The sequence below is a fragment of the Phascolarctos cinereus genome, unplaced genomic scaffold (assembly GCF_003287225.1).
Source record: "Phascolarctos cinereus isolate Bilbo 61053 unplaced genomic scaffold, phaCin_HiC Scaffold_2;HRSCAF=192, whole genome shotgun sequence".
Taxonomy (NCBI): Eukaryota; Metazoa; Chordata; class Mammalia; order Diprotodontia; family Phascolarctidae; genus Phascolarctos; species Phascolarctos cinereus.
This window is the reverse complement of record NW_027555625.1, coordinates 99889084-99961172: the sequence shown is the minus strand read 5'-3', so window position 1 is coordinate 99961172 and position 72089 is coordinate 99889084.

Sequence of the window (72089 nt, the reverse complement as noted above, 5' to 3'; positions counted from 1 at the left end):
AAGCAAGATACTAATCTCAAAGAAAGGATCCAAAGACACAATTTAGGGATCACAGGTCAAAGAGAGGGAAACAAAAAGTCAATAAAACTCGGTACCATAATGCAAGAAATAATACAAGGATACCGCCCAAAACTTCTGAACACAGAAAACATTGGTAAACAAAACAAAACAAAAAATCCACATAGCACCTCCAGGAGGGAAAACAAACAAAACAAAGAAAAAGCCTATGGTAAAACCCAGGCATAAAATATTGAAATTTAATAATTCCAATGAAAAAGGAAAAATTCTTCAAGTGGTCAGGGTAAGGATCTTCAAAGAAAAATAAATGTAAATACCAACTATTTTACACCCATCAGAAACCAAATAACAGAATGGAATTATGTGTTTCAAAGAACCAAAGGGGTCAAAATATAATGAAGGTGACATAACCTAAATACTTGAATCTAATCATTTTTATTCTCATTCAATCAATTCTGTCACGTTCAACTCTCCTAGACCCCTTTTGGGGTTTTCTTGACAAAGATACTGGAGTAGTTTGCCTTCCATCTCCAGCTCATTTTACAATAGAGGAAACTGAGGCAAACAGAGTTAAGTTACTTGTCCAGGGTCATAGAGTTAATGAGTATCTAATGTCAGATGTGAACTCAGGTCTTCTTGACTCTAGGCACAGCAGTCTATCCACTGTAACACCTATCTGCCTGATTCTAATGATTGGTGATTTTTTTTTTTTTGGTAGGAATGTTTTGATGGCTTCTTTTTAATTGAATATTTTTCACTAATCTGATCACCAGTGAAAACAGATAGACATTCAATATGAGACCATCAAATCATTCCTATCAAAAGACCCGAGCAGATAATGTGTTTTTCAATCACCCTAGACAAGAGAAATACAGAAAAAGTTAAAAAAAAAGTACAACTACTAAAGGAAATGCATGCAACAAAAGAAATTACCTCAGGGGGGAAAAATAGGGAAAAATAATTAAAAGGATAAGGACAACTATGGTGTTAACAACAAAAATAACAAAGCAAACAACAAATGAGAGAGACTATAAGATTGAATTTCTTTCTAAAAGTACATACGGAGACATGGTTGAAAACTAAAATGAAATAGAAGTCATTATGGAGGAAAAGCTGAAAATATCATAGTATTTTTTAGATTCATAGCTCCCCCTAAAGGTCGTTCAATGTTTGTTTGCTTGTTTGGGGGGGGTGGGGATTAAATTGTAGAAATGAAAGGCTCATAAAAAGTGAGAAAGAAGCTAAAAGGTAGAGAAAAATATGTATTTGAACTGAAGTTAAAGGTTAACAATGAAAGTATAGCTATAGTTTCTCAGGTACAAGATGCCCTACGGTGAATAAGAAAAGCAAGGGATTAAAAGAGAAGGAAAGAAAGGGGAGAAACTTATTTCAATGATGAGAGGGCAGTCCCACTTTAAGTACCAAAATCCCACCTTATAAAGGAAAGCTTCCCTAAACCCTCTTAATTTCAATACCTTCCCTCTTTTAATTATTTCTCACATTCTTCATATACCTTCCTTTGTATATATTTGTTTGGAAGACGTGAGTTCAACCCAGCCTCAGACACTATCTGGGTGACCATGGTCAAGTCACTTAACCCCGTTTAACTCAGTTTCCTCATCTGTAAAATAAACTGGAAAAAGGAATGGGAAGACACGGTAGTATCTCTGTCAGAAAACCCCAAATGGGGTCACAGTCAGACACAAATAAAATGACCACAAAAATATTTTCTCTGCCACTAGATTTTTAATTCTTTGAGGTCAGTTGCTGTTTTTTTTCATCTTTTTCTATGCCTTAGCACAGTGCCTGACACATAATAGGCACCTAATAAATCTTTATTGAATTGAATTGAAGAATACTTTCATGTGCTTTGAGGTGTTCTGCATTGGAATACAAGGAACCAATACTGGTTATATTAATATATATATATATATATATATATATATATATATATATTTCTTGCTTAGGGAGACCACTCATCCTATACCTCAGAGAAAGGAAATTAAAGTTCTTGGAAGAAATAACACCTAAAAGAACAGGACATTCCATCGCAAATAAGGAGAAAACATCATAGGAAGAACAAAAATACAATAATGAATTCCACAATCAAGGACAGGACAATTCCTATAATGGGAAATATTTCTATCCTTTATATCATCTGCAGGAATTCATATTTGTTACAGTAAGACACTAGAGAAAAAAAAGTTGGGGGGGAGAAGGCAGCAAGATCTACAGGACAAATAACATTAACGTTATTTAGAATACTGATTTCAAAATAGATAGTTTTATTCACAAGATTAAGCAGTAATAAATAAAGAAATATAAATCAATGAATAAAATAAGTAAAGTCTAATACTAAATGGGAATAAAAATAATAAAATGAAGGAGGAAAAGAAATCAATTTTTTAGAAAAAAGGCACAAAAATTAATAAAACAAAACTGATGAAAGAAAGTTAAATAAGAGAAAGAAGGTGTTGACTATTATTGAGAGAAAAAAAGGGCAGGACTAGATAATTGGATTCAAGGTAGAAAGAAAAAGGATCAAATAAGCTAACCAATACTCTGAAATTTGGGAAATGGATAACAAAAGGGGTGGGAGAGGAGAGTAGCTTGAAGGTCAGGAAAAAAGAACTAGTGAAATTGAGATTCCTTTAAAATACAACAAGCTAAAATAATTCAAGAGGCAAAGTATTTTCTTTATAGAGTAAGAGTAAAAAATTTAAAAATAGCCTAACTCAGGAAAATTAAAACTAGTATTAGAGGCAAATCAAGCACAATATAATTGTAACTCTAATAATTTTAAATGTGAGTGAAATATTCAATCAAATGAAATAAAAAAAAAAGAAAGAATGACAGTTTGAATAAGAAATAAAAACCCAGCTGCCTTCTACTTATGATAAATACAACTAAAACAAAGAAATACAGAATAAAAATGAAGGGCTAAAACAAAATTAATTCCATATCATGTGAATCAAAAAAGCAAATTACAATCATGATATTAAAGAAAACAAGGATGAAAACTCACAAAATAAAATTATATTTAAGAAAATTTCTCTATACTGAAAAGAATCAAAGAAAAAGAAATATCAACATTAAACTGAATATGCTACAAATGTCTTAGCATCGATATTCGTAAAGGAAAGATGAACAATTGCAAGAAAACATAGACAACAAAATTGGCAGGAGATTTTAAAATCCTCTTAACATTGGACAAATGTAACAGAAAAATAAAAAAGGAAATATAAAACTGAACAAATTGTTAAAGAAAATAGAGCTAAAGCAATATTTCTTAAAGAAAACAAGAAAAAATAGTGCAATATTAGAGGAAGAGGATAATTGGGAATATTCACTGCTCATGGCTGGCCCATAACAATAAACATGATAATTCTAACAAATAATTCAAAATTGTACACTCTATCGATCAAATAATCAAAAAGACGCTTTATAGAAATCAATAAAATACCCAAATTAATTCTGAAAAACCAAATGGGGACAAAAGTAAAAAGTATAGATTTACGTGGAATGAGACTTCCAGATATCAAAGTATATTAGAAAGTAGTAATTACCAAAATTTGGGTAAAAGTAGAAATAGTAGAACTCAATTACCTAGTGTTTGATGAATTGGACAACATAAATTACTTAGTAATGAACTCTCTTTTTGATAAAAACAAAAACAACTATTGTTTAAGGTGGAAGGTTGTTTGGTACATATATACACAATACTCTACAATAGATTCTGAATGTATATGTTACCTTGACTTTAAAGATATCAGACATGAGAAGATATGTTTTCTTAGCCAAACAACAGATAGCAATAATTGCAAAAGATAAAATACATAACATTGATTATAAGAAAGCAAAAAGGTCCTGCACATACAAAATTAATATATGTACCATAAGAAGGGAAGTGGTTAAATGGTAACATTTTTGTTATTATTTTTGTTTTTTTGTTTTTGGAAGCAATCTCAGTTAAGTTACTTGCCCAGGGTCACACAACTAATAAGTGTCAAGTATCTGAGTCAGAATTTGAAATCAGGTCCTCCTGATTCCAGGGCCAGTGTTCTAACTACTGTGCAACATAGCTACCCCAAGTGGTAATTTTTAAAATCAAATTCCTCTGATAAGATTTTCGTGAATAAGGTGCATGCATTTACATGTCAGTTTAAATTTATAGTCATACATATGCATATATATGTATATATGTATATATATATATACATATACATATATATATATATATACTTAAACATGTATGTGTTTATATATACACATTTAAGTTTATATATGTATACACATACGTGCATAAATGTGAATATATAAAAATATACATGTATACAACCTCTAAAAGTCACTCCCCAATAGATAAGTAAAAATACGAACAATCATTTTCCAAATCATAAATAATAATATAAATAAAATTTTAAAAAACCCTGATGTTTCACCTCACATTCTGAAAATTGCCAATAGCCTATGTTGGAGGAATTATGTGAACTTAGGCACTTTGGTGGGTTGTTATTGAAGCTGGGAATCAGCACAAAAATTTTCTAAAGCAACTTGAAACTAAGCAATTAAAGGGACTAAGTATTTATACCCATTCCATTATTAGGCTTATGCCACAAGTAGGCCATTGATTAAAAATAATTTTAATATATCCCAGAATATTTGGAATAGCACTTTTTCTGATATCTAATTATTGTAAACAATATGTAGCTAGGGAACATAATGGATAGAGTACTTGGCCTAGAGTCAAGAAGACCTAAATTCAAGTCTAGCCACAGTCACTTAATAGTTTTATAACCTTGGTGGTCAGTTTTCTCTTTTATAAAATGGGAATAATAACAACACCTACCTCACAGAATTGTTGTGAGGATCAAAAAAAACCCCCAAAATGTAATGCACCAGAATGCCCAACACATAATAGGTGCCTATTCTCCCTCTCCTCCATTTGGAAAGGATCCAGTGATATCCTTTATAGTTACTACATATATGCTAGCAATTAGTAGTAGTAATAGCAGTGGCAGCAGCAGCAGCAGCAGCAGCAGCAGCAGTAATAGTGGTAGTAGTAATATTAATTTTAGTAGTAGTACTACTAGCAGTAGTAAAAACAGAAGTCGCCGTCCATTGACTGCATATAAAGTAAACAAATCACGGCACATGAACATAATGGATAATATAATATAGCATAATAATATACTATGTTGTAAGAAATGACAAATGTTAGCAATACAGAGGCACTGACAGAATTGAAAACTGTGGCATCTTATTTAAAGGTGAATGGCCCTTTTAGACAATACTAAGAGGTGTAGCCATACACCCTAGTCACCACTGCAATGTTCAGACCTTTTCTTTGCTACCACTGTTCAGTTGCTACCCCCAAACAAGTCATTTTTATCTTTCTTCTTTTAAAATTCAATCTATATTGTCCAGATAGATGTTGCTGTCATCTATGGAACTACAGATCATTCACTTTCCTGCCTAAGAAGTTTAGTACCTGGCTCACAACTTTCTTCTCCAACCAAAATCCTGGCTCCTTTGTATACCCAGGTCTCCCAACTGTAAACAGTTAATTAAATTAAAGTCTCTTTAATTGTCATGACTTCTTTAACCAGTCTACCTCAGCATAAATATAGTCATATAACATCAGAGGCATTTAGGTAGCAGAATGGATGAAATGCTGGATCTGGAGTCTGGAAGACCTCAGTTCAAATCCAGTCTCTTAACTCTGCAACCCTGAGCAAGTCACTTGAGCTATTTGCCTCAGTTTCCTCATTTATAAAATGATGATAATAATGGCTTCCCAGGGTAGTTGTAAGAATAAATTGAGATACTATCCATAAAGCACTTTGAAAACCTTAAAGTGCTTTACAATACTAGGTACAGTTGTTATTATGCCTAGTCTCCACAGTCAACTAAAATGACTCATCCCTACATTTCGGTCTGATCCTTAGATGCCTGGACTTCTTATTATGGTTCTGTGTTTTTGCTTTGCCACTAAGTAGTTCTCTCAATTTGGGGAACTGCTTTTTTTATTATTTGGGCCTCAATTAGTGAATCTGTAAGATAAGTTTGTTTGACTTTGATAATCTCGAAGCCCTTTTTTAACTCCCATTTTCATGAGTCATAAGACTCTGAGTGCTCATCTCAAAGTCCCAGTGAAGTGTTGCACCCTTAGACATTTCAAATACATGCTGCTTCCTTTGTCAGGCCTGGAATTAGCAGGTGGCCTGACTACTAAAAGCTTCTGAAGAGCTTCTGAAGAGTTCATGTTGTATATTGCTTTCCACTATTCTACATCGTCTTTAGAGTGAGTCACATCATTTCTCATAGCTCAAGGCACAGAAAAGCCTCCTCCAGGTTGTTTTCCCCTTAAGAACCTAGTCCGAACATTTCCCTGCCTAGTTAAATCCTTGCATAAATGAATATAAACCAGGCAGCAAATGCCTTGTGCTGCACCACCTAAAAGAGGAATCTGGATCCTGTCACTGCTTACATAGCAAAAACAAAATGAGAAAAAACAAATGGACCTGGTGACCTTCTCCCAGTGTAGTCAGCTTGTCAGGATAGATTTGCCCAGCTTCCCTTTCCCAAATCTCACTAGCTTCAGAAATTCAGCTGAAATGCAATGCACGATTAGCAATGTTGTGTCCGGGCCATTTTTATCTCATAGATACCTGCTGGGAATAGCAAATATGGCAGAGTCAGAGGGAACTCATGCTGTAAGTAAAAATATGATTGTGAGAGTTTCTGGTGCTGACTACGTTTACATAAGTGCTCAATCCTTTTATTTTTATTGAGTTTTAAAAAGGTTGGGTTGCCTTTCCTGTAAGGCTGTGATAGGGGAAGTGTGGGTATTTGGTTTTTTTTTTACACAGTAGACTTTTCCAATAACAGATTCTGGAGGCATATTAATTACATAAAATCAAAAATATAAAATGTTGGAGTGGATGCAGGCATGGCTATCATCAGGTCTAACTCCATCTTTTTAGATAAGAAAATTGATTAATTCATTATTTTTTAGAAAGCATAGAGTTGATCAAAGTGGTAGGGCAAGGATATTTCAAAATAGGTGTCCCCGAAACAACATCAATTCAGCACGTCCAAAACACCATGATTATCTCTGCTCACAAACACACATCTCTAAATCTGCAAAGAACATTACCATTCTTTCACACTCTGTAGTACATTTCCTGAGTGGTATCTCAAGTCTTCCCTCTACCCCAACTGCCTAATCAGCTCCCAAATCTTACTATTTTTAACTCTGCAATATTTCTCCTACCTGGCCTCTATTACTGCAATTCACTCTGAATTGGTCTCCCCAACTCATCTCTCCCTATTGTGTTGTATCCTATACAAGACTGGCAAAGTACTTTTCCTTAAGCATGAATCTGGCTGTTGTTCCCTGACTTAGTATCTCCCAGGGGCTCCTTATTGCTTCTAGAATAAAATATTTAGCTATTTAGCTTTAATAAGTCTTGATTATCTCACCCAAACCTATCTTTCAAGCCTCACTAAATATTACTCTCTCTCCCACATTCTGTGATAAATGAAAAGTGACCTCCTCACTGTTCCTCACTTATTACCCTCAATCTCTGTCTCTGTGCTTTGGTACTGGTCGTCTCAGTGGTACTGAGTGTCAGCCAGGATCCAAATTCATATCCCTGAACTCCAAATTTAATAATAGTTTAACAGAGACAGTATGAAGTAGTGGTGAGGGAGGTAGCCTCAAAGTGAGGATAAACAGGTTTTTAATCCCACTTTTGACACATACTGACTGCATGACTCTGGGCAAATTATTTAATCTTACAGTGCTCTCAGCCAGAGGTGTGAAACAGTTTGCCAGCCACTGAGTGCTAGAAAAAGATTAAAAGATAATTAATATTTTGCTAAATAAAAATACAATAGAATGCAAATAAGTATAGTATTTGATTTTCTAAGTCACAATATGTGGCTTTCAGGGATCCTTAGTACTATAGAGTCCAGGCCCTCTCACCTTATTATATCTGAGTTTGACACCACTGTTTTAGGTAATTCCCTAAAACTATGAGTTTTATTTTTTTCCAATTTTATTAATTTATTGATTTATCAACAATCACTTCCATATGCTTTTGAGTTGAAAATTTTTCTCCCCCTTCCTCCTCCCCACCCTCCCCAAGACACTGTACAATCTGACATAGGCTTTACATTTACATTTCTATAAAACATATTTTCACATTAGTGAAGTTGTAAGTAAAATTAAAACTAATAGGAGGAACCATCAGAAATATGAAACAAAACTCAGCAGAAGGTCAAAATAAGTGATAGCAAATCAACTTTCATAGTTCTTTCTTTGGATGTGGACAGAATTTTGCACCCCAAGGACTCTGGAGATGTCTTAGACCCCTGTAATGATGAGAAGGGTTGTTTAACAATATTAGTCATTGCATAACGTGCCTGTTATTGTGTGCAAAGTCCTCCAGGTTCTGTTTACTTCACTCAGCATCAGACCATATAGGTCTTTCCAGGTTTTTCTGAAGTCAGCCTGTTCATCATTTCTTATAGCACAATAGTATTCCATTACATTCATATACCAAAACTTGTTCAGCCATTCCCCAGCTGATAGGCATCCTCCCAATTTCCAATTTTTGCCACCACAAAAAGAGCTGCTATGAATATTTTTGTACATGTGGGTTCTTTTCACATTTGTTAGATCTCTTTGGGATATAGCCCTAGAAGTGCTATTGCTGTATGCATATTTTTGTAGCCCTTTGGGCATAGTTCCAAATTGTTCTCCAAAACGGTTGGATCATTTCACAACTCCACCAACAACGTATTAGTGTTCCAGTTTTCCCACATCCTCTCCAATATTTATCATTTTCCTCTTTTGTCATGCTGGCCAATCTGATAGGTGTGATGTGGTACCTCAGAGTTGTTTTGATTTGCATTTCTCTAATCAGTAATGATTCAGATCATTTTTTCATATGACCATACATGGCTTTAATTTCTTCATCTGAGAATTGCCTGTTCATATCCTTTGACCATTTATCACTTGGGGAATGGCTTGTGTTCTTATAAATTTGTCTTAATTCTCTATATATTTTAGAAATGAGGCATTTATCAGAGAGACTGGTTGTAAAAATTCTTTCCCAATTTTCTACCTTCCTTCTAATCTTAGTTGCATTGGCTTTGTTTGTGAAAAAACTTTTCAATTTAATGTAATCAAAATAATCCATTTTGCTTTTCATAATGTTCTCTGTCTCCTGTTTGGTCATGAATTCTTCTGTTCTCCATAGATCTGATAAGTAAACTATTCCTTGTTCTCCCAGTTTACTTATGGTTTCAGCCTTTATATCTAAGTCATGAACCCATTTTGACTTTAATTTGATATATGGTGTGAGATTTGGGTCTATGCCTTGTTTCAGCTGGGTTCTTTGGGTTTATCAAATAATAGATTACTATAGTCATTGACTACTGTGTCTCATATATTTAACCTATTCCACTGATCCACCTCACTATTTTTTAGCCAGTACCAAGCAGTTTGGATGATAGCTGCTTTATGATACAATTTAAGATCTGGAATTGTTAGGCCACCTTCCCCTGCATTCCTTTTCATTAGTTCCTTTGATATTCTGGACTTTTGTTTTTCCAAATGAATCTTGTTATTATTTTTTCTAACTCTAAAAATAATTTTTGGTAGTTTGATTGGTATGGCACTGAATAAGTAAATTAGCTTAGGTAGGATTGTCATTTTTATTATATTAGCTCGGCCTACCCATCAGCAAGTGATGTTTTTCAGATTATTTAGATCTGATTTTATTTGTGTGAAAAGTGTTTTGTAATTGTGTTCATAGAGTTCTTGGGTTTGTTTTGGGAGGTAGACTCCTAAATATTTTATAATGTCTACAGTAAGTTTAAATGGATTTCTCTTTCTATCTCTTGCTGTTGGGCTTTGTAATATATAGAAATGCTGATGATTATGTGGGTTTATTTTATAGCCTGCAACTTTGCTGAAGTTGTTTATTATTTCAAGTAGCTTTTTACTTGATTCTCTAGGATTCTCTAAGTATATCATCATGTCATCTGCAAAGAGTGATAGCTTTGTTTCTTCTTTGCCTATTCTAATGCCTTCAATTTCTTTTTCTTCTCTTATTGCTAAAGCTAAGGTTTCCAGTACAATATTGAATAACAGTGGTGATAATGGACATCCTTGTTTGACCCCTGACCTTATTGGAAATGTCTAGACTGTCCCCATTACATGTAATGCTTGCTGAAGGTTTTAGAGATATGCTATTTATTATTTTAAGGAAGACTGCATTTATACCTATGCTTTCTAGTGTTTTTAATAGGAACGGGTGTTGTATTTTATCAAAAGCTTTTTCTGCATCTATTGAGATGATCATGTGGTTTCTGTTGGTTTTGTTGTTGATATGCTCAATGATGCTGATAGTTTTCCTAATATTGAACCAACCCTGCATTCCTGGTATAAATCCTACCTGGTCATAGTGTATTATTCTTGTGATAAGTTGCTGCAATCTATTTGCTAGTATTTTGTTTAAAATTTTTGCATCTATATTCATTAGAGGAATTTGTGTATAATTTTCTTTCTCTATTTTGAGTCTTCCTCGTTTAGGTATCAAAACCATATTTGTGTCATAAAAAGAATTTGGTAAGACACCTTCTTCACTATTTTCCCAAGTAGTCTATATAGTATTGGAATTAATTGTTCTTTAAATGTTTGATAGAATTCACATGTAAATCCATCTGGCCCTGGAAATTTTTTTCCTAGGGAGTTTATCAATGGCTTGTTCAATTTTTTTTCTGAGATGGGGTTATTTAAGTATTTCACTTCCTCTTTGATTAATCTGGGCAATTTATATTTTTGTAAATATGTATCCATTTCACTAAGATTGTCAAATTTGTTGGCATATAGTTGGGCAAAATAATTCCTAATTATTGTTTTAATTTCCTCTTCCTTGGTGTAGCTTCGCCCTTTTCATTCTTGATACTAGTAATTTGGTTTTCTTCTTTCTTTTTTTTAATTAAATTAACCAAAGGTTTATCTATTTTATTGTGTTTTTTTCATAAAACCAGCTCTTAGTTTGATTTATTAGTTCAATAGTTTTCTTAATTTCAATTTTATTAATTTTTCCTTTGGTTTTCAATATTTCTAATTGTTTGTTGAGGATTTTTAATTGTTCTTTTTAGTTTTTTTAGTTGTATGCCCAATTCATTAATCTCCATTTTTTCTATTTTATTTATATAAGCATTTAGAGATATAAAACTTCCCCTAAGAACTGCTTTCGCTGCATCCCATAAGTTTTGGTATGTTGTCTCATTATTGTCATTCTCTTGAATGAAATTATTGATTGTTTCTATGATTTGTTGTTTGACCCAATCATTTTTTAGGATTAGATTATTTTTTCCAATTATTTTTTAGTCTATCTTTCCATGGCCCTTTATTACATAACAGTTTTATTGCATCATGATCTGAAAATGATGCATTTAATATTTCTGCCGTTCTACATTGGACTGTGAGGTTTTTATGCCCTTGTACATGGTCAATTTTTGTGTATGTGCCATGTACCACCCAGAGAAAAGTGTATTCTAAAAATAAACAAATTTGTATTAAAAAAAGAATTTGGATGCTATACAATTTGGTGCATATATATTTAGTAATGATATTACTTCATTGTCTATGTTGCCTATTAGCAGGGTGTAGTTTCCTTCCTTATCTCCTTTGATTAGATCTATTTTTGCTTTTGCTTTGTCTGAGATCAGGATTGTACCCCTGCTTTTTTTACTTCAGCTGAAGCATAATATATTCTGCTCCAGTCTTTTACCTTTACCCTGTATGTGTCACTCTTTTTCAAATGTGTTTCCTGTAAACAACATATTGTAGGATTATGGTTTATAATCCATTCTACAATCCTTTTACGTTTTATGGGAGAGTTCATCCCATTCACATTCACAGTTATGATTGCTGTCTGTGTCTTTTTCTCCATCCTTTTCCCCCCCATTTATGCTTTTCTTTCTCCTTTTTCCTTTCTCCCCTTCACTAGTTTTTTTGCTTTTGACCAGCACCTCCTTCAGTCCCTCCTCCCTTTTATTATCCCTTTCCTTTTTCTTCCTCTTTACTCTTACTGCTTCTTCCCTCCCTTCTTTCCCCCTCTCCCTTTTCTTTACCCCCTCCCTTTTCTTTCCCTTTCCCCCCCTACTGCCTATAGGGCAAGTTAGATTTCTATACCTGATTATATGCCCTTCTTGAGCCAAATCTGATGAGAGTAAGGTTCAAACAATGCTCACTGCCCGCTTCTTTCCCTCTGCTGTAATAGGATTTTGTGTCTTTTTCTGTAATGTAATTTACCATTTTCTGCCTCCTCCTTTCTCAGTACATTTTCTAAGATCAGATTAATCAACTCTTTGGATCCATTTAACCCACTTGATTAGATTTTTTTTTATCATTACATCAAAGTGAACTAATATCCACCCTCTTTATGTATACTCTTTTAACATGGTGTAATAACAATACAGTTCTCAAGGGTTGCAAGTGTCATATTCCCTTGTAGGGATTTAAACAGCCACCCCTTATTAACAACATGTTGTATCTTTCTGTCCCATTTACCTTTTTATGTCCTTCTCGAGTCCTGTACTTGAAGATCAAATTTTTTGTTGAGCTCTGGTGTTTTTATTAGGAAAGTTTGGAAGTCTCCTATTTTGTTGAATATCCATCTCCTCCCTTGAAAATTGATGCTTATTTTTACTGGGTAATTTATCCTTGGCTGCATTCCAAGCTCCTTTGCCTTCTGGAATATTGTATTCCATGCCCTGCACTCTTTTAATGTAGAAGCTGCAATTTCCTGTGTAATCCTGACTGTGGTTCCATGATATTTAAATTGTTTCTTTCTGGCTGCTTGCAGCACATTCTCTTTCATCTGGTAATAACCAAAATGGAAAAAAAAATCTTAGAAATTATCCCCCCTTTATTAATTTGTAAGAAATAAAATCTATAAGATTTAGTAATTTGCCCAGGATCATATTAACAGGCCGGTGGAAGAACCATGGCTAGAAGCCATGTCTCCTGCTATATTAAAAATAGATTTATTTTAAAGCAGAAGTTGGACTATATATTTTCATTGTTGTTGTTTTTTGTTTGTTTGTTTGTTTGTTTTGGCTCAGCAATGGGGTTAAGTGACTTGCTCAGGGACACAGCTAGGAAGGATCATGTGTCTCAGTCTAGATTTGAACTCAGGTCCTCCTGACTCCAGGGCCAGTGCTCCATCTACTGCACCACCTATCTGCCCCTGGACTATATATTTTCTGAGGTTCCTTCTGCCTTAGGATTTCTGTGATTTCATGATTGCTGATGAGATGTATTAACATAATTTCATTATCAGTTTCATTCGTCATTAGACAAATGTAATTTGCTACTTTGGGAAAAGATTTGTAGTTGCAATAGGATTTGTAGACCATGTTTGGTTCCAGATATGAAATGTTGCTTTTTTTCAATCAGCCGCTTTTGATGGTGAGATACTTTTTTGCTTTAGTCAATGAAAATGAGTATTTTATTTTCTTGGGTGAATTGTGTGAATAGTTGTGGATTCTTAGATTATGTATTTCTAATATGTATGTTTTAGAAGTAACATAGTGTAAGCACAGAGTATATAGGATGATTGGAATGCAACAAAATTGACTTCAGCAAAATTGTAGTGCCTACCCTACTATGGTTGGGATGTTATGAGGAATAAAAAAATAAATAAGATTCACTCCTTGACACTGAGAAGCTTATAGTTCCTAAGGATAGGAATAATATTAGCTAACAGCTAGTATTTGTATAGCACTTTAAGGTTTGCAAAGTACTTTATAAATATCATTTTGGGATAAGAGCTACAGCAGTGACTTCACTGGTAAAAAGAAATTCTTGCTTAGAGAATTCTTCTTACTACTGGAGGTTGACATACTCTATACAATTTATAATCTTAATGTGTTGCATTGAAAGAGTAAATGACTAGCTTATAGTAAGTTACAAAACAGTTATTTATCACAGGTGAGACTTGAACTCAGATATTCCTGGTTTCAAGGGTATCTCTCCACTTACTGTGCTAAGATGTCTCTTTACAGTCTAATAAAGGCAATATTTCTATTTCTCACCTGTAAAAGAAAGGAATGGAATAAGAGAAACACAGACAAAGAGCTGTGAGAGATTTCAGAAGGGATTATTTTGGGTTGACAGTCAAGAAGGGCTTCAGGAAAGAGATGATATCTAAGGTGGACCTTGAACTGTGGTAGGATTTTAACAGGTGAGAATGAAGGAATAAAGAGGGATATTATAGGAACAGAGGATCAAAAAGAAGTTTACAGAATGTTACTATGATCTGAGAGGCAAGACAATTTTTCTGTGGTGGGAAGATGGCAGTAAATACTACTCATAACTCTTCTAGGGCCACTAGCCTCTGTCCTGTAGTGGAATTGTCTGCAGGTAATGGGTAACATCAGTGGGAGTCAGAACTCTCAGACTGTTTCCATATCCTAGTCTGGTATACTGTTGCAACAGAACTGATTATCTTGGAAGAGATTATTCTGGGAAGGTAGACAGGCAGGTAAAATATATGTGTAGTAGAACTATATGAATACCTTACGGAAAGAGTTCGTAATGTTTGTGTGTGTGTGTGTGTGTGTGTGTGTGTGTGTGTGTGTGTGTCTGTGTGTGTGTGTGTCTGTGTCTGTGTGTATGATGGACCCCTTTAACAATCTGGTGACACCTATGGACCCCTTCTCAAAATAATGTCACAAATTCATAAAAGGAAATAAATAAGATTACAAAGGATCCACTATAGTTAAATATAATTATATAAGAAATTTATGGAATCCCAAAGAAGTTTTTTTGTTCAAGGGGTTGTTGTAAATTGTTCGGTGTCTTGGGCACAGAGAACACCGAAGAAGTTGGATGAACACTATTCTGTATCAAAAGGCCACTGACAGCTTGATAATACTTTCTGATTGCCTCCCTATTTTATTAAGGGTGCCTATTCTAGAGGATGAAGAGCCCTGATATAGACGTGGAAAAGAGTATAAGACAGGTTAAGTTCAGTGAGGCAAGATTACAGTTTATATGAAGAAGATGCATATAAGATGCCCAGGAAAACTGAGTGGAACCACTTTCTGGAATTTAAATGTTATTCAATAGACAATGGGGAGTGACTAATGTTTCCCAAGAAGGAGATAGCATAGCTGTATACTGTATCAAATAGAATAGGGAAAGATTGGACATGAGAATAATATTAGAAAGCTGATGGACTGTCCTGGAAGAATGTTGTATACATTTTCAGGTGCAGTCACTATATTAGGTGGTCTTGTTTAGTTTCTTTTCTTTAAAATAAAGAAGGTACAAACATGGTTTGAGGTACACTGGAATAAATAGTTCACAAATGATTGTGATGTAAAGAAACAAAAGCCATCACTAGAACTTATATTTAAAATAAGTGAGAAAGTTGCAGAGGGCCCTGATTTGATGGAATGACAATGAAAACAGAAAAGATAAGACATGTTTTCAAATATTGCAGAGACAGAATCAATAAGAATTGGCATTTAGCTGCATTTGGGGTGTGACATAAATTTAAGAGTCAAGGCTGATCAAAATTTTTGAGGACAATTGACTATGAGATAATAATGGAATTATTGACAAAGACAGGAAAGGTAGAAAATTGAGTGGGATCAGAAAAAGATGAAAAATTCAGTTTGGGATACGTTCAGTTTGAGGTTCCAGAGAGTTGTTCAAATAAATAGTTTTAGTTAGTTTGAAATTTGAGTACTCATTTCATATAAGAATATGGCTGAATAATATAAATTTAGGTGTCACCAGGTAGCTAAGTGGTGCAATGGATAGAATACTAGACCTAGAATGAGGAATCCCTGAGTTCAAATTCACCCACAGAACCTTATTAGCTATATGACCCATAGCAAGTCAGTTAACTTCTGTCTGCCCATTTCCTTGTCTGTAAGTACATCTTAAGGTTGTTGTGAAAATGAGATATTTGTAAAGTGCTTGATAAATCTTAAAATACTATGTAGTTGATTATTATTATTATTGCTTACTTCTTTGCCTGTGTGGCATTGAATTACATAATAATATAGTAGAAAAGGGCATCTGGGGGCAGGTAGTTGGCGTAATGCATAGAGCACAAGCCCTGAAGTCAGGAGGACCTGAGTTGAAATCTGGCCTCAGACCAAATATTTGACACTTACTAGCTGTGTGACCCTGGGCAAGTCACTTAACCCCAATTGCCTAAAAAATTTCAAAAAAATAACTTAAAAAAGGAAAAGGACATCAGCAGTCATCCAATTCAACCTGTTTCTGAAAAAGAATCTCTAATAGCACATGCCTGTCAAATTCTCATCCAAAGTCTCCTTGAAGAACTTCAATGACAGGCAACTCTTGAGACTACCTATTCCATGTTTGAATAGCACCGATTGTTGGAAAACTTTTGTGACAACAAGGCTATATGTATTTCATTTCAATTTCCATGCATTATTCCCAGTTTTACCTTTTGAGGACAAAGAACATGTAAAACCCTCTTGCACAAGGTAGTCCTTTCAGTAGTTGAATCAGCCTATCATCCCAAATGAGTCTTTTCTTCTCTAGGCTAAATTCTTCCATTTCCATTAATCTATCCTCCTATGGTATGGATTGATGGACCATCTCACTCTCATTTCATTTTTCAACAATTTATTTTTTCTCCTTTTCCTCCTCCATCTTTCTCTTATTAAGATCTTGTGTAAACTGTACCTCCCAGAACTAAACTCAGAACACCAAATGTGATCTGTTAATGATACAGCACAACACTACCATCTCCCTGTAACTACGCCTCTCTTAATGTAGCCAAAGATCATCTTATTTTTTTCCTATAATGATCCTTTGAAACCTTAATCCTTTTTTTAAAATACAATCTCTGAACTATACTTTCCATATTTTATACAGTGAAGAGATTTCTTTAAATCCAGAAACAATATGGGATTAAAGAATAAAATTCATGGTGTCAAATGGCTGTGTGAATATGTGCAAAATATGAGTCACAAAGAAGACGAGTTACCTATATTAACACAAATAGGTACATTTTAACCCAAAATAACTTACTTTCACGTATCATTTTTAAATTTGAAAAATAATTACATATATAATCTGTTGATTTTACAATAAAACAATAAAGGAAGCAATATCATTAATATTACAGCCATTTTACAAATGAAACACAAGTAGATTTCCTGCAACTGGTGCATGTTCCCATGGCTAGAGAGTGCCTGAGAAGTGATATAAACTTAGATCTTTCCTGACTCCAAGTCTATCATATTATCTGCTAAAGCATATAATCTTTCATTATGTTGTAGAAGAATGAAATTTGAAAGGTTCCTCTGGTAGAATATACATTATTAAACAAGAAAAAAAATAGATAAAGAGGACATAGTAAATAGCATTGTTTATTAAGATTATATTTTCATGTGAAGGGCAATGTCAAGTAGTGGATAAAATGATGGGCTTTAAATCAGAATGACCTAAATTTAAATACCTGCTGTAAGATTTTTTTCTAGCTCTATGACCCCAGGTGATTCACTTAACCTCTCTGGACCTCATTTTTCTCATCACTAAATTGGAATAATTATTTATCTGAACTATTTTGAGGATTAAAAATGATGCTCTCTCTCTTTCACTCTCTATGTGTGTGTGTGTATATATATATATAGGATATGTGTATATATATGTATGCATTCATGTATGTATATATGTACGTGTGTATATATGTGTGTGTGTGTATACATATACACACAAACACACACATATGGTGTTCCACAAACTTTAAATAATATGGAAAGATTGGCTGTTACTACTATGTAAGGAAATCTAAGAACAGAAGGGGAAAAGCATGAGGTAGAATATTTCAGTAAAGATCAATAAAGGCAGAACTGATACTTCATTAGACTACATTACAGACCATTTACCTGAAAAAGAAAATAAATAATGAGTATATGAAGTGGAACAAAAATATAACAAAAAGGCATGAGGGGGAACTTCAATTATCTAAATATCTGGTGGAATTGTATTGATCTAATGAAATTAGAATAGTTAGTACTCATTATATTGCTTTAATAATTTATTTCTTCATAAGGGGAGGAGGTAATGAAGGAAACTTTAATTGTGCTCCAATTGTTAACCTGGAATTAATCTAATCTGATTCTTACCAAAAAGGGAGAATTTTTTGCCCAAATGAAGTGATAGAAACTTTGGGGAAGTTTTTCATGTTAGAATTTATAATAGAAAAGGTAGAAGAAAATTGAATATATTCTAACATATATCTTTAGGTATTAGAAGAATCTTATTTCAGTATTCCATCTGTATGACTCTTTGCTTCCCATACTACAAGCCAAATTTCTATACAAATTGTTAATTTCCTCACTTCTATAGCTTTCTCTTTATCTTTGTGATTTCTTAGTAAGCATCTCTACTGCTGCCCTCTATAAGCCCCTCCCCCAGTCTTTAATTTTTTTGTTTTGTGTCAATGCAAAGATAGTCATTTTCTAGGGAGACTGAAGGTTGACATAGTGGGTTTGTGACTATTAGTTTTACTGTGGACAAAGCTGAATTTATCTTTGCTAGTGCCTGACCAACCCACTTGAGAGTTCTTGTTAATTTTTATCCTTGGGGAAGTTGAGAGCAGGGACTTAGCTATGACAAAAAGTGTCAGAGCAATGAATAGTTATTATAGATTTATTCTTCTTCTAAAAAAAACAGTCCTTAACATTAAAGCATGTTCCAAAACAAGGTGGTCACATTATCCTCATGGTTTCGAAATAGTTTGAATAAAGTATAAAAGCTTGTCTTAGGGATCTGGGACATTATTATCTTTGGAGAAAATGATAGTAGAGGAAAATTTGCAGTAAATTAGAAAAAAACAATTTTGTATCAAATATATATCTATATCAATCTCTCTATATGTGTATATACACAAACATATACATACATACATCATAAGCACATATGTATATACATATATGCATAAACACGCCCATATATACATACATACATATGTATATACACATCTATAGTCTGTTTATATCTATATAATGCATATTCATTTCTTAAGCCCCTGTTTTAGAGGAGGAAATTACTAACCTGACATTCCCAAAAAGTATTCTTATTCATATCATATGATATATCAGAGACCTTTGAAGGACACTTAGGAAATCATGTTTTTTTTAAGCACAATTTATACAGGTGTAGTACAGCAAAAATTCACAGAGGGAAGCATAAGATTTTGTGTATTTTTTTTAAACTCAGTCATCGTTGATGTTATATGATTTTATTTCAAAGTGAATATTTTGTCTAATTAATTTGATTCTGGAATTTAATAAGATGGTACCAGGAATATTTCCTTCTATCATATATAAATCTGACATTCTTTTATGTGAAGCTGTCACTTAGAATTTTAGGTTGAGACTGCCTAAAATTGTATTTATTTTATATTTTGAAATAACATCTCTGAATGTCTTTCTAGGCTTAACCAGTCTTTCTGTTTTGGTCATTTCTTGGTAAATATTACTTTATAATAACATGTAAACTATATGTATTTTTGAGACAACTTTTTTACCCACATCCCAAAAATTAATTTCTAAGGTTGACTTTGAATTGTATAGAGAACACACACATATCTGTATCTATATTACATATATATCTTTATTACACATTAGAGAATATATCCATTTATAGTACTATATATCTGCCAAACTCCAATAAATGCAACAGAACTGTCAGTATTCCTGAAGTAATTTGTTCTCATAAATGATTATAGAAATATGTGGAATCTACTAGTTTAGATCAAATGGTTCAAAATACTATGTGAGACAGTTACTATGTTATTTAAGAATATGAACTGGGAAAAATGGTTGGATCTATTTGTCTAAATACAAATAAGAAAGAAAAGAAACCCATACTACAAATATCATTACAATCTTGTATTTAATGGATTTCCAAAATATCTTAAAGATGGAAAGGTTCCAAAGAAGTGAAAAAATGAAAAGGATGAGAAAGTGTTTCTCTTTCTATCCTCTCTTGCACTCTATCTCTTCTACCCCCTCCAAAAGAAAAACAACAACAACACTATGAAGATATCTTTGACCACAAATAACTAATATATAGCCGTAGTTTGTCATTATATAAAATATTCACGAGAATGATCAATGAATTCATTGAAGGTTAACCTTGATGTAAATATCACATAGGAATTGGCAGATAATTTTTATAACATTTCATTTTAAGTCATATAATAAGACATGTACTAATGAAATATGAGTTTAGCACCTAGATTGATATCTTTCTCTTCTCAGCTCCTCTCCTTATACTTGGGAACCCCAGAATTTGTACTGATGGTCCCTCAAGTTCCCTAATCTCCCAATTCTTCAGTTTCCTTAAATTCTATGACATGTTCTTTCACCCAACTTGAGTCAAAAACAGGGATGATCACAAACTGGATCTCACTATCACCCATGAGAATTTTATTTCCTTAGTAAAAAAAAACAGCTGGCATCAACTTATCTAACCAAAACCTTATAATATTTTCTCTGTCCCTAATTGCCAATGCTCCAAAACCTATTATTTCTCCTCATGATGATTTTGAATTTGTCCATCTTTTAAAACTTTCTGAGATCATTATTATTCCTCTAAGTTCATTTTTCTGCTTTCCCATTTCAACCTATATTTAACAAAATTCATCTCTATACTTTTCTCTCTTCTCTAACTTGAATCCCTCATCCCCCTTGCTCTATATCCAGTAATCATATGCCAAAATCTCACCCTGGATCATGTGCTTTATGGCTTATCATACTCTTATCAAGATTTCTAAGGTTAAGGTTTCTTAAAATTTATTAGTAAATTCTTTCTGAAAAAGGATACTCAGTACACAAAAGATACATCATGTATAGAGCAGGTTTTTATTTTCTTTCTCGTACACACAACATCTATATGCAGAACACGTGTCTCCAATAACTCATACTTAAACAGCCAAAAGTCAATCAACATTTATTAAATGTCTAGTATTTTCCAGCACCATGCTAAGTGATAGGGCTACAAAGAGTGGTAAAAAGTCTCTGCCCTCAAGAAGCTCACAATTTAATGTAGGAGACAACAAACAAACATGTATGAAGGGGCTATATACAAGACAAATGGGGAGATGTTTTTAAGAGAGGGAGGACACTGGAAAATTCAGTAGTTAGAAAAGGCTTCTTGTGGAAAAAAACCAAATGTAGATGGGACTTAATAGAAGCCAGGGGGAAAGTAGGCAGAGATAAGGAAAGAGAGTATTCCAGGCAGGGGGGATAGACAAAGAAAACGTCTAAAGCTTAGAGATGGAGTGTTTTGTTTGTAAAATGGTTAGGAAACCAGTGTCATTGGATTGAAGAGCACATGTAGATAAGTAGTATGAAAAAAATAGAAATATAGGAAGGGATGAGGTTATTGTTTGAATGCCAAACAGAGGGTTTTGTATTCGATCCTAAAGATCACAGTGAGCCACTTACATTCATTGAATGTGTGTGTGTGTGTGTATGTGTGTGTGTGTGTGTGTGTGTGTGTGACATAGTGTGACCTTCACTTAAGGAAAATCACTTTTTTGGAAGAATGGAGTATGGATTGAAATAGAAAGAGGCTTGAAGCAGGCAGTTTCTTCAGTAGGCTATTGCAGCAGTGCAGGCACAAGGTGATGAGGGTATGCAACATAGTGATGGCAGTGTAAAAGGGAAGATGGTCAAGTATATGAGAAATGTTGCAAATCTTCTGAAATCAATAGACCTTAGCAACAGATTAAACATGAGGGAGGGTATCATAGTGAAGAGTTGAGGATTAGGCCTAAGTTGAAAGGCTGAGGGACCACAAAACACATTATATTCCATCATCATATTTCTTTATTTACCTGGAAGGTGAATTACCTGACAGAGATAGGGTAAGACAGAGATTATTAACAATTAACAATCAATTATTAACAAAAAATGAAAAAAAAAAACAACAACCCTGTCTTTTCAATTCTTTATTTCTTCCAGGAATTCTAGTTGAATTTTTATTCAAGCTGTGATTTTCTTTAAGTATTTGTTTTTAGATATGTTAGAATCTTTTTCTTTTTCTTTTCTTTTCTTTTTTATTTTTGGAATCATGTGCCCCTTTGCCATCATAAGAGCTCTTTATGGTGGGACTCAGTTTTTGTTTGCCAATTCTTCAGCCTTCACCCTGACTTTGTATTTGATGTTATGGCTGGATTCTGCCACATTTCAGGATGGAATGTCTAGGCTGGTTCTATTGCTTCCTTCTTGAGTAATTGAACCTTGTGTTATTTTAAGATATCATGAAATGGCTAGAGACTTGCAAGCTTTCAATGCTCCTAGAATGGTCTGATCCAGAGCAATCATGTACTTGCATAGTCAGGACTCTGCAATTTCCTGACCCAGGTTTGGGTCTAAGCAACAGTGAAATATTTCTGGACTTAGCCCCAATCAACCAATGAAGAAGCTCTGAGGGTTCCAACAGGCAGAATAGCAGGCTCCCCTTTGGTCTAGGATTTCTGCCCTTGTTATCCCTCTGGAGTCTGGGTGAGATGTTGAAACTAAGACCATTTGGTTGGAACCACACTACTTATGGCTGCTTTCTGTTGAACTTCCTATTTTCCTAGTATGCCATCAAATACCTCTCTACTTGGGAACTCCCAGGTATCCTTTTCTGTCCATCTTGGATCTTTGATGGGTAAACTAGGTAGATGATAATAAAGGTGCCATTTACAACTTGTCTCCACATCAGTGCTCTGGTATGGGTCTGGGAGTACCCTGGTATGGATTTGGATCTTTTCTGACCTTAATATATTTCCTTTCCCTAGGCACTGCAGTGTCCAGGGTACAACATGGTGTATACACCCATCTTAACCCTATTCCCAATGGCTACAGATCTTTCTGTCTGTTTCCTTATGCTGAATTCACCTAGACAAATAACTGATTGTTTTTTCCTCCTGGATTTCCCCGCCAGGTTTCACTCTGGTGAATTTCACAGATCTTTTGAAAAGAGTTTTGGAGGGACACTCTACTGTACTACTTCCTATCATTCAGCCATCTTGACTCCATCTCCTTACGCACTGTACTCCTTCACAAACACTATTGTTATGTCACACTTTTCTTATTACTCCCCATACTTAGCATTCCATCCTCTATATCTTTCATCTCCATGATTTTGCACTGCCTATTACCCGTACTCTGAATGTACCCTTTATTCACTCCTGCATCTTAGAATCCAACTCTAGGCTTCTTTACTCCTCAGATTAAGGACTAACTTCTGCAGGAAATATTTTCTGATATCCAAGGTCCTGTTGTCCACATAAATTATCTTGACTCAATTTTGCATATATTTTACAAAGAAAATTGCATAGTTTCTAGCATTAACTGATGCTTATTTAATGCTCATTGATTATGTTTCTAAAAGCTAGGTACTAGATGGGCCTCTATTTGTTCTAAATGTATAATTCTCCTCAACTATTTGGTAAGCATTTTGGCAACAGAGACATTGCATTATACTTTCACTGCTCCACATATCTTTTATTGCTATTCCAACATACCAAGAGTTTCATAGCTATTTAAAAAGAGCTAGCTGAATATCTATACTAGAAAAAAATATAGAAGACTTCAACAATTGATTTCACATTTAACAATGTAATGGGCAAAATGAATCCATTTTCTGTTTACTCAAAAAATCTCAATTCCTTTGAAAAAATGAGGAATGCTTTAAAATTTTGTCTCCAAATTCTATAAGTACAATTAGAAGATACTGCCTGGGTCTTATTATCCCAAACCCAAAAAACTATAAAATGCTGGGTAACCATTATTACCTATTCATGATACCTGTTCATGGCTATATAGTTTCCCTTTTCAACTTTTTCTATAAGGTTCTTCCCCTACCTCATAATTTCCATCTGAATTTCACTGCCATTTTTAAAAACTACAGGACAGATGGATTATTTTCAAGCTTCTTTGACTTACTCCTAGTTACCTAGTGAACTATAATAATCACTTCACATGTTTGTGTAGAAATAAAATTGATTTCTGATTATATTTCTTTTACTGATAATGTGCTTTTTATTATTATTTATTTTCATCCCCATATTTTTCTAATTGATCAGGAAGTCCTTGAGAGTAGGGACCCTGCCTTTTATAGCCTAAATTGCTTCATGATGCATGTAGATCATGCATTTTACTAGTTGCTGTTGACTAAATAAAGTGATTCTGTTGAGCATGTAAATGTGGACTTTTTTTTTTTCATATGGTAACAGTCAAGCAGACTTGTGATGGGGTGAGAGAGTAAGAGGGTAGAATTGAGTGACAGTCAAGAAACAAACCTCATGTTTAAATCTGATACCCACAAGCAAGTAAGAAAGACATTTTAATAACAATTTAAACAAAAAGCCAGTGCTTTCCTTGGGCTATTGGAATAAGTTTGTTTTAAAATACAATTTGGTCTAAAGAAAAATACCACTTTTCAACAATAACAGCACTTAGTTTTTACAGTAGACAAGATCAATTAAAAAATGTTTTACTAAATGTATTCTTTTGGGAAGATGTCTGAATTACAGGGTGATCTATTTTTAAATTTATTTTTATTATGAACTTAATCATAAATAATAGAAAAACATGAATTTCTGTCATAAGAAATTAAGTGCATATCAAATGTGAAGGGGAGTAGTAACTGAATTGCCCTACTTTCATTCCCTTTTGAACTTATTTTCTCCTTCAATAAAAAATAAACTTTCCTTTTTGTTTCAGCAAGTAACTATAGTTGAAAATACAAAAAAATATATTTGTCATATATGATGATGAATATCTTATTCTGAATGTCCAGGAAGAGATAGAAAGCATATTTCTTCAGCAATCTTATTAACTCATGATGGGTAACTGTAAGAATGAGAATTCAGGAGTCTTTAATGGCTGTTTTCTTTTACATTATTTTTTGCTTATCATGTAAATTGTTCTCCTGGTATGACTGCCTTTACTTTATATAAGATTAAACATGTTTTCCCAGATTTCTCTGGATTCCTAATATTCTATAGTTTCTATACATAGGGAATGTTGCATGACATTTACGTACCACAATTTGTTCAGCCATTCCCCAAATTTTGGTTAAAAACTTTGTTTATACTTTTTTTAAAATGAAGATAAAAATCACTGATATAACTACTTTTGTACTTATATGATCTTTCCCTCATTGTTTTACTTCTTTAGGCATATTTCTAGTATTGTTCAAAGGGCATATGCAGATTATGAACTTATTTGATTTTAGGCATAATTCACATTATTTCTCACAAAGATTGGACCAAATTCCAGTTCCAATAACAGTGTATTAACATGTGCATATGCAATAATCCCTCAAAGATTTTTTGTTTTCATTTTTTATCTCTTTTCTATTCTGATAGACACAAAATAGAATTTCAGAATTATCTTAATTTGACTGTCTGTTATTATTAGTGATTTGATTCCCGTATGGTTATTGACAGACTGCTTATTTTCACATGAAAATATCTATTCATAGCTTTTAACCATATATTGATTGAAGAAAGGCTCTTAATTTTACATTTTGCTTCCATTCCCTTTCTGCTCAGATATTAGAATCTAATCAGAGATATCTGTTGATTTTTTCATCTAAATGCTTCTCAGAAAAGTTGCAGAATATAAAATAAATTCACAAAGACCTCTCTGTTTCTTTATATTATGTCTAAGGAAGAAAAGGTAGGGAACAAAATTCCATTCAAAATAACTACAACATTTTGTGAAGTATGTGGGAATCTCTCTATTAAGACACTTTAAGGGAAAATGTGTATCCAACAGTAAATCAATCTTTACAAAAATCAAGACCTACACAATTGGAGATATTAATTGTCCATCAGTAGGTTGTGCCAATAAAAATACAAATGGCAATAATATCAAAGTACTTTAATTATTAAATGCCATACAACTCTAAATACCAAAAATAATTACTTTGAATGAGAAAAAATAATGAGAAATTAAACTGAAGGTAGAAAAGGTCATGAGTCTGAAGGGATTTAATGAAAGAGTGAGAAAGAAGAAAGTCCATCAATATCAGATATGAAACTATAGTGTTGTTTGTCCTTTGTTTTAGAAGAGGATCAATGATATCAAAGAGTGATGTCTTGACTCATGCATGAATTACATATAAGTTGGGAAGAGTTGCACAAAGTTGGCAGCCTCACTCTCTTTTCCAGAGTCATCAAAGTCTGGTGGCAAGACAAAAGTCAAGACTAATGGGGATACTCCAGGATGCTGTGGATGATCTTTAAGTGTTTGATGTGTGACCAGGCCCTAAGCACTCCACAAAGCCTTCTTTAGATGCCTTCATGGCAGTTGGAATACATTGTTCTCATTCATCCATTTTACTGGTAGAAGTCCTCACATGCTTGGCATAGACAACCCCCTAACTTATCAACAGATTTTTGATCCTTTGTTTACCCTCAATCTGGCTTAGCTCAACAGCTGGAATGGTATACTATGCATGCTACTATAGCTTCTCTTGGAGCCACAGGTGAAAGTTGAGTGCCAGTTGGACACCAAAGCCCTGAAAAAGACTATGCTATACTATGCTACAAAACAATAATTATCAAAAACAATTTGGTACTGGTTAAGAAATAGGGAGTTTGATCAATGGAAGATCTTTTTCCCCTGTGCTAAGGGCTGTGTCTAGGACTCTTTCCAGAGGTAGCTCGTATAGGTTTATCTGGGCACTACACTTGGCATGAAGTAGTCTCACCTTTTGCTGTGACTCTGGGATTGCCTAGGGGAGCTGCATTGAACGTTCATTGGTCTGACCTCAGCAGATAGAGGCAGCTTGGTGGTACAGTGGGTTTGTGACCCTGGATAAGAATAATCTCTGTTTACCTTGATTTTCTCAATTGTAGAATGAGGATTGTAACAATACTTACCTCACAAGATTGTCATGAAAACTGAATGAGTTAATGATTATAAGGCATTTAACATATAGTAGATGATATGTAAATGTGTAATCCCCTTTCTTCTCCCCCTTTTGTTTCTACTGGCCCAACTGTGATTTTACCCTTTACTTTATCAACTTGTTTCTATGGGATTTGGAAGTCTGAGATTAGACAGAGCATTTTCGAGCTGTCACTTTTATTCCTTGAATTGCAATTTCAGAGGTTTACTGGAGATATCTATAGAGGATCTGGGCTTCTCTAGGTCCTAACTCACTTTCATTTTCCAGTAATTCTTGACCTGTCTATCTCTCTAATTTTAAATACAAGGAAACTGAGTCCCATAGAGTATATATGTAAACAGGAAAGACTCTGACTTTACTGTAGAGGTGGAATAAATTGCCTACCATCACTCAGGTAGTGAGTAGCAGAGCTGGAGTTCAAAGTCCAGTTCCTCCAAAGCTAGTAGTCTTTCCATTCTATCAGGGACCTAGGAGCAATCTCTAAGTGATAGATGATGGGCCAAGTTTCCTCAGAATTTGGATGTTCTATGATTTGAAAAAAAAGAGAAAAAATGTATGAGAATTGGTAATCTCATTTTGAACTGTGTCTCTTTTCTAGAAGGCTTCTTTATCAGATTGTATCATTTAAATGATTCAAGGAACAGGGCTTCAGAACTTTGGACTTTAGATTTTCTGACTCTGGGTAGGGGAGTGACAAAAGTTATTACACAGTTGTTTAGTACTCAAGGAGTGTTACTTGCATCTTTCTCTAGGCTTTTTTTCCAAGGCAGTAGGGCCTCAGATTTCTGGTTTCTAATAATGAACTTTTTCTACATATATGCCTATTTTGCATTGTGAAAACATGCCTTTATAAAGCCCCAAATAAGGAAAAGTGAATTTTCTAGCACCACAATAACACTTCTGTGAAGTGTATGTCATTCAAACACAGTCCTCTGCAACTTGTAGAATCATTAGAGTCTGTGGTATTTGCATAATCAGGAACAAATATTCATCAGGCATTTATTAAGTGGATATTATATTTCAGGCACTATGATAGGTGATGAAAATTCAAAGACAAAAGCTAATTAGTCTCTGCTTTCAGGCAGCTTAAATTCTGTTGGGGGGGGGTGTAACATGAAAGGTGCAAACTATCTTCTGAAAGAAGCTAGCTATTCCATAAAGCAGAGATGCGAAGGGAGAACATTTCTTAGAGATACTTTGCCCTCTGTTCTGGATCCAGCTCCAGTATGTTGATTGAGGTTAAAAAGTGTGTTACAAATGATGGAGATTCTAATAAGTCACAAATCTTTCAAAGGCGTAATAGCCAAGTACACAAAATTAAGTGGAATACGTTCTTCACAGAGTTTGAAGCTTGGAATAATGCTACAGTACATAGTCATGATTTTGTCTATCAGTCAGTTAATAGTAAACAAGCATTTATTAAGCACTTACTATGTTCTGTGTGTTTCAAGTTGTCCAACTGAAAATAAAAGAATCTGAGGCAGAGCTACAAACCAGTAGCATTTTAATAAAGGGTCCATGGCACCCTCTAATAAAGTAGACTTCAAATCTCTTTCATGGTCTCAGATGCCCTCTTCTTCCAGGGACCTATTTTGATTGTGCTTGATACCCAGATGATATAGAAGACACAGAGTAAAATACAGAGCCTCATTGGCTGTTAGATCTTGATCCTGATGCTCCAGGGGTGTCTACACAAAATACAGAATCCCATTGGTTGAAAAATGAGCAGATGAGCAGACCCTGACAGATCTATCTTGACATTTCAGGAGGTCCCACCAAGCTGATAAGCAGACCCATGGGCTGAGATGATAGATAAACCAATGTCAGGACATCTACATGAGTTGATGAGCCAGGAGACAGACAGGCCTCAGGCCAGCAAATAGGGTCATTTGTTAGCCAAGTGTTCATGATCATCTCCCCATATTGAGCAGTAGAGGGATGTCAAGGGATAGAAGAGCAACAAAAAGAACTGGGTAACTTTCCATGTCATTGAGTCACCTTTGCCACCCTGGGCTTGGCCACAATAACAAAATAAAAGCAAGGATGGAGGTTATCTAGTTAGTTTGATTAAGTAAGTGACCTGTAGTTCAAAGTAAGTGAATCTGTAGTTCAAAATTCTAGGGCCTCATATGTAGAACTTATAATCACTACCCCATACAGAATCACATTAAACTGTTTAATACTGTTATAAATAAAACAAGGGTCCAATTAATTATCTAACACAGTGCCAAGTATCATGTTAGGTGGTGGGTGCTCAGGCAGCTAGGTGGTACAAGGGATAGAGTGCCAGGCCTGGAATCAGTAAAACTTGAATTCAAATCTGGCTTCAGATGCTTATTATCTCAATGACTGTGTGCAAGTCACTTATTCTTTGCTCTTCTCAGTTTCCTCATCTGTAAAAGTAAAGATTATACTAGCATGTACCTACAGAGGCTGTTGTGAGTCAAATGAAATAGTATCTGTTGAGAGTTTAGCACAGTGCCTTGTACATAGGAATCTATGTGTCAGTGTTAGCTATCATTAATAACATTAATATATAGATCATAATTGATCTTTGTCTTTATAGATAGTTTTAAGGAGTTACTGAGATAAATCAAAATATAATGCAATACAAGAAAAGACAAGACATGGTAATACAATGGAATACAATACCATGCAATACAGTACTTTATAACACAAAAATCTACTGTCATCCTCTATCTAATCTGGTGATGAGACTTTTCATGGGTAGCTAGCCTGGTCCTCAGATAATTCATGAACAATATTTGATTGGTCCCCTATTTAAAGTCTATTATGTTTCATTGTGACACAGATATACTTCCTCCTAACCCTCTGCCCCATTGCCCACCCCTATATATTCTTTAGCTCATTTCCTCACAAAGTCCTTGGTCTTTTTATGATTACTATCTCTACACCAATCCCTAACAGTTTCTTTTTCCCAGTTAATTACTAATGGATGTTTGAAACTATGTGAGTCAGATATTTATATTAATCAAGCTTTCATCATTTCTTACATCATCAATCTCTGAGTGTTGAATTTCTTGGAGGGGTTTGGTAGTTGGCCCTGAATGTTTTCAGTCTCACCAGCTTTCTCAATCAATGAAATACCCCTTCATAGAAATGAGTATTCTGAACCCACAGAGGATTTATACCCTCACATTATCTATCAATACAAACCCCAAAAATATTAATTCCCACTCACATGTATTGCACATTCCAATGACAAATGTCCTGGATTATACTTCCACTATTTGTATCTGCTGAGGTTAATTAAATTTATCTCTGTTTCCACACATTCTCAGCTCTTCCCTCTAATGTCCCATTTACAATTAATTCATTTTCACCAATGACCAGGGTACAGATCTTCAATCAGTCTACCTACCTATTCAAGGCACTAGGAGATGATCCAAATAATACTTTATAGATTAAGGAACAGCCACCCTTTATACAGAGCTACATATCTCTATCTCAAAGTAGTAAATCCTAGGGTCTAATAGGTAAAACCCTGATGACATTCATTTAAAGATCAAGATTCACTTCAATTCCATAATAAAGAGGACTTCCATAGAGATTACTATAGTATATTGGAGTCAGTATTAAGATTACTTTTGACCCTTTTTTCCCAAACATAATAACAACACTAATTTAAAAGAAGAAGAAAAAAAGAGAAAGAGAGCATTCCTCATACGGTAGAGTCTTTATCCACTTAAATGCCTACCTAAATTGACAAATGCCCAGGGTTACTTCTGATAGTAAAAATGCAAAGGTGACAATCTGATTGTTCTTGAAGAATTAACTAATATTTAAACTTTTTCATTGGTTTCAGAGTTAGAGAGGTGATCATTTTGCTGATGATAAAACTGAGGTGCAGAGAAGGTAAGTCACTTGTTGAAAGAAATTCTTAAAATACATAAATAAACTTAGAAGTTGTAGAGGCAAACATAGGACCCAAGCCTCTGGTCTCTGCTCCTTACTTATTCATGGCCTCAGGTTCCAGAAGTCTATTTGAAGTTATTAGAAACTTAACTCCTTTCTGTCACTCTGGCATCCTTACAGGGACTCAATTTGCACTTAATTTTGATAGCCTAGCTTCAGGCTAAAATGTGTAAGTCATATCTAAGGTTAAAACTGCAAAATAACAACCAAAGGATTATCTATATATTGCAATGCTACTTGATGTGTAATTCTCAAAGGCTTTATATTGTAGTTCAGTTCAAAGAAGGGACAAACTTGCTCTGCTCTGAATAATTACTGCTGTTGTTCCTAAGGGGCCTCTTGGAGTAATTACCTAAACTTATGTGATGATAATTTACTTGTTTATATACTTATTCATTTATTCACTGAGTCGAGCTCTATTTAGGGCTACCACTTAGAAACCACCTAGAAATTCTAGATGATTTAGGGGAAAAAAAGTTGATTGCCCTGTTAGGGAACTATATTAACTCTTTCATGAAATTAACCACCTACTATTGCTTTGTTGTTCTTTAGTATGAGCCTTAATGAATCAATTTATACTTATCATAAATTTTAAATGTCTAGGCAGAAGTACCTTTACTGCACAAGATCCATAAAACTGCAAATAATGATTTCTGTATCAGGAAACACGAGAAAAAAGGTGGAAATCCCAATATCTCCTTTGTTTTTGTTTCTTTGTTTGTGTTAACAAAACCATAGCTTCTATTCCACTCAAAGTGACTCCATACTGTATGAGCAGAGTTTTGGACACTACTTTGTCTATACGTTGGCTAAGATTATTTTCATTGCTAAAAGAATTATGTGTGCTTTGCGACAGATTGGCTTCTATTCAGTGAGACTTGATATCTTTCTCTTTTATCAATTTTTTCTTCTGCTGAAAATTAGCACCCTGTGATTTTTCACATAAAGCCATAGCATGACAATTACAATATACATTTATTTATTCAGCACTTAAAGGTCTTCAAAACACTTTTCTTTAAAAGAACGCTGTGAGGTTGAAAGCATTATCAATCATAATTGACACTATAATTCTTGGCAAAAATATTTTAATCAATTTCCCTATAACTCCTATACTCTTAAGTTCACTCTAAAAATTCCACCCTGCCAAATATAATCTTATTGTGTTGTTCTCCTTTATTAAAATGTAAGCTCTTTGAAGGCAATGATCATCATGTTTGCTTGTATTTGTACATCTAGAACTTAGTAGAGCATCTGGTATTTATAGCTATTAAACTATTAAGTATGAGCTCGTAACTGGACAAACACTGTTGACAAGTTCACTTCTCTTCATCTTAGAGTAAGAGAGGACTGCTGACATCATCAGGTTTAGAATCCTTATTTTATACTCCCATGTTCCTTTTAATCTACTCCTAGGTGGTTAGCAATTCTCTTTCACATAAGAAATATGTGCTACACCATATTTTGGGTGGTGGAGGTTAAGGGAAAAAAGGAATTAGAAAAGATAATACCACAAAGAAGTATCAAGTACAGCATGTCCCTGGAAATATTCACCAAATCACGGATCACAAAATACTAATCTAATATAAAGAAAGGAGTTTCTTCCTATTCAAAAATACCCACATATAACTTGCAGGTTGTCACAGATAAGAGGGATATTTAATGCTTTTGAGAGAATGAGAAAATATCAAGAATTTCCATCAAGCTACCAAGTATGTATAGTTGACTATAAGCAGTGATTTAGGCAACCAACTTTATTACATCAACCAACTTTCCCATGTTTAATTCTGGTTTTACCAGTGGTACTCTGCCATTTCTTCTGCAGCTAAGGAAAGCTACCTTTGTTAAAATGTTTTGTTCTCAGATGATTCTTTTGTATAAAATCTCTCTCCTGGAATTATGTGTTTTCTTTTTTAAGTGGTGGAGGGGAAAGAGTATAAAGGTTATAAGGAAATACATATGACTGTGCATTATTTTAAATAATGTCATTATACCCTACTTCTTACTTTGAAATGATGGAAATTTTACATTAATGTATTTAATAAACAATTGGAATTTTTGTAGTCTTCACTTAAGTCCACTACTGATTTTTTTTTCTGTCAACGTCAAACTTTTAATAATGGGGGAAGGAGGAATTACAGGAAAACCATTAGAGCAAAAAATATGAGATTCTCATGCTAACAAAGAAATTTTCTGCAAATATTCAATTCTACATATAGCTTGCAAAAGATTGAAAAGGAATTTTATTGAATCTTATACATCCTTGCAAAAGGCTGAAGAAATTTCTGAAAAACAGTTCCCTCCAGTTTAGGAGAGGTGGCATCTTATTGAAGAGTTTCTAACACATTTTAAGCTTTATTTCTTACTTAATTTTCATGGTATAATACAAAAACAGTGAATTTTTATTAGCTAAGTTTCAGTTAAAGCTCAAGTATAAACACATTACCTGTGGAACATAATGAGTAAATAGAGGAATTTATCATAGCTCTATTGTTATTTTAAAGAGAATAGGATAATAGTTTGCATGTGTTTCACTTTAAGAAAATCTCCCATAAAATAATCAAACTTCAAAAAGTAGATATGCCTGGAGATGATGATTCACTGTACAAAATGACTCTTGCTTGGATGGAAGACTTTACTCACTATCCTTTAAAAATCCCCTATCAATCTAACGGGGTGGGGCCAAGATGGCAGAGAAAAGGCAGTGCCTCACAGAGCTCACCCCAAAACCCCTGTGAAGACCTTTAAATAATGACATAAAACAGTTCCTGGAGCAGCAGAACCCACAAAAATATGAGGAGAAATAACTGCAGCCAAAATCAATTTAGAGGGTCAGTAAGAAAGTTATGTCTCACCTGGGTGAGAGTGGAGCACAGTCCAGATCAAGCAGTCCCAGCACAGATACAGCCTCAGCACAGACCTAGTTCCTGAAAAATGGAAACAGGTCTTGGAGCCACTAAATCAACAGCTGCATCAGCTGTGTCAGGAGCTCTCAGCCTACAGACAGTAAGGGGGTCTAAAAATGATAAGAATGGAATTACATGGGTCTCTTTCCTTGCACTGAGGCAAGACTATTGTTTTGCACATACTCAGATCTGGGATTCAGTCCTGGGAGGCAGTACCATAGTGATGGGCATCACCAGAGCATGCAGCTGCTGTATAGGTGGAATTCTTGTCACAGTCCCAGGGCAGAAAGGAGTGCTTGTGGTCACTCTCAGACTAGGGCACAAGCCAGGAGAATAGTAAACACAGCTCTCCTTAGATCACCTTGGAATTAGAAATATCTCTGTAAATATCTGTACAAAGCCACTGAAGCTTGGGACAGTGTGGCCTCTACCAGGGAAGCAGAGCTTTACTTTAACAAATAGGTAAAAGTTAAGTAATAGTCTGGGAAAATGAGCAAACAACAGAAAAAATTCTGACAATATATAGTTACTATGGTGACAAAGAAGATAGAAACACACACTCAAAATAAGATAACAAAGTTGAAGTTCCTATATCTAAAGCCTCCAAGAAAACTATCAATTAGTCTCAAGCCAGGGAAAAGTTTAAAAAGGATTTTGAAAATCAAGTAAGACAGATAGAAGAAAAATTGAAAAGAGAAATTAGAGTGATAAGAGAAAATCATAAAAAAAAGTTAACAGTTCTGTAGAGGAGACAGAAAAAAAAATACTAAAGAAAATAATACCTTAAAAAAAAAACTAGGCCAAATGGTAAAATAAGTTAAAAAATTCACTGAAGGTAAAAAACAAACAAACAAATAAAAAACTCCTTAAAAAGTAAATTTGGAAGATGGTGGAAAAAAAGTTAGGAACTTGAGCTTCCCCCCGCTGAAAGAAAAACCCTCCAAATATCTGTAAAATTACTCTAAACAAATTCTAAAGCAGCAGAATCCATAAAAAAAATTTTAAAAAAGGAGGGAGTGAAACAAAATTCCAGTCCAAGACAACCTGGAAGGTTGACAGGAAAAGTCTATTGCATCAGGCTGAGAGAGGAGTGCAGTCTAGCATGGGCCACACCAGCACAGACTGGGCCCCAACAAATGAGAAGCAGGCCTCAGGGGACTGAATCACTGGTAACTGTGGTGGTTTCCAGATTCCTCAACCTAAAAACTCCAAAGACAAATTAAAAGTTTAGTAGGAAATGTCTGTTGGACCTAAATGAGAGAGGAGCTCAGTACAGCTCTGGCCACAGCACAGCCCCAGGGCAGTGGCGGCAGCAGCAGAAGTGGCAGCAACAGCTGCTTCTGCAGATCTCAGCTCACAGACAATAAGGTGATTGAACAACTGATCAGAAGGTCATTATCGGGATTTGCTGCCACTGAGGCAGAATTCTTAAATGTGGACAGCTTTATCCATACTTGAATCTGGGTCACAGTCCTGGGTTGTACTCCTGGGGAGAGAAGAAGTACTGGCATAGTAGAGCTTGTGGCAGCAGTGGAGAGGGACCCCTCCTTACTGTTTCAGGGCAGAAAAGAGTGCTTCTGATCACTCATAGACCAGAGTACAGGTCAGGAGAGGAGTAAACACCCCTCCTTAGACCCTACCACCTCAGAAGAACTGAAAACTTACAGGTCCTTATAAGTATCTTTGAAAATAGCTGCACAAAACTCCTGAATCTTGGGACAGTATGACCTCCTTAACAAAGACTTAAAAAGTGAAGTAATTGTCTTAGAAAATGAGTAAACAATGGGAAAATACTCAGACTATAGAAACTTACTTTGGTGACAAAGATCAAAACATACTCTCAGAAGAAGACAACAAAGTCAAAGCTCCTACATCCAAAGGTTCTAAGAAAAAAAAATGAACTGGTATCAGACCATGAAAGAGCTCAAAAAGGATTTTAAGAAGCAAGTAAGAGAAATAGAGGAAAAACTGGGAAGAGAAATTAGAGTGATGCAAGAAAATCATGAAAAACAAATCAACAGCTTAGGAGATCCCAAAAATACTGAAGAAAATAACTCCTCAAAAAATCGACTAGACCAAATGGCAATAGAGGTCCAAAAAGCCAATGAGGAAAAGAATGCCTTAAAAACTAAAATTGGCCAAATGGAAAAGAAGGTCCAAAAATCACTGAAGAAAATAAATCCTTAAAAATTAGAGTGGACAGAATTTTTGAAAGGTAGATCATTAATATAAGCCAGTATTTTAGTCCCCTTTGTGATTCTGTTTCTAGTAGTCTTATTCCAGACTCTTCCAGAGGCAAACTCTATTTCCAATTGCTGAAGGAAAAGACTCTGGGAAGACAAGAAAAAACTTTGGTAGTTGCCATCTTGTCCCTATTCTCAGCTTGTTACATGAGAGACTTCAGGAAATTTCCTGGTTATTACTCAAGATCTTTGAGACTTCTGGTGCCAAGATACAGGAGTGGGGCAAGAACTTGCCTAAGTCCTCCCAAATTCCCTTTCAAATGACCTTGCAATTTTCATGCCTCCAAACAAATTTTAGGGTAATGAAGCAGTTTCCCAGCCCAAGACAGTTTGGAAGGTCAGAAGGAAAGGTGTATTGCACTGGGGTGAAAAGGGTAGATGATTGGGCAGCAGCAAAGGCAAGTTACATTATTGATTAGAGAAATGAAGTTTAGAACAACCTTGAAACATCACTTTACATTTACCAGCTTGGCTAAAATGATAGAAGGGTAAAGTGTCAATTCATTATTGTTGGAATTGTGTACTCATCCAACAATTCTGGAAAACAATCAGGATTTATGCCCAAAGAGATATTAAACTGCCTATCCTCTTTGACCCAGCCATATTACTACTTGAGAGACTTCCAACCAAGATGGCAGAATAAAAAGTAAGTCACCATCACCCTGCCGTATCAACCTCTGAATATCACTCCAGGAAAACCCTGGAACAGGTGAAACAGAAGACAGACAGTGTGCAACAGTCCAGTAGCCCAGGTAGCTTGGGTGCTTAATGGGAAAGGCCTCTCTTGCCCTGGAGCAAAGGGAGCAGTACTGAACCTGAGGCATCCCAGCAAGCTAGCAGAAAGCCCCACCTCAGAATACCAGGAGGAGATCCTGAAAGCCAGGTGGTGTAGCAGGCAAACATCAACACCTGGACCCCCAAGTGTCTCTGTGAGAAGGGGAATCAGTGCAAACCACCTCATTAAACCACCAGGTGCCTTGGCATTGTAAAGCAACTGGGTCTCCAGTGCCTCAGCAAAAATGAGTGAAGCAGCACTAAAAAGGGCCCCAGGAGGCTAAACACCCTGTAACATCCATCTGAAGGGAGCTGAAGAAAGCTAAAGGAAAGGGAAAGCATGCAACCTAGAGTTTCCCTAGAATTCCAGCCTCGTTGATTCCAGCCCAACACCAGGAAAGCTTTCAGAAACCTACAGCCTCCAACTGCCAGCATCAGAGGCCCCACCACACAAAGCCAGTGACCAGGCCCTAGGCTCCCAACACAAGAAGCTTGGGTCAGTGTCCTCTGCTTCCCAGCAGGAGAGCTCAATCTCTTTAAAGGCCAGTAAATAAGGAAACACCATGAGCAAAAAGAAATGTACCATAGATTCATACTATGAGAACAGTGAAGGTCAAGGCAGAAATTCTGAAGAGGACAACGTTGTCAATAAACCCACATCTGGAGCCTCAAAGAGGAATATGAACTGGGTTGAAGCTCAAAAATCCTTCTTAGAAGAGCTCAAGAAGGATTTTAAAAGTCAAGTGACAGAGGTAGAAGAATACTTAAAAAATACATTTAGCCAACTGGAAAAAAAGGTACACTGAAGAAAAGAAATCTCTAAAAAACACAATTGGCCAAATGGGGAAAGGGGCACAAAATTTAATAGAAGAAAACAATTTGTTAAAAATTAGAATTGGGGGACAGCTAGGTGACACAGTGGATAGAGCATCAGCCCTGAAATTAGGAGGACCTGAGTTCAAATCCTGCCTCAGGCCAAACACTTGACATGTACTAGCTGTGTGACCCTGGGCAAGTCACTTAATCCCAATTGCCTAAAGATTATAAAAAAAAAAAAGAATTGGACAAAAGGAAGCTAATGACTGTATGAGAGATCAAGAATCAGTGAAACAGAAACAAAAAAAAATGAAAAAATAATGAAAACATAAAACACATCATTGGCAAAACAAATGACCTGGAAAATTTATCCATGAGAGACAATTTAAAAATTATTGGTTTACCTGGAAATCACAATGAAAAAAAGAGCCTGGGAAGTATCCTTCAGGAAATCATAAAGGAAAACTGCCCCAACCTTCTAGAACCAGAGAATAAAATAGCCATAGAAAGAATCCATCTATCACTTCCTGAAAGAGATCCCAAATTGAAAATGCCAAGGAAAATAGTACCCAAATTCCAAAATTACTAGGTCAAAGAGAAAATACTGCAAACAACCAGAAAGAAACAATTTAAATATCATGGAACCACACTCGTGAATACACAGGAACTTGCAGCTTCTACATTAAAAGACCATAGGGTGTAAGATATTCCTTAAAGCAAAGGAGCTTTGATTACAACCAAGGATCGACTACCCAGGGAAAATGAGCATGATCTTACAGGGGAGGAGATGGATAATAAACAAAATTGGGGACTTCCACCTTCCTGATAAAAAGACCAGAGTTCAATAGAAAATTTGATCTTCAAATACAATACTCAAGAGAGACATATAAAGGTAAATGGGACAGAAAGATACAATATGTTGTTAATAAGGGCAGAGTATTTACATCCCTACAAGGGAAGATGATACCTGTTAACTCTTTAGAACTGTGTTGTTATTATACAATGTGAAAGGGGTATACATAAAAGGGGGTGAACATAAGTTGACTTTGATGTAATGATAAAAAATTCTAATCAAGTGTGTTAAATGTATCCAAGTAAGTGGATTTATGTGATCTAAGAAAATGTATTGAGAGAAAAGGAAAGGAAGAAGCAGAAAAGGGTAAATCACATTACAGGAAAAGACACAAAAACTAATTACAGAAGAGGGAAATAAGGGAGGGACATTGTTTGAACCTTATTCTCATCAGATTTGGCTCAAGAAGGAAATAACATAATCACTTAGGTATAGAAATCTAGCTTGCCCTGTAGACAGTAGGATGGAAAATGGGAAAAATGAGGGAGGGGGAATAGAAGAGAGGGAAGAAGCAGTAAGGACAAAGGGGAAGAAAAGGGAAGGGCCTAATAAAAGAGAGGAGAGACTGAGAGAGGTGGTGGTCAAAATTAAAACACCAGTGAGGAAGGAAAAGGAGAAAGGAGAAAGAAAAGCATAAATGGTGGGGGGGAGGATGGAGAGAAAGACAAAGATAGTAATCATAACTGTGAATGTGAATGGGATGAACTCTACCATACAACAGAAGCAGACAGCAGAATGGACTAAAAACCATAATCCTACAATATGTTGTTTAGAGGAAATACATTTGAAAAAGAGCAACACAAAGGGTAAAGGTAAAAGGCTGGAGCAGAATATGTTATGCTTCAGCTGAAGTAAAAAATTAAAAAAAAAAAGGTAGCAATCCTAATCTCATACAAAGCAAAAGCAAAAATAGATCTAATCAAAAGAGATAAGGTAGGAAACTACATCTTGCTAAAAGGTACCATAGACAATGAAGTAATATCAACAGTAAACATTATATGCACCAAGTGGTATAGCATCCAGATTCTTAGAGGAGAAGTTAAGGGAGTTACAGGAAGTAATAGACAGTAGAACTATACTAGTGGGGGACCTTAACTTCCCCCTCTCTGAACTAGATAAATCTAACCACAAAATACACAAGAAAGAAGTTAAGGAGGTGAATTGAAATTTAGAAGAGTTAGATATGGTAGAACTCTGGAGAAAGTTGAATGGGGATAGAAAGGAATATTTTCAAGAGTACATGTCATATACACAAAAATTGACAATGTTATGGGGCATAAAACCTTCACAATCCAATGAAGAAAGGCAGAAATATTAAATGCATCATTTTCAGATCAGGATGCAATAAAAAAAATATATGTAATAAAGGATCATGGAAAGACAGACTAAAAAAAATGGGAAACTAAATAATTTGACCCTAAAAAATGATTGGGTCAAACAACAAATTATAGAAACAATTAATAATTTCATTCAAGAGAATTTCAGTAATGAGACAACATGCCAAAACTTACAGGATGCAGAGAAAGCAGTTCTTAGGGGAAATTTTATATCTCTAAATGCTTACATAAATAAAATAGAAAAAGAGGAGATCAATGAATTGGGCATGCAACTAAATAAACCAGAAAAAGAACAAATTAAAAATCCTCAATTGAACACCAAAATTAGAAATGTTGATAACAAAAGGAAAAATTAAGAAAATTGAAATTAAGAAAAGTATTCAACTAATAAATAAAACTAAGAGCTGGTTTTATGAAAAAAAGTAATAAAACTGACAAAACTTTGGTTAATTCAATTTAAAAAAAAGAAAGAAGAAAACCAAATTACCAGTATCTAGAATGAAAAGGGTGAAACCACCACCAAGGAAGAGGAAATTAAAACAAATATTAGGAGCTATTTTGCCCAACTTTATGCCAATAAAGTTGACAATCTTAGTGAAATGGACAAATACTTACAAAAATATAAATTGGCCAGATTAACAGACGAGGAAGTAAAATACTTAAATAACTACATTTCAGAAAAAGAAATTGAACAAGTCATTTATGAAACCATAAGAAAAAATGTCCAGGGCCATATGGATTTACAAGGGAATTCTATCAAACAGTTAAAGAACAATTATTTCCAATACTCTATAGACTAATTGGAAAAACAGATGAAGAAGGAGTCTTATCAAGTTGGTGCTGATACCTAAACCAGGAGTCAAAATGAAGAAAGAAAACTATACACCAATTTCCCTAATGAATATAGAGGTAAAAATTTTAAAGAAAATATTAGCAAATAGATTACAGCAAATTATCACAAGAATAATACACGATGACCAGGTAGGATTTATACCAGGAATGCAGGGATGCTATAATATTAGGAAAACTATCAGCGTAATTGATCATATCAACACCAAAACTAACAGAAACCACATGATCATCTCAATAGATGCAGAAAAAAGGTTTTGATAAAATACAACATCCATTTCTAGTAAAAATCACTAGAGAACATAGGAATAAATGGAGTCTTCCTTAAAATAATAGGTAGCATCTACCTTAAACCTTCAGCAAGCGTCATATATAATGGGGACAAGCTAGAAGTACTTCCAATAAGATCGGGGGTGAAACAAGGATGTCCATTATCACCACTGTTGTTCAATATTGTACTGGAAATGTTAGGATTAGCAATAAGAGAAGAAAAATAAATTAAAGATATTAGAATAGTCAAAGAAGAAACAAAGCTATCACTCTTTGCCGATGATATGATGATTTACTTAGAGAATCCTAGAGAATCAAATAAAAAATAGTTGAAACAGTGAACAACTTTAGCTAAGTTGCAGGCTGTAAAATAAACCTAAATAAATCATTGGCATTTCTATATATTACCAACAAAGCCCAACAGCAAGAGATAGAAAGACAAATTCCATTTAAACTTAAAATAAACATTACAAAATATTTAGGAGTTTACCTACTAAAACAAACCCAGGAACTCTATGAACACAATTACAAAACACTTTTCAGACAAATAAAGTCAGATCTAAATAACTGGAAAACAAACTATCAATTTCTCATGGGTAGGCCAAGCTAATATAATAAAAATGACAATTCTACCCATGCAAATTTACTTATTCAATGTCATACCAATCAAACTACTAAAAAATATTTAATAGTGTTAGAAAAAATAGAAAGATTCATTTGGAAGAACAAGAGGTTCAGAAAATCAAAGGAACTAATGAAAAGAAATGCAGAGGAAGGTGGCTTAGCCATTCTAGGTCTTAAATTGTATTATAAAGCAGCAACCATCAAAACTGCTTGGTACTGGCTAAGAGTGGTGCATCAGTGGAAAAGGTTAAGTTGTAAGAAAGCGTAGTCAATGATTATTGTAACCTATCAAGGCCCCAAATTCTGGGATAAGAGCTCACTATTTGACAAAAATTGCTTGGAAAACTGAAAAAGAGTATAGCAGAAACTAGGTATAGACTCAAATCTTACACTATATACCAAAACAAAATCAAAATGGGTTCATGATTTAGATATTAAAGCTGATTCTATAAGCAAACTGGGAGAGCAGGGAATAGCTTATTTTTCATATTTATGGAGAATGGAAGAATTTTTGACCAAAGAAGAGAAAGAAATGCTAATGCAACTAAGATTAGGAGGGAAGCAGAAAATTGGGAAAGAATTTTTACCACCAATGTCTCTGATAAGGGCCTTCTTTCTAAAAGGTATAAAGAACTACGCTATATTTATAAGAATACAAGTCATTCCCCAATTGATAAATGGTCAAAGGATATATGAACAGGCAGTTTTCAGATGACAAAATTTCAGCTCTCTATAGTCTTATGAAAAATAAATTATCTAAATCACTATTGATTAGACATATGCAAATCAAAACAACTCTGAGGTATCACATTCATACCTATCAGATTGGCTAATATGACAAAGCAAGGATAATGATAAATATTGTAGAACATGTGGGAAAATTAGGACACTAATGTATTGTTGGTGGATTTGTGAAATGATGAAACCATTTTGGAGAGCAATTTGAAATTGTACCCAAAGGGATATAAAAATGTGTATACCTTTTGATCCATCAATAGCATGTATAGGTCTATGTTCCCAAGGAAATCATATAAATGGGAAAAGAACCCACATGCACAATATTATTTATAGCAGCTCTGTATATGGTGGCAAAGAATTGGAAATTGAGGATACACCCATTAATTGGGTAATGGCTGAACAAGTTGTGGTATATGAATGTAATGGAATACTATTGTGCTATAAGAAATGATGAGCAAGTGGAATTAAAAAAAAAAAACCTGGAGAGACTTGTATGATACTGAGTGACGTGAGAAGAACCAGGAGAACAATGTGCACAGTAATAGCCTTGTTATATTGTGACTGACACTGATAGACTTAGCCCTTCTCAGACATGCAAGGATCTAAGACATCTTCAAATGTCTCATGATGGAAAATGCTATCCATATCTAGAGAAAGGACTATGGAGTTTGAATTCAGATTGAAGCATACTATTTGCTTTTTTTTTCTTTGTTTTGTTTCTTCTTTTTTTTTGTGGTTCCTTCTATTTGTTCTAATTATTTTTTACAGCATGGCTAACATGAAAATATGCCTAATAGAAATATATATGTATGTATGTGTGTGTGTGTGTGTGTGTGTGTGTGTGTGTGTAAACAGAGAGAGAGAGAAAGCCTGTATCAGATTGTATGCTGTCTTGGGGAGGGAAGAAATAAAGGGGGGGAGAGAAAATTTAAAACTCAAAAGCTTATAGAAGTGATTGTTGAAAACTAAAAATAAATTAATTTAAAAAATTAGAATTTAACAAATGTAAGGAAATGACTTCATGAGAAAATAAGAACAAAAGAAAACAAAAAATGAAAAATAAATAGAAGAGAATGTAAAATATATCATTGGAAAAACAACTGACATGGAAAATAGATATAGGTGAAACAATTTAAAAATTGTTGGACTACCTGAAAGCCATGATAAAAAAAAAAAAAAAAAACATCCTAACGATCATCTTTCAAGAAATTATCAGGGAAAACTTCCATGATTCTCCACAACCAGAGAATCCACCAAACACCTACTGAAAGAAAACCCAAAATGTAAACTCTTAGGAATACGATGTCCAAATTCCAGACCTCTTAGTTCAAAGAGAAAATATTGCAAGAAGCCAGAAAGAAACAATTCCATTATCATGGAGCTACAATCAGTATAACACAAGATTTAGCTGTTTCCTCATTAAAGAATCAGAGGGCTTGGAATATGATATTGCACAGGATAAAGTTGCTAGAATTACAACCAAGAATCATTGACCCAGCAAAAGTGAGTGTAATACTTCAGGGGAAAATGGGATTCAATAAAATAAAATACTTTCAAGCATTCTTTATTAAAAGGCCAGAGCTGAATAGAACATTTGACTTGCAAATACAAGATTCAAAAGAAACATAAAAAGGTAAACAGGAAAGGGAACTCTTAAGGGACTTAATAATTTGAAACTATTTGCATTCCTACATGGGAAGATGATACTTGTAACTCATAATAAATTTCTCATTATTATGGCTGCTAGAAAGAGCATACACACACACATATGTGTATATATATATATATATATATATATATATATATATATAGAGAGAGAGAGAGAGAGAGAGAGAGAGAGAGACAGACAGACAGACAGACAGACAGACAGACAGACAGACAGAGAGAATGCACAGATGTGATTTGAATATAAAGGCATGCTATCCAAAAAAATAAAATTAATTTGTAGGAAAGAAATGTACTGGGACAGAGAGAAAAGCAGAGATAAAATGTTGTAAATTATCTCATATAAAAGAGGCAAAAAAACTCTTTTACAATGGAGGGGAAGAGGGGAAATATGAGGGGGAGTAAGTGAATCTTACTTTTATCAGAATTGACTTAAAGAGGAAATAACATTCACACTCAATTGGATATAGAAATGTATCTTACCATACCAGAAAGTAGGAGGTGAAGCAGATAAGAAAAGTGAGGTGGTAATAGAGGGAGGTGAGAGTGAGGGAGGGGATAGTCAGAAGCAAAACACTTTTGAGGGTGTATACTGTCAAGAGTGAGAGAATAGAATAAACATGGGGAGAAATTGGATGGAAAGTAATACAGTTAACAAACATAATTGTGAAAAAAAATTGAAACTAGTTTCTCTGGTAAAGCCTTCATTTTTCAAACTTATAGAGAACCAAGTCAAATTTATAAAAATAAGAGCTGTTCTCCAATTGATAAATGGTCAAAAGATGTGAACAGTTTTTGGATGAAGTAATTAAAGCTATTTATAGGCATATAAAAATATCTAACTCACTATTGAGTGTAGAATAGGAAATTAAAACATTTCTAGGATTCCATCTCGTACCTATTTGATTGACAAAGGACAGAAAAGTATCATGACAAATGTTTGAGCGAATGTTGGAAAAAAATGAGGCATTGATTCATTGTTGGTGGAGTTGTGAACTGATTCAACCTTTCCCTACAACAATTTAGTACTTTGCCCAACCAGGCATACTCTTTGACCTAAAAAGACCATTACTAGATCTGTACCCCAAAAGAGATAAAAAACATAAAAAGGAAAAGAACTTACGTGCAGAAGAATATTTATAGCAGCTCTTTTTTTGTGGCAAAGAATCAGAAAATGAGGGCTTGTCCATCATTTGGAGAAAGACTGAAAAAATTGTGGTATGTCATTACAATGTAATACTATTGGGTTGTGAGAAACGATGGGCAGGATGTCCTCAGAAAAGAAAAAAAGCAACACCTGGAAATTCTTACAAGAGCTGATGCAAAGTAAACTGTGCCATACACAAAGTAATAGCAATAATGTAAGATGATCAGCTGTAAATGACTTAGGTATTCTCAGCAATACAATGATCCGAGAAAACTTGGAAAGACTTATAAAGAAAAATATGATCTATCCCAAGAGAAAGAACTAATGGTGTCTGAATACAGATTGAAACATACTTTTCTTCCTACCTTATTTTTCTTGAGGAATTTTTTTGTTTATGTTTTCTTTCACAAGATGAGTACTAAGGAAATGTTTTGCCTGACTGCACATATATAGCCTATGATAGAATTGCTTGCCTTCTCAATGGTGAGTGAGTGGGGTGGGCAGGGAGAAAGGGAGAGAATTTGTAACTCAAAGTTTTAAAAATGAATTTTAAAAAAGTAACTGGAAAAAAATAAAATATTAAATGAATTTAAAAAAGAAATAAAAAGCCTCCTATAGGAATAAACTTTTCACCATTCATTAAGAGCCTCAAAAATACCATCTGTTAACTAAATTTTTCTTTGTTAACCTATCCCTAGGGTATAATTTTGCTTAGTTTGTTTCATGATTTCTTAACTGCCATAGCACTTCATTTCTTACCTCTCACTTTACCTTTGCATATTCCACATTTATTTATTCATTAATTTGTTTAATCAATCAATTGTTCATTTATTTATTCTTATTATTTCATTAAGCATGGGCCCTAAGTTATTCTTCTATGCATCCCCAATGCTTTCATACTCTTAAGAGTCTAGAAAATTTTGGACCTTCCATCTTCCTAGCATGGCTTTTCTTATTCAGGATCAGTTGGTAATGATGTCAGCATCAGAAGCAAAGAACTGACTATATAAAGATTTTCTGTGAAGTAGAGGAACTTGTTGAACACCTACAAATGGGATAAAAAACACTCTGGAAATCCAGGAGTGCTGAATTACCTCTTTCCTACATATATTCTCTAATCTTACATCCACTTTCCCCTAAAATTTATTTTTATTTTGTAGAGAGCATATCTCAAACTATGCTGAAAACTTTTTTTCCCTACTGCCCTTACCTCTTTCTACAAGTTTTTTTAAGGCTCACTAATTATTATGATTCTAAAATGATGATATTAGGGAAAGAACAACAATTCAGGCTCACTTGGTAGTACTACAGAATTGTCCCAAGACTTCTTTAGGATACCCCTAGAAACCTATGCGGGAGAGGAGATGTAGCCAAGCTTTGTAAGCTCATTCTTCTTTGGCATTGGGAACTAGGATAATATCTTTAGAGTATAGATGATCTACATTTACACTCCTTATTTTAAAAATAAGAAAATCAAATCTGAGAGGTTACTTGACCATGGTCACATTGCTAGTAATTATGAGAGGCAGGCAGGAATCAAAATTAGTGTTCTTTACTTAGAATCTTAGATGATAATGACACTATCACCATGTTGGCTGCTGAAAACAAAGTTCAAATTTCTCTGTATCTTTTTTCTCATTTCACTTACTCCCTAGTAACTAAATTTCTTTTAAATGCAGAGGATGTGCCTGGTGAATAAAAAGAATTCCATAATTATTTGTGTGTGTGTATATATATATATGTGCGTGTGTCTGTGTACATATGTGTATACACATATGTATGTATACATGTACATGTACACAAATTCATATGTTTCACACATATTAATTTTAAAATTACACATACATGTATATGATTGTACATATTTATTAATTAAAGCAACTATATATTGTAGTTTCTGAATATATTATATATATGTATCTATCTATCTATCTATCTATCTATCTATCTATCTATCTATCTATATCCAATATGTGGTGATGCCTTTTAAGGTCCTTCCAAGTTTAATATAAAAATAAAAAGCATTTTGGTGCATGGAGAGAAAAAATAAACAGTCAAAATGTAGATGATTACTTGATTTTTTTTTCTTCCTTTCATGCAATTAGAAAATAGACAGGGAAATTTTCTCCCACTGTTCATAAACAAATTCTTTTAGATGCCAACATTTTGAACCAATCATGTTCAGCCAGAAGTAAACATGTGCATCTGAGCCATAAACCTCTGAAAGTATGCTTAGGATGAAAACACTGACATGGTATTAGCTAGCACAGTGTGAATAGTGTGACTATGATGTTTTCTTGAACTAACAATGAGACTGAAAGTTAGATCAAATGAGGATACTTAAGCTGCTATAAAATCCAGAAGATAAAAGATGCAAAGCTTGGATTTGTGGAGAAAAAAAGACGTGGTATGGGAAGACCTATTTTTCTCTGCTTATAAGAAATGTTTTGTAAATTATAGATTGAATACAAATAAAGATTGTGAATAATGCTTTTTTGTAAGCCATGAATTGTTAGTCCTCACCAGCCATCCTTTACACAAAGAGATGCAAGGTTTTTATTTTGCTCTTCTCCAATAAATATTTTCTTATTAAAACCCACGATTTATTAGCCTGAGATTACTTAGATTTTCTTCATTTGTACTCCCCCTTCTTCAGTTTGATCTTATCCATTCCTGGCAATTTAATATTCAGAGACCTACCTATTAGATTTGATTATATTATAAAAATTATTTACCAGTTGTATCACTTCTATGGTTCCTCACAGGATGGTAAAGCAACTGAGCTAGAAAGGATGGCATCTATAACTTAGTCTAACCCCTCCATTTTGTAGAGTAGGAAACTGAGAAACAGAGGCAGCTGGAATCACTTTCCAAAATCACAAGTCTCATAAATACTAGAGGTAAACCTCACATTTAGGTTTTCTAATTTCCAGTCTACAACTCTTCCTACTGGATTCCAACATGAGTAATTTTATTTTCATGTTTTAGAATATTTTAAATTAATTTATTTTAAGCTTAAATGTATATGATTAGAAAAAATAACATTATAGACTTAAATACAAAATAACAAAAAAAGCAATGCCATGTGCACAGCAGAACATAAGAGTGGATTCAGAATATACAGCAATAAATTTCCTATTCAAGAAAGCCTACGTAATTAATATTATACATTGTATTCAGAGCTGTTCATTTTTTCTTTGCTTCCTCTTGAGTTTTCTTTTATTCTTTGCTGTGCACTGTTTACTTTGTTCTTTTTGTACCCGTTCTTCACTAAGAAGGCTCCAATTAAGCAGGGATATACACACACAAACATATACGCAGACATACATATATGTATAAGTGTACATATACAAATACACACAAATAGGCATGCACACATACATATACTTAGATATTTGTAATTATACTCATATATATATATATACACATATACATATACATATACATTCACATGTGTCTATTTAAGACCGTGCTATACTTGCTTGTCTTCTGTTTCTCTGATGGTGGATAACTTTTTCCTTCATAAGACCAAGTCTATCCACATTTTTCTAGGTCCACCAACTCATCATTTACTACACCATAGCCAATATTCCAACCTTATATTGTCTAGTTATTTTAAATAATATAAAACAGTATTGATTATGACTGACATATGGTAAAATTTCCCTAGTTTTCTCTTTTCATTAAATCAATTTTAGCTTTAACTTTGTCTGAGATCATGTAATTACTACTGCTGGTTTATTTCCTCTAATAAATTCTATCCTGATCTTTATTTTATGTTTTTTGTATATTTATTTCCTATCTTTCCTGACTCCTTTACTATACTTTTACCTTGTACCTTGCCCTCCTATTACTTAACCTACCCCTCTTCAGAGATCCCTCCTTATCCTCTTTCCTCTCAACCCTTTGCCCTTGCCCTCTTGTTTCTATCTGAATTTAGAAGACTTTTATAGCCTTTCAGATATAAATTGTTCCCACTTTATCACATTCCTATTAAAATAGACACCCTTCTATACCTCCCTTATCCTATTCTACCACCTTCTGATTTCGTTATAAATTTATGATTTTTATTCTCTTCTAAATGTACTTATTATTCTCTCATTAATCCAGATCAGATGTGAGTAGGATTCACTCTAAAAATCCCTCCCTTATCTTCTCCCCCCCTCCCTATCCCCTTAGTCTTCCATTTGTTTCCAAATTTAGAAGAATTTTATAGCCTTCTGAATATACATGTATTGTTCCCTCTTTAACCCATTCTCAATGAGAGTAAGGTTCCAGAACTACCAGCCCTTCTCCCCCACCTAATTCCTCTGTATCGGTTCTTCCTCTCACACCTCATTTGTATGTGATAATTACTTTCTACCTTTTCATAGATGGTATTACTTTTTAGAATCACATCATATTCAACTCAACCCCAATATTTTTTTTTAACTACCCAATTACTAATTGCAATCTTAGACATACAGTATACCTTTCCTCATATAAAAAGTAATTTGTCCTTATTGAATTGCTTGTAACTAGTCTTTCATGTTTACCTTATATTTCTCTTGGGTCTTGTATGTCAAATTTTCTATTGAGTTCAGGTCTTTTAGAAATAAAATCCTGAAAGTCTGGACATATGTTGAATTTCCATTTTCTTTTTTTCATTTGGGATTACACTTAACTATATATATGTGTGTGTGTGTGTGTGTGTGTGTGTGTGTGTGTGTGTGTTTATATATGTGTATGTATATGTATATGTATGTGTGTTTATATATATATGTACATATATAATATATATATATGTGTATGTGTGTGTGTGTGTGTGTATTTGGCCACAACTCCAGTTCCTTTGTTCTTCAATATACTGTGTTCCAACACCTGAGGTCTTTTAGTGTAACTGCCTTGTTACACACTGTCTTATGTGATTCCAATTGTAGCTCTGCCGTATTTGAATTGTTTTTTCTTGATTCTTGTTGTATTTTCTCCTTTAGCTGGGGTTTCAGAATTTAGCTATGTTATTTTTTATGTTTTCTTATGGTATCTCTTTCAGGTTGTGATCAGTGTTTTTTTTTTCTTGTTTGTTTTTCTATTTCTGCTTTTCCCTCTTGTTCTAAAACTTCAATTTACTTGATTTATTGTATTATTGTATCAAGATTCTTTTTTTTTTTAAATTGTAGCTTTCAGGTGGTCTGGTTATTTTTATGCTTTCTCTTTTTCATCTCTTCTCCAGATCAATATGAGATGTTTTGTATTCTCTTCCATGTTTTCATTCTTTATATTTTATTTTAATTTTTTTTGGCTTCCTTTTGTGAAATTCTAATTTTGAAGGAGTTATTTTCTTCCTTAAGATCATGAATCTCCTTTTACAGTTGGTTAACTTTCTTTTCATAACTTTTTCTTGGATTGTTCTCATTTTTAAAATGATTTTAAAAGTATATCTTTTAAGTTCTTCTCTGAATTCTTTCTCGGCAGGTGACTATTTTATGTTCCTATTAGGGATAGGAGAGGGTGTTTGCTGGTTCCTACTCACCCAGGGTCAAGTCCTGGCAGCACAGTTGGACCTGGCATCCCTTATGAGCAAAGGTTCCCTCAATCTTTCCTTGTTCAGATGCCAGACTTCCCACACTGTCTGGAAGGTGAAAATTCCTGTAGCTGGAGCCTAAGGTATTTCCTGACCCAGCTATCCCAGGACTTGCACGTTGATGTTTCAGCAGGAATAGCCTGGATGCGTTTGTACTTCACAGGTTTTCTTCCAATCTTCTAGGTTGTCCCAGGAGAACTACTGTTTTGCCCCATCTCTTGTTTATTTTTACAACTCTATGTTTGCCCTGAAACACTACTTTGACTTGTTTGTGGGTGAAATCTAGAGAGCTTGGAATTTTCTGACCTACTCTTCTATCTTGCCAGAATCCTCCCATTAGGATATCTGATGTGAGGCTATTCATTCATTTAGAATGGTTTGAATTTGTATTTGTCTTCTTGTTTTTTGTTTGTTTTTAACTCAAGTTCTTCATATAACTCTGGCTATAATTTCCATGTGGATAACAGCTCATACTGAGTAACCAACAATAAATGCTATTATTGTTCATTTCTGAGCTACCATAGAATGAAAGAGTATTAAGAGGCTGAATATTTTGGTGATTTGCAAGCTTCCACTGAAATAATGAAGATAATTATTCCATTCAAATCAGTCTTCTCACACTTTTCACCTGAGTAACTCTGAGTAAGTTGCTTAAACTTTTCGAACTTCTATTTTCTCATATATAAAGTGAAGATTGTAGTATCTACCTCACAACTTTATACTTTTTTAAATTTTTTTGAGGATCCAATAAGAAAATATATGTCTACTGAAGGGGGAAGTATCTCAATGAGATATCAGGAAATGCTGAAACTATATGGAGGCTAAAAGACAGAGAAAAAGGTAAAGGGGAAAGACTTAAAATGGAAAATGGACTTTCCTTAATCTAGAGAAGGGAGAGGAGTGTAAATATCTTCACTGCATAAGAAGAGGCCAGGAAGATAAAAAAAAAATCTTAATTCCTATATGCATAACTTTGTATTTATTCATCCATCTACAGAAGATTCCCAAAGGATAATGGGAAGGGAAAATAATGTAATCACCTTCAGGCGACCTGGAGCAGCTTATGTGAGGAAGAGACTTGTGAGCAAGAAAGAATCCATCAAACACCTATAGGTCCTTGCCTTAGCTGAAGAGATCATAGGGCCCCCAAGTTCATCCTCTTACTGAAGGTAACAGAAAGACTGAAGATACTCAAGGAGCAAGTTCGAGAGACTAGCAGAATGACTTATCCACAAGAAATATCAAGCTTTAAAATGACTGCAGAGGTCAAGCAAGATGATTATTACAGACAGGTGCCGAAGCTGAAGACAAGCCAGCAAATCCACCAAGTGGCCTGCCTGCCCCAGTTGAGCAAAAGTGGAGCTTGGTGAGGAACCTAAAAATTAACCAAAGAAGGCTGGCCCAAACAGCTAGGATACTACTCCCTAGGAGTAAGACTAAGTGAGAAGCAAGTCTAACAAAACAGTCAAACAACAAACTAAAGGACAAGGAAACAACAATGATAACAAACCTGTGCTCTCCCAAAATAAATAAATAAATAAATAAAACAGGGCTCATCTTAACACTAGAGTCTTATAGTGCTCTCTGTGTGAACTCTCTGGTAAGAGACAAGACAATAAGTCCCTACAGTGCTGAAGTTGTGACTTGCCTTGGTCATGTATACAGGAAATACATGCCTCAATCTCATTGAATTCTAAATTCATGCTCAGTTCCCCCTCACACCTGTAATCTGGGTACTTCCCTGATTTTTGGTTGAAAAGCTTGATAAAAGTTGTCTATGCCAAAGACAGCTGTTCCTGTAGTGCATAGAACACTAGGCTTAGAAATGGGAAGACTTGAGGACAAACAAGCCTCAGATATTTACTAGTGACCCTGGGCAAGTCACTTAACTTCTTTGCCTCAGTTTCCTCAAATGTAAAATATGCATAATAAGAGCAAGTACACCTCAGGGTTGTTATGAGGACCAATGAAATGACATTTTAAAAAACAGAAACAAAAATAGTGCAGTGTCTGGTACATAGAAGATTCAATATAATGCTTATTATTTTCCTTCCCCCAATGCTATACTGTTTTAGTAAATACATTTGGTAAAGAACAGATTTAATCTACTGCCTGATTAAGGGAAAGTACTGCAGTGGGAGCTCATGAGCCCATATCTAAGAGGATATTCACATACAGCTATCCTCTGGGGACCCAACTGTCCAGTGGTAGTAGGAGTCAATACTGAAACATAAATGGGGGATATTTTTACTATGTTAAAAAATCTGTGAAAGCAAGTATTGCTCCTTTTACATCATAAGAAACATATAGGCCATGAAATGAAGTCTTAACCCATTAGAATCCTTACTTTAAAGGTGAATGAAACTGACCACAAAGAAAATATAAGAAGAGATAAGAATTAATAAAGTGTATACAATTGGCAATGGAACATTTTACGTCTAGCTTAAAGTGTTTTGTTAATTTCATTTGTATTGTGAGGCAATTTGGTTAGGTTAGGGTCAAAAATCCAATTCTATTTTAATATCAAAAGTACCCAATTTAGTTCTTGAAAGAGATCATGTTAATTGGACAGAGCAAATCTCCACCTCATTTTCTGTTGTGTGAAAACAGCCAAAGACCAGAGAATGCCCCTTGATCAAGACCAGACATTTTTAGAACTTTTGTCCAAGGAATGCAGGATAATGCAATTTAGCAAAGAGAAAGAGAGAGAGAGAGAGAGAGAGAGAGAGAGAGAGAGAGAGAGAGAGAGAGAGAGAGAGAAGAGAGATATTTAATAATACCCAGTAAATCTAATATATCTACATAGGTTTTTCTTCCTTATGCTCCAGTTATGCATACCTTATCAGAGATTTCTTGTAGGTTTCTCAAAATCAAATACAAAACAATTATTTCTCTTCTCCTTTTCCCCACCTTCCACACACATACTGTGGAATGAACCCACTCTCTCCTCCAAATTTCTTTGTTTCATGTGAGAATGGAGCTAGCCTTCCAGTTACTCAGATTCACAATGTCAGTGTTATCTAGACTCTTTCTTCTTCCTTTTCCTTACACATCCAACCAGTTACAAAATCTTCATGATTCTACTTTCATAACATTTCCCTCATTCATTTTCTTGTCCTTAGTAATTTGGCTTTTACCCAAATTTAGGCAATTATTACTTCTTTAACTATTACAATTATCTCTTAATTTGATCACTGTTTTCCAGGCTTGGGCTTCCCTAATCCATTCATGACACTGTTACTAAAATAAGCTCCCTAAAGCATAAGTCTCAGCATTTCACTTCCTTCTCAAGAACTGTCAGTGGTTCTTTTTTTCCCCCTAGAATAAGAGTTTTTAACTTGGAATCTTTAAATTGGTTTTATTTTGTAAAATGTTTTTATTTATTATTTCTCAATTACATATAAAATTTAATGTCCATTTTTTTAAATTTTGAATTCACAGTTCTCTCCATCACCTCTGAACCTTCCTTCTCTTTGAGAAAGCAATCAATTCCCTATGTTTTACACAGGTAAAATCATGCAAAATTTATTTCCTTATTAGCCATGTTGCAAAAGAAAACAGACTAAAAAAAAAGGAAGAAAAAGTAAAAAAGAAAAAGAAAAAAAGGTATATCTTCATTCAGACTCCATCAATTCTCTCTCTGGAAGGGTACAGCATATTTTATCATGGGTCTTTTGAAACTATCCTGAATCACTATTTTGCTTAGCCTGTATATCACAGTTGATCATTCTTATAATATTGTAATTACCTTCAGTTTATTTTTAATTTGACAATTAAACTTCAATACTTGGTTTCCTTTGCAATTCAGTGGATTTCTTGTTATGTATTTTTAAAATCACTATACTGTAAAAGGCCTCCATAGACTTTATCACACTGAAGAAGGGGTCTATAGTATAAATTAAAAACAAAATAGCACCCTTCTCTTTTATTCAATACAAATTCCTTCAGTTGGTATTTAACCTTCACTATTTATCTCCAGACTTATTACACATTTACTAGTCCTTCAAACTAGTACTCCACTACCTATCCCTTTGCCCTTCTAGAAACCATTCCCCAAATCTGCAATGCAATCCCTTCTCATTTCTGCCCCTTAGAATTCTAGCTTAGATAGATTAAAAAGTCTTGGGTTTAGTGGGGCAAGACAATTTACCCACAGATGCATTTGCAGCAAAATTTGAACCCGTATCACTCTGTTTCCAAATCTAGTGTTCCATTCATTATCCTCCATTGATGACCTATCAATGATTCTGTTTTGGTTCCCTTAATTGTTGAATCTAATAGGCTTGTTTCCAGTTTTCATAATTTTTAACATTGCATCCTGTGACATGACCAATAATCTTTTTTTGATATTCACTTGGACATCTTAAGTTAAACATCCTTTAAGCATCTCAAACTCAAAATGTCCAAAAGAGAACTAATTATATTTCCTTCCAAATCTTCCTCTCTATCCAATCTTCCTAATACTGTGAAAAGGACCACTATTCTTAAAGTGATATATACTGACATCTATGGTGTTATCTTTGAATGTTCATTTACACTTGCTCAATATTTGAAATCTGATTTTCAAATCTTGTAATTTTGACTGTACAATATTCCCTGTGTCTGTCACCTTTTACACACTCACACAAATAACACAAATTTACAGGGCCTTGATACTTTTTTACAGAACTACTAAAACAGTCTTGTAACTGGCTTCCTCAAACGTCTTCTCCAATGCACTCTCCATGAAGCTGCAAATATATTCTACTTATAGCAGGGGTCCATCCACTATTCACACAATAAATTTCAGTGGCTCCAGATTACCTCCAGAATCAAATATAAAATTCTTCTTGGCTTTAAAACTCTTCACATCCTGTTCTTTTTCTGCTTTTTAAGCCTTCTCATATTCTACTATTCTGGTATAGTATTCCACTCTATTTCTTCCTGTGACTCCTCTAACTTCTGGTCTAAGAATTTGGATGCTATACCACTTGGTGCATATATGTTTCATAATAGTATTATTTCATTGTCTATGGCAACATGCAGTTTACCTCCTTACCTCTTTTAATTTGATCTTTTTTTTAATTGTTTTGCTTTCTCTGAGATCGGGATTGCAGCCCCTGCTTTTTGTTTTGTTTTGTTTTGTTTACTTCTGCTGAAGTATAATATATTCTGTTCCAGCTTTTTAACTTTACTCTGTGTGTACCCCTCTGCTTCAAATGTGTTTCTTCTTGGCCGTATATTATGGGATTATGGTTCTTAATCTACTCTGCTTTCCATTTCCATTTCTTAAATTTTTTTTGTATTTTGGTATTTTCTGTTGTTTTCTTGTTTTTGTTTCATTTGTCCTTTTTCTTTTTCTTTTTTTAAAGGTTCATTAATTTATTTAATTTTTGTATTCAACATGCCTTCCACAAGATTTTTAGTTCCAAATACTCTTCCCATCTTGTCCCTCCCCCAAGACCCAAGACAGCGTGCATTCTGAATACTATTTTTCCCTAATCTGCCCTCCCTTTTATCCTTAAGTAAATTTCCCTTCATCCTATCCCACCCCACTATTTATTCTATTCTCTCTTTTGACCCTGTCCCTCTCAGAAGTGTTTGCTTCTGATTACTCCCACTCCCAATTTGTCCTCCCCTCTATCAACCCCACACTCTCTTATCCCCTTCTGCCTGAGTTTCCTCTACAGTAAGATACCTTTCCATACCCAATTGAGTGTGTATGTTATTCCCTCCTCAAGCCAAATCTGATGAGTGTAACATTCACTCTTTCGCTCTCACCTTCCCCCACTTCTTCTCCACTATGAAAGCCTTTTCTTGTCTGTTTTACGTGAGGTAATTTACCTCATTCTACCTCTCCCCTTCTCACCCCTTAATTTTGTTCTCTAGATATCACCCCTTCATCTTCAACTCATCCTTTGCCTTCTACCTATCAATTTATCTATACATATACATTTTTCCCCTCCAACTACCCTAATACTGAAAAAGGTTGACATGATTTACAAATATCATCTTTCCATGCAGGAATGTAAACAGTTCAACATTAATAAGTCTCTTATGATTTCTCTTTCCTGTTCGTCTCTTCCATGTTTCACTTGAGTCTTGTATTTGAAAGTCAAATTTTCTATTGAGCTCTGGTCTTTTCATCAAGAATGCTTAAAAGTCCTCTATTTCATTGAATTACCATTTTTTCCCCTGAAAGTTTATACTCAGGTTTGCTGCGTAAGTGATTCTTGGTTGTAATCCTATCGCCTTTGCCCTCCAGAATATTATATTCCAAGCCCTGCAGTCCCCTAATGTAGAAGCTGCTAAATCCTTGTTATTCTGATTGTGTTTCCAAAATGCTAGAATTGTTTCCTTCTGGCTGCTTGCAGTATGTTCTCTTTGACCTGGTAACTTAGACATTTAACTATAATATTCTTAGGAGTTTTCCTTTTGGGATCTCTTTCAGAAAGTGATCAGTGGATTCTATTTCTATTTTACCCTATGGTTATAGAATATTGGGCTGTTTTTCTTGATAATTTCTTGAAAGATGATGTTTAGGCTCTTTTTTTGATCATGGCTTTCAGATAGTCCAATAACTTTAAAATTATTTCTCCTGGATCTCTTTCCCAGGTCAATTGTTTGTCCAATGAGATATTTCACAATCTCTTCTACTTTTTTCATTCTTTTAGTTTTGTTTTGCAATGTTTTGATTTCTCATAAAGTCACTGGCTTCCAATTTCTCCATTCTAATTTTTAAGCAAGTATTTTCTTTATTGAGCTTTTGGATTTCCTTTTCCATTTTGCCAATTCTGCTTTTTAAGGCATTCTTCTCATTGGCTTTTTGGACCTCTTTTGCCGTTTGGGTTAAACTGTTTTTAAGGTGTCATTTTCTTCAGTATTTTTTGGGTGTCTCCATTAGTAAGATGTTGACTTGTTTTTCATGATTTTCTTGCATCACTCTTATTTCTCTACCCAGTTTTTCTTCTACTTCTCTTACTTGCTTCTCAAAATTATTTTTGAGCTCTTCGAAGGCCTGGAATGGATTTGTATTTTTCTTGGAGGCTTTGGATGTAGGAGATTTGACATTGTTGTCTTCTTTTGGTTGTATGTTTTGATCTTCTTTGTCAACAAAGAAAGATTCTATGGTCTGACTCTTTTTGCACAGTTTATTCATGGTCCCAGGCAATGACTTGAGTTTTAAAGTCTTTGTTAAGGTGGATGTCTACTTCCAGTGTGGAGAATGCACTGTCCCAAGGTTCAGGGGTTTTGTGCAGCTGTTTTCAGAGAAACCCCTAGGTACCTGTAAGTTTATAGTTATTCCAAGGTGGTATAATCAAGGTGAGGTGATTACTCCTTTCCTGTCCTGTGCTGTGGTCTATGAGTGTCCACAAGCACTCTCTTCTGCCTTGTGGAGAGGATTCTCTCTTCACTGCTAACAGAAGCTCCACCATGCTAGAACTCCTCCTCACCCCAGCACCCCCTCCTAGAACTATGACATAGATTCATGCACAGGAAAAAGAAGAGAATCCTGCCTGAGCACCAGGAAAGATCTCTACAATCCCCCTCTGATCAGCAACTTGACTTACCCTCAGTCTGTGGGCTGGAAGCTCCGGAAGCAGCCACCATCCCAGCACTGTTCTAAGTCTGGGGCTGGGACCGAGCTTCTCTCTCACCACAGTCATAAACTTTTTCCTACTGACCTTCTAAGTTGTCTTTGGTGTTCATGGGTTGAGAAGTCTGTCCATTTCCATTTTATGGGAGAGTTGATCCCATTCCCATTCACAGTTATGATCACTATCTGTGTCTTTCTCTCCATCCTATTTCCCAGTCTTTATGTTTTTCTCTCTCCTTTCTCCCTCTTCCTCCTCACTAGAGTTTTGCTTTTGACCATTGTCTCTATTAGTCTTCCTTCCTTTCTATCAACCCCTTTGTTTTTTCTTTCCCTTTTACCCCTACTACTTCTTCCCTCCCTTCACATTCCTTTTCTTTCCCTTTTCTCTCCTACTTCCTAAAAGGTAAATTAGATTTATATACCTAACTGATTATGTTGTTCCCTATTTGAGCCAAATCTGATCAGTATGAGGTTCAAATAATGCTCATTTCCCTCTCTTCTTTCCATCTACTCTAATGGATTCTTATGCCTTTTGTGTGATGTAATTTACCCTTGTCTTCCTCCTCCTTTCCTCTTCTCCCTGTACAATTCCTTTTGACCACTTAATTAGGTTTTTTTATCCTCACATCAAAGTCAGCTTAAAGCCACATTTTTTGTAATTGTATACCCCTTTTAAATGGCATATAACAACACAATTCTCAGGAGTTACAAGTGACATCTTCCCTTGTAGGGATGCAAACAGTTTACCCTTATTCGTAACATGTTGTTCTTTTTTTTCCTTTCCTGTATATCTTTTTATGGCTTTCTGAGTCTTGCATTTGAAGATCAAATTTTCTGGTGAGCTCTGGTCTTTTTGGGTTTAGAAGTCACTATTTCAGTGAATGTCCATCTCCTCCCTTGAAAGATTATGCTCAGTTTCACTGGGTAACTGATACTTGGTCGTAATCCAAACTCCTTTGCCTTACAGAATATTGTATCACCACCCTACAATCTTTTAATGTAGAAGCTGCAAGGTCCTGCATGATCTTGACTGTGGTTCCATCATATTTAAATTGTTTCTTTCTAGTGGCTTCCAGCATTTTCTCTTTGAACTGGTAGTTTTGGAATTTGGCTACCATATTCCTTGGTGTTTTCAATTTGGAGTCTCACCAGGTGATTGGTGGATTATTTCAATGTTAATTTTACATTCTGGTTCTAGGACTTCAGGGGAGTGTTTATTGATGATTTGCTGAAGGATGGTGTCCAGGCTCTCTTCTTCATCATAGTTTTCAGGTAGACCAATAATTTTTAAATTGTCTTTCCTAGATCTATTTTGTAGGTCAGTTATTTTTACTTATGAAGTATTTTATGTTTTCTCCTATTGTTTTTCATTCTTTTGTTTCTGTTTGACTGAATCTTGATATCTCATAGTCATTAGCTTCTACTTGCCCAATTCTAATTTTTAATAAATTGTTTTCTTCTATTACTTTTTGTGCTTCCTTTTCCATTTGGCCAATTCTACTTTTGAGGACTTGTTTTCCACAGTCAATTTTTGTCCTTCCTTTTCCAAGCTACTGAGTCACTATTGCATACCTCTCATTTCTTTTCCCAGTTTTTCTTCTATCTCTCTTATTTGACTTTTAGAATCTTTCTTGAACTCTTCCAAGAAGGCTTTTTGTGCTTGAGACCATACTCCCTTTGGAGGTTTTGGATGTGGGTATATTGACAATGTTATACTCTTCTGAATTTGTACCATGATATTCCTAGTCCCCATAATAAGAGTCTATGATCATTGTGCATTTCTGCTTTTTGTTAATGGTATGTGCCTGATTCCTGGCTCTTAGTGTTGAGTTCTACTACTGGACAGCAGGGGGCACAGGCCCAAGCTTCTTGTGCTAGGAGCCCTGTATCTGGTCATTGGCTTTGCATGTTGGGGCCTCAGGCCCTGGCAGCTTAGGCTGTATGGGTCTGCCACCTTACCTGGTGCTGAGCTGGAATCAGCAACACTGGAGTTCTTGGGGTGGGATCAGGAGTCTAGCCCCTGCTGGACACCTGCTCAGCTGGGCCTTGCCCTCCAATGTTTGGCTCATGCTCACCCAGGCCTTGCACTCCAATGTTTGGCTGCTAAAGGTTGTCTGTCAGGCTGGAGCTGTGCCTCCTGGATTTGTGCTTTCTGAAGTTGTGCTGAAGCCCTGAGAGATTTGGCTGCTGGAGAGCGCTGGTGAACGTGTTGGTTTTCTGAATTTGTGTCTACTGGTTTCCCTGCCTGTGCTGAAGCACTGGTTGGGGCAAGGGGTCCTGTTGTTGGCACTTCCCTGCTTCGGACACTGGGGCTCAGAATCTCTCCCTAGTTTGCTGAGGTAGGGCTTGCCAGTGGCTTGCTGGGATGCTTCTCATCTTGTACTGCTCCTCCTCCCCCAGAGCATGAGGGATATTTCTCATTCCCCCAGGCTTCCTGGGCTATAAGACTGCTACAGCCCTTCTTTCTGCTGGATTAGCTGTTCCAGGGCTTTTTCTGGGGTGATATTTTCTGGGCTTTCAGAGGTCAATAAAAGAGGGTGAAAGTGACTTACTTCTTCCTCCACCATCTTGGATCCTGAAAGAACAACTTGTGAATTTTTTTAAAAAGAGCAATCATGGGGCAGCTAGGTGGCACAGTGGATAGAGCATCTGCCCTGGAGTCAGGGGGACATGGGTTCAAATCTGGCCTCAGACACATAACACTCACTAGCTATATGACTCTGGACAAGTCACTTGACCCCAATTCCCTCACCAAATATAATAATAATAATAAAGAAGAAAATAAAGAGCAATTTTGTTAAAAACTAATTTTTTTTCAATTACTTTGTTTATTTGTTCATTCATTCACCAAATCTTATTAAGGTCCTACTAAATGTCAATCAGTATCCAACTTTCTGGATATTCAAAGACAAATATATAATCAAGATTGCCCATTTTCAAGCAACTTAGATTCTCTAGGGCAGGGGTTGGAAATCTGTGGCCTTGAAGCCAAAAGTGGCTTCCTAGGTCCTTGAGTGCAGTCTTTTGACTTAGTCCAAGTTTTACAGAACAAATACTTTCATTAAGGGGATTTGTTCTGTGAAATTTACATTCATAGGACAGCACAAACCCCGTGCTCTAGAGAGTTAAAGGGAGGAAAGCAGAGGAGGGGGAGAGTACAACACATACAAAGATAATTCAATATAAATTCATAAGTGATTTCTGTGGGAAGGGTAGCAGTAAATTGGTATTTTTATAACCAGTTAACATGATAATGCTTTGAAAATTCATTTACTTGTTTAATGAAATGCTAATCAGAATTGCTTTCTATAACAAGATAAATCTTAATGAAGTTTATATGGAAAAAATGAAAAAAACATGCAAGAATATCAAGAGGTATATATAGGGAGGAAAAAAGCTAACAAAGGTGTATTTGTACTGCCAGATTTTTTTTTAATAATAAAAACTTTTATTATTATATTCTGATAGTAACAAATGCAAAATAAAATGGGAAATTCCACATAGATAGTAAAAATGTAAATAAAAATTGGATTTTACAAAAACAGAAAGTTGTTAGTATATAATTGGCTTTTAAAAATATATATAAATTAGTTTTTTTTTTTCTTGTTGCTTTTAATATCTTGTCCTTGAGCTGAGGGTTTCAGAATTTAACTGTAATATTCCTGTGAGTTTTCCTCCTAGGATCTCTTTCAAGTGGTGATCAGTGGATTTTTTTTCTACTTCTACTTTCCCCTCTTGTTCTAATTCTTCAGGACAATTTTCTTTAATTATTTCTTTTATTATTGTATCAGGGTTCTTTTTCTGATCATAGCTTTCAGGTAGTCACATTATTCTTAAATTTATTTTCTTCTTCTTGATCTATCCTCCAGATTAGTTGTTTTTCTTGTAAGATATTTTACATTCTCTTCTATTTTTTTTCATTCTTTATATTTCACTTTTTTAAAAATTTCTTAATCTCTTATAACTTCACTGGCTTCCCCTTTCCCAATTCTGATTTTCTAGGAGTCATTGTCTTCCTTAAGATTCTAGATCTCCTTTTCTAATTGGTTGACTTTCTTTTCATAATCTTCTTGTTTTTCTTGGATTATTCTTATTTTTCTTTTTTGCTTTGCCTCATTCTTTCTTTCTTAATTTTTAAAGTTTTTATTAAGTTCTTCAATGAATTCTTTTTGGGAAGGTGACCATTTGGCATTATTCTTTGGGGTAGAAGAGAGTTTCTTTGCTTCAATATCCTCCTCTGAGATTGAACCCCAGTCTTCTCTATTCCCACAGTATTTCTCTATGGTTGGATTCTTTCTCCTTTGGCAGTGCAATTTTTTTTTTTGTAATAGTTTATTTTTATAATCACCTCTAGTCCTAGAGAGTGGGTTATGGTGCCTGTGGCCTCAGATTCTCCACAGCCAGCAGAGTCCCACCTCACTGTTTCTACAGTAACCACATGTGTGCTGGTTCCTATTCTCCCCACTCCCCTTCCCCCACTGCATCTTGGCAGCACAGCTGGGTCTTTAATTCCTTGCTGGCAGAAGTTCCTCATATCTTACCCAGCTCAGAACCCCAACTCCCCTCACTGTCCCAGGGATAAAAGTTCCTGTGGCTGGGGCCAAGGTGGTCTCCCAACCCAGTGAACCTAGGGCTTGCTGCCTTTTGTTTAAGTGGATAGAGCACTGGGAATGGAATCAAGAGGATCTAGGTTTAAATACTGTCTTAGACACTAGCTACATGAGTTTTAGCAAGTTATTGAACTTCTACTTTTTCAGTTTCCTTAACTGTAAAATGGAAATAACAATAGCACAGATCTGTGTTTTTGTGCCAATAAAACAAAATAATGTTTGAAAAACACTTGGCAAAATGTCTGGCATACAGTAGGCAGACTCATTATGACAGTAATATGAAAAATTATTCCACTAGAACAAATCTTAATAAAGCTTTGTTTAAATAGAATTCCTTTTTTCCCTTCCTTCCCTTTTCCCCTTCCATCAAAGGTTTTACTCCTTTCTGTGTGTTTAATTCCCCCCATTCATGATCCCCATTTTTTTAAATAATTTTGTCCTCTGCTATTCTGCCCTCCCTTTTATGCATCTCTTTTCCCACTCCCTGCCTTCATCTCTTTCTTCAATGAGTTTAGTATATGTCTACAACACAATAATCACTAGCATTTAAGGTGTGGACAGCAGTTTAAAATATTATATCATTTGATTCTCAACTCTAAGGGGCAGGTACTGTTACTATTCTCCATTTAATAGATAATAAAACAGGATCACAGAGCTAGTATATGTCTGAGGCAAGATTTGAACTCAAGTCATCTTGACCCTGTACTTTATCCACTGTATGACACAGTTTCTATTACTCTTTGTGTGTGTGTGTGTGTGTGTGTGTGTGTGTGTGTGTGAGAGAGAGAGAGAGAGAGAGACAGAGACAGAGACAGAGACAGAGACAGAGAGACAGAGAAAGATAGAGACAGAGAGACAGAGAGTGACAGAGAGAGAGACCGAGAGAGATGGAAAGAGTTCAATTTTGCTTTGTCTGGTTCATATTAACACGTCCTCATATATCCATTTCTTCCATCCTTTCCTCCATGTTCCTATAAACTTCAGTTCATATACCCATATTATGTAAGATAATGAGTTATTCTCATTTCTCATTTGCTCCCCAAAGTTTTTTTTTTTTCTCCTTTTTTGAATCTTCTGCTATGACTCTGAAAACAAAACACATCTCACCATTGAACACACTATTTTTCTTTCTTATTTAACTTTTTTTTATGACCTTTGACAATTATAGATCTAGGAGAGGACACTTCATTCTCCTCTCATGAATATATCAGCAATTCCTCTTTCTATATTCATTTACAAATGATCAAATGTATATACTGTTTTTTTTCTAGGTTTCTTTTATCCCCTGAATTCCCATTTCAAAGTCTGTGCTCACTTATGCCCTTTTCCTCAAAAATCCTTGGAAATTCAATCATTAAATTCTGTCCTCTACCTCACCTTCCCACCTTGGTAGGATTATAATTAATATTGAGAAGTTTATTCTAGGCTATAAATCTTTATTTTTCCTTTTGAAATGCTGCCTTTCAACCCTTCTCTCCTTTATAATGGCATCTCTCAAGACATACTAACTCTGGCTCCTTGTTACTTGAACTCTTTCTTTTTGACTGTTTGTATTATATTTTCTTTGACTTGAAGTCCTGTATTTTAATTATGACATGTGTGGGAGTTTTATTTTTTTTTTCTATTTTCATTTTGACCTCTGATTCTAAATGAAACAGAGAGTTTGGATTTATGATTTCTTTTTTTTTTTATTTCATTTCATTTCATTTTATTTTATTTTATTTTAATGTTTAACATTTGTTTTTAAAACTTTTGGTTACAGATTTCCTCACTTCCTCCCTCCCCATTGAAAAGGCAAACATCTTGATACAGATTATAGATTTGTAGTCATGCAAAACACTTCCATAGTAGTCATGTTGTAAAAAACTAAGTATATTTCCCTTCATCCTATCCTACCCCCTATTTATTCTATTATTTTCTAGTCTTTCTTTTGACCCTGTCCCTCTTCAGAAGTGTTTACTTCTGATTATACCCTCCTCTAATCTACCCTCCCCTCTATCAAACCCCTGATCTTTTGTCCTCTTTCCCCCTTATTTTCCTATAGTGTAAGATAGATTTCCATACCCCATTGTGTATGCCATTCCCTCCTTAAGCCAAATCCTATAAGAATAAGATTCACTCATTTCCTCTCACCTTCCTCCATTTACTCTCCACCGTAAAATCCTTTTCTTATCTGTTTCGTGTGAGATAATTTATCCTATTGTACCTCTCTCTTTCTCCTTCTCCCAGTCTCCTCTCTCACCCCTTAATTTTATTTTCCAGATATAACCCCTTCATCTTCAACTCACCCTTTGCCCTCTCTCTCTATCTATACATACATATAATTTTTTCCCTCTCACTACCCTAATACTGACAAAGGACTCATGAATTACAAATATCATCTTTCCAGGCAGGAATGTAAGCAGTTTAACCTTAATAAGTCTCTTATGATTTCTCTTTCTTATTTACCTATTCCATGTTTCACTTGAGTCTTGTATTTGAAAGTAAAATTTTCTATTCAGCCCTGTCTTTTCATCAATAATTCTTGAAAGTCCTCTATTTCACTGAATGACCACTTTTTCCCCTGAAGGATTATGCTCAGTTTTGCTGGGTAGGGGATTCTTGGTTGTAATCCTATCTCCTTTGCTCTCTGGAACATTATATTTCATGCCCTCCAGTCCCCTAATGTAGAAGATGTTAAATCTTGTGTTGTCCTGGTTGTGTTTCCACAATATTTGAATTGTTTGTTTGTGGTTGCTTGCAAAATTTTCTCCTTGACCTGGGAATTCTGGAATTTGGCTACCATATTTCTAGGAGTTTTCATTTGGGTATCTCCTTCAGGAGGTGATCAGTGAATTCTTTCAACTTTTATTTTGCTCTCTTGTTCTAAAATATCAGGGTATTTTTCCTTGATAATTTCTTGAAAGATGATCTCTAGGCTCTTTTTTTGATCATGGCTTTCAGATAGTCCAATAATTTTTAAATTCTCTGTCCTGGATCTATTTTCCAGGTCAATTGTTTTTCCAACGAGATATTTCACATTGTTTTCTAATTTTTCATTCTTTTGGATTTGTTTTACAGTGTCTTGATTTCTCATAAAGTCACTAGGTTCCAATTGTTCTATTCTAATTATTAAGGAAGTATTTTCTTCAGTAATCTTTTTGACTTCCTTTACCATTTGGCCAATTTTGCTTTTTAGGGCATTCTTCTCCTCATTGGCTTTTTGGACCTCTTTTGCCATTTGGATTAGGCTATTTTTTAAGGTGTTATTTTCTTCAGTATTTTTTGGGGTCTCCTTTAACATCACTCTTAGTTTTTCCTCTATTTTTCTTACTTGTTTCTCAAAGTCCATTTTGAGCTCCTCCATGGCCTGGGAACAATTCATATTTTTCTTGGAGGCTTTGGAAGTAGGAGCTTTGACTTTGTTGACTTCTTCTGGTTGTATATTTTGATCTTCTTTGTCACCAAAGTAAGATAAAATAGTCTGACTCTTTGCATTGCTTACTTGTGATCCCAGCCAATTATGTGAGTTATAAACTCTTTGTAAAGGTAGGGGTCTGTTTCTGGTATGGAGCATGTACTACCCCAAGCTTCAGGGGTTTTGTGCAGCTGTTTTCAAAGATACTTCTAGGGACTTGTAAAAATTTTCACTTCTTCCAAGATGCTGTGATCAAGGGTGAGGTATTTACTCCTTTCCTGGCCTGTGTTCTGGTCTAAGAGTGACCACAAGCACTCCTTTCTGTTTTGGAACTGTGAGGAAGATTTCCTCTCTACCACCACTACAAGCTCCACCACGCCAGTGCTCCTCCTCACCCCAGGACCACCACCCAGAACTGTGACCCATATCCAAGTATGAGCAAAGCAAAAGAATCCTGCACCAGCAGAGAGAGCCCTGCTATCCCCCTCTCATCAGCCATTTGAAACACCCTCTGTCTGTGGGCCAGAAGCCAAGGAGGCAGCTGCAGACCTGGGGCTGAGCTTGGGGACTGGAACTGCACTTCTCTCTCTTACTGGAGACACATTGCCTCTGACCTTCTGAGTTGTCTTTGACGTTTGTGGGTTGAGAGTTCTAGAAACCGCCACAGCTGCCCACAATTCAGTCCTCTGAGGCTTGCTCCAGGTTTCGCTAAGGCCTGTGGGTGCATGCTGAATTGCATTCCTCTCCCAGCCCAGTGTGATATAGCTTTCAGATCAACCATCCAGGTTGTCTGGGGCTAAAGTATCATATCTAAATATACTGTTGTTCCTGTTCATGATTTTCAGGAAAAGGTAATCCAGCTATCCTGGGTTTATCTTTCTTTGGCTTATTTTCCAGGTGAGTTGATTTCGATAATATCATTTTATACTTTCTTCTATTTTTTCAATCATTTTATATTGTTTCAATTTTCTTGTTGCTTTATAGAGTTATTTCTGTTTGATAAATTCTGATTTTCAGGAAATTCTATTTTAAGAAAGGTTTATTAAGGTCTGTTTTCATGCAGTAATTTTCTTATGACTCAATTTTAGCTATTCTCTTTTTAATCTCATATTTCTTGTGAATATTCTTATAGTTCTTAAAGCAAGAATGTTATTTCCTCTAATGATATATTTGATGATATACTCATTTTTGTGGGCTTTACCACTTGGACTTTCCTCAAGACCAAATATTTCTTCATTGAGTTGATCCTCTTATTCTGTTGACATATCTACACCCACAGTTTCTGGATTAAAGATTTGTGCTTGGATCAAACTCTTCTCCTACAGGGTATGAGTAGAATGTGATATCTAAGTCTAGGTCCTGTCCTCCTTAGGAATTATCGGGCCTTATCTCTTGCAAATGTTTGGATTTAGGCAGACTATTATTTTGGTTTATCTGTGCTTCCTGACAGAAATGGGGTTCCCTTGGCTCCTCTGTAGTGAGAGTTGAGTACTGGTGTGGTCCTATATTCTGCCATATATTAAGTCTTTGAATTGTTCCAAACTAGGCATGAATCTGTCATGGACTAGGCCCCTAGATTGCCTGTGGTAGGATCTGGACTGCTTTATCAGAATAATACACAAGAAGTTATCAATATCTATCTATCTATCTATCTATCTATCTATCTATCTATCTATCTATCTATGTATCTATCACTTATCCACATGCATATCCATATCTATATGCACATAATGTAGATATTCATGACTTTTGTAATGTCTTTCTTACAGGTTAAGCAAACACATTTGTATACACACACACACACATACATACATAAATATATGTGTATATACATATATTCACATATACATGCATACTGACAAACACACACATGCTTATACATGTATATGTGTGTGTGTGAGTGTGTGTGTTAGATATAGTTCAACCGAATAGGATGAAACTCAATTAAGAAATAATTTGTCTTGAGAAAATTAAAAAAGGTAAAACCTGTAAAAATAAGAATAACTCCAGAACAAGTCCAAATAGAGCCTTAGAGAAAGTAATATTCTAGTCTTTAGAACTTTAGGAATAACCAGAAGAAATGTAATGAGATAAAATATAATAACAAAGAATGACAGTCATAAGAAAAATTAATCCATTATGAGAGACCTTGATGAACTTTCTTTACTCAAGAATAGAGCTCCAATGTTCAAATGGTTCCAAAATCTCAATTTAACTCTTCCATTCAACAAGTCAAATGACATTCCAACCGTGCCTTCACATCCGGTGTCTATGTAACTCTAATACATATCCTCTAATAAATCTGACACGGTATATCCATTCAATATTTTGGGGGCCTTTATACCATTATCTTGCTATTGTATGGATATATGTAGAGAATATGAACTGTATATTGACTATCACTGGTTCTTGCTACATGAATTGTCCATGTTTGTTTCCAGTAATACATTTTTTCTGGTTATCTCTTTCTCAAATGACATCTATTTTGTTGCTTCAGCTACATAATTCCCCCTCATAATGGATTGCAACCTATTTATGTTCTCCCCATTGCTCCTTCATAATACTCAACATAAACTTAATACAGTAATATTTCCGTAGTATTCCATAACTTTCATGGACTGAAGGATGATTGAGGCAGCTAAGGATCAGAATAGAGAAAGCACTGGGCCTAGAGTAATGAAGACCTTAGTTGAAATTTGGCCTGACACTTATTAACTGTGTGACCTTGGGCAAGTCACAATCTCTATTTTCCTTAGTTTCCTCAACTGTAAAATGAGAATAATACTAACACTTACCTCTCAGGGTAGTTGTAAGGATCAAATGAGATAATATTTATAAAGCAATTAGCACAGTGCCTGGCATATAATAGGCTTTATGTGAGAGTTATTCCCTTTCCCTCCTCTTTCTTGCTATTCACACATATAACACCACTAAATGCATATCAGGCAGCTAGGTGCACAGTAATTTCTGGGCCTGGATTCAGGAAGATTTATCTTCCTGAGATAAAATCTGCCCTCACACAATTAATAGCTATGGGGCAAGTCACTTACCCCTGTTTGCCTCAGTTCCTCATCTGGAAAATGAGCTAGAGTAGGGAATGGCAAAACCAATCCAGTATCTGTGCCAAGAAAACCCTAAATGGGGTCATAAATAATCAGACACAACTGGAACAACTGAATAACCACCACAACAAGAATAAGACGAACGTGATGTTAAAAAGATGGGTCTTTGTCTCAAGGAGAAAGCTTGGGTCATTGAAAGAACTATGAATTTCCCACAGACAAACCAGAATGTTCTCCTCATGTTCAATTAAAAATCTAGAATAGCAGTCTAACTTCAACAGTCTCTTCCCTGTAAACATGATTAAAATACCATAAGTATGGAAAATAAATGGGGCTTGAACTGAGCATAATGACTCAGCATCCCAATTTAGTACAGGGTAACCAACCTATGCAAAGGCACAGGAGGTGGTATTAAACTGTCCTAGGATTATCAGATAATTTTAGTATCAACTATAAAAGGACAAGAAGACTTGAAGAAGAAGAGACATTTGTCAGTCACATAAACAGTGAAGCTTGCCTTGGGGTAAGATAGCAAAAAAAAATATGGATTTAATTTTTTTTCCTCCTTCTAGATTGTATTCATGCAGTGAAGCTCTACTGCATGCTAAAAATGTAGACATTTTATTAGATTGGCACTCATCTCCTTTTTTTGCAGAAATCTAGTTCAGCAGCTATGAGAGGAATAATCTGACAAGTGTCAGATGAGTGACAGGATTGAGAAAAAAACCTATATTCACTGACTAAATGATATTCAGATATTTATGGAATGACAAGGTGGTGTGCACATATAGATACTACCTAAGAATTCATACAATAAAAGAATGTGTTTTTCTTATGAGTCAATCGCAGAAATTTTTTAGATTTCTCATAGAACATTGAAAAGTTGATCTAGTTAGCTTATTTCTAATGTCTATATTTTAATAGAGCAGTGGTCTTACTAGTGTGGGTAACATAAAACCTTGCTGGTAATAGGTTATTAATGTTTGTAAAATAGAATGAAATTGAGTAGTGATCTCATATGTAGAGATGGCAATTCCTCCTAGTACTGGGTAATTCTTTTATCCAAATCTTCCTGCAAATCCTTTGTATATGATCCACCTAATATCTTAGATGTATTAATCTGGTCCTTTGGATGTTTAAGGTATAGCAGTGTAGCATAGGGATTTCCAATTGTTCTTCCATTCTTTTACTACATGACCAGAGCAAGGCCTTATTTAGTCATTCATGTCCATGATGATGTATCTTTTTCTCAGTTCTTGAAAATATATCACCATTAGTAGCATATGGTGGCTTGATTTACTAATTTGGAAAGGCATGAATTTATCACCCAGTTGATAAAGTTAATTAATAAATTCCATACTGATTACCTACAATGTATATAATGCTGTTCATTAGAGAAATGGAATTTAGTAAATCTAAGTTTGCTTCTAAGCCAAATAGGCCACAGGTACTATTAACATTCCCATTCCATATACATATACATGAAATATATATATACATATGGGCATGAATATGCACACATACATATGTATACATCTATATCTATCTATATAGATAGATGTAGATATATGTATAAATGCACATATATAATAATAGATACATGTGTACATAATAGAGATTACATTATACTCTGTGTGTATGTAGGTGTATACATGTTGTTATTTCATCTAATTTGATGTAATCATGAAAAAGTTTTTGAGAGATTCTTTAAGTTTTTCTACTATACTACATATTTTATATATTATCTTTGATTCATATTTAGGAAAGATTTGATGGTATTTTAAATTTTTAGCAGGTATTTTTTCTATCTCTTAAAATTTGAAGACACATTAATGATGAAGTAAACCAAATTGTTCTACTTTCTATCAATCCTTTGTTATGACTAAGACAAGGTCAAATACTAAAGTAAAATGACAATCCAATGAAAAATAATTCTTACTGTAACACACACATACATAAAAAAATAAAACTATAAAGCAACATCAATCTTAGATTTTTGTTCACTAGGTAAACTAGATAATTATGTTGTTCTCAACTTGACTTTTTCATGGTTCAAATCACATGACAGTATCTATATCATATGATTCTAAATATCCACAGAGATTTAACAAGTCTTAAAAATCGATGCTAGTGAAGTGATAAAAAGCAAAAAATCAAACAAATGAAACAATGATGGGACTTCCTGGGGCAGAGCCAAAATGGCGGAGTAGAGAAAGCACTACAGCTGATCTCTGCTCACCAAAGAATTTTAAAATAACAAACTCAAATCTAGCTCTGGAGCAGCAGAGCCAAAACAGGTCAGGCAAAGCATCATTCCAGTTTAAGATAACTTAGCAAGTTATAAAGAGGGATCTATGACACAGGGATGGAGGCTGGCACAGAGTCCAAATGCATGCAACACCAGTGGTGAGGCTGGCTGATTGCAACTGCTGGAGGAGTTTAGGAGCTCTCAAGCTGGAGACAAGAGTGTTATCAGGAAATTGGTGAAAAAAAGAAACATAGGGTACCATGTGCTAGCACTGGGTGATGCGATTTAGTAATTCCGTTGCCTATACCCTCTTGTGGGTCATAATTCTAGAGTGCAGAAGAACATTTTCTGTCATAAGGGAATGGGGACCCTAAGGAGCTATATTTCTTGCAATTCCATGGGAGCAATGGCCCTGAGAAGTAGTATCACTTTTTATCTCAAGAGAGCAGGAGA